Consider the following 72,089-nt stretch of genomic DNA (forward strand, 5'->3'; position numbering starts at 1 on the left):
TGTAATTGAATATACCCCATAGTGCGCAAATGGCTGCAGCTATGAGGGATTGCCAACCCTCTTAAGGACCAAAAACAGAAATATATAGCGGTGCTGTATGGGTATTGGAAAATAACAGAATTTAATATGCTAAAGTAAGCAATATCAAATAATAAACATTGAAATATTTTGCATCTGCAAAATACTGATGCAATGGATTTGGAGCCTCTTCACTGAGAGAGGAAGTGTTAGGAAGATTGCAACCATAAAATTTACAATGTCATTGATATTTTACATGGAATGTATTGTCAATGTTTTATAATTATTTAGAACTCGTCTTTAGTAATAGCCTACGATCCTCAGAGTACTAAGGTGATATTTTTTCCAAGTGGCAGTGTATTAAAATGTTCGACAAAAATACATTTGTTTACAGGGTTGAACTGGCCCACAATAGTACAGGGGAAACCCTGGTGATCTCATTTGCTTGGAGGCCCACCTCCTCCCCTAGGGATCAGGTTCCAGACTGTGCACTTGATTTATACATTATTTATATATCTTATCTTATACTGCACAGGACTATGGTACATTTTCTGTAGTGCATTGTTGTTATTAATCTGGTACATTGTCATGCATGTACTATGCATCATGCATGCCTATATATATATACAGGTTGAGTCTCCCTTATCCAAAATGCTTGGGACCAGAGGTATTTTGGATATGGTATTTTTCCGTATTTTGGAATAATTGCATACCATAATGAGATATCATGGTGATGGGACCTAAATCTAAGCACAGAATGCATTTATGTTTTATATGCACCTTATACACACAGCCTGAAGGTAATTTTAGCCAATATTTTTTATAACGTTGTGCATTTAACAAAGTGTGTGTACATTCACACAATTCATTTATGTTTCATATACAACTTATACACACAGCCTGCAGGTCATTTAATACAATATTTTTAATAACTTTGTGTATTAAACAAAGTTTGTGTACATTGAGCCATCAAAAAACAAAGGTTTCACTATCTCACTCTCACTCAAAAAAGTCTGTATTTCGGAATATTCCGTATTTCGGAATATTTGAATATGGGATACTCAACCTGTGTGTATATATATATATATATATATATATACACACACACACACACACACACACACACACACACACACACACACACAGTCTAGTTATATTTTTATGACCAACGCCTACATTTGATGTTGGCAGCACATAGCCCATGAAGTACATCACGTGTTGTACACTGGCTTGGTGGGTATATAAGGTGTGCGATAGGCCATCATTCGTTACTGTCCTGGGTAAAAGGGACGATTTATTCCAGTTGCAAAAATGCATGATTATCGGCTTTCGGGCCAAGGATGGCAGTATTTCTGAAACAACTCAGTTTGCGAACTGTTTGCATACTGCTGTGGCGAGACTGGACAAATGTCACCATTGCGAATAACCGACATGGAAGCTGTGAAGCACCACGTGCCATTGATGTCAGCTATGAAGATTCATGAGGGCCGACAGACATGCTACAGTGGAGCAGCTCACTGTCAAAATGAACCTGTGACAACCTACCAGCACCTTAATAAGTCACTCCCTGCCCATCTAGCTGCTGTTCATGCTGAATTGGCTATTAGCTGGTGGTCATAATAATGTGACTCGACCGTGTATAGATAGATAGATAGATAGATAGATAGATAGATAGATATACAGTATATATATATATATATATATATATATATATATATACACTGCTCAAAAAAATAAAGGGAACACTAAAATAACACATCCTAGATCTGAATGAATGAAATATTCTTATTAAATACTTTGTTCTTTATATAGTTGAATGTGCTGACAACATAATCACACAAAAATTATCAATGGAAATCAAATTTATTAACCCATGGAGGTCTGGATTCGGAGTCATACCCAAAATTAAAGTGGAAAAACACACTAAAGGCTGATCCAACTTTGATGTAATGTTCTTAAAACAAGTGAAAATGAAGCTCAGTAGTGTGTGTGGCCTCCACGTGCCTGTATGACCTCCCTACAATGCCTGGGCATGCTCCTGATGAGGTGGCGGATGGTCTCCTGAGGGATCTCCTCCCAGACCTGGACTAAAGCATCTGCCAACTCCTGGACAGTCTGTGGTGCAACGTGGCGTTGGTAGATGGAGCGAGACATGATGTCCCAGATGTGCTCAATTGGATTCAGGTCTGGGGAACGGGCAGGCCAGTCCATAGCATCAATGCCTTCGTCTTGCAGGAACTGCTGACACACTTCAGCCACATGAGGTCTAGCATTGTCTTGCATTAGCAGGAACCAAGGGCCAACCGCACCAGTATATGGCCTCACAAGGGGTCTGAGGATCTCATCTCGGTACCTAATGTCAGTCAGGCTATCTCTGGCGAGCACATGGAGGGCTGTGCGGCCCCCCCAAAGAAATGCCACCCCACACCATTACTGACCCACTGCCAAACCGGTCATGCTGGAGGATGTTGCAGGCAGCAGAACGTTCTCCTTTGCGTCTCCAGACTCTGTCACGTCTGTCACATGTGCTCAGTGAGAACCTGCTTTCATCTGTGAAGAGCACAGGGCACCAGTGGCGAATTTGCCAATCTTGGTGTTCTCTGGCAAATGCCAAACGTCCTGCACGGTGTGGGCCTGTAAGCACAACCCCACCTGTGGACGTCGGGCCCTCATACCACCCTCATGGAGTCTGTTTCTGATCGTTTGAGTAGACACATGCACATTTGTGGCTTGCTGGGGGTCATTTTGCAGGGCTCTGGCAGTGCTCCTCCTGTTCCTCCTTGCACAAAGGCGGAGGTAGTGGTCCTGCTGCTGGGTTGTTGCCCTCCTACGGCCTCCTCCACGTCTCCTGATGTACTGGCCTGTCTCCTGGTAGCGCCTCCATGCTCTGGACACTACGCTGACAGACACAACAAACCTTCTTGCCACAGCTCGCATTGATGTGCCATCCTGGATGAGCTGCACTACCTGAGCCACTTGTGTGGGTTGTAGACTCCGTCTCATGCTACCACTAGAGTGAAAGCACCGCCAGCTTTCAAAAGTGACCAAAACATCAGCCAGAAAGCATAGGAGCTGAGAAGTAGTCTGAGGTCACCACCTGCAGAACAACTCCATTATTGGGGGTGTCTTGCTAATTGCCTATAATTCCCACCTGTTGTCTATTCCATTTGCACAACAGCATGTGAAATTGATTGTCAATCAGTGTTGCTTCCTAAGTGGACAGTTTGATTTCACAGAAGTGTGATTGACTTGGAGTTACATTGTGTTGTTTAAGTGTTCCCTTTATTTTTTTGAGTAGTGTATATATATATATATATATATATATATATATATGTATATATACACACACTGTACATATATAAACCAAATCACCTGGCAATCCTGTATGTAGCCTCATTAAGCTTGCCCTCCGTGAGAAACAGTTATCCAATATATGCGACGTAATGGCGGCACTCCAAGACTGTCATTCAATGCAGTGGTGCTTTTATTTCAACTTTTCGGGAGCAATTCCCATTGTCAGGAAAACAAGTGTACAATAAAATAAGACATATAAATACCTCCTTGTACAGCCGCCCATGATTACCTAAGTGGAATCCGCTGAGTTGGCGTAACTACTGTCCCCGCAGCCACTGCGGAGGCTTGGAGGGCACCACCACTGATTCAGAGAAGATTAACATGCGGACTGGTCGTCCACATGTCAATCTGCTAAATGTCCCTTCCAAGATTGCCGCCTCCATGGATGAGACATGCTAGCGTCTAGGAGGTGCCGAGACCCACGGGAGCGCATAGCGCTGGCCGCGGCTGGCAGCACCCTGCAGCCCTGCCACCCTGCTACCGTGGAGCGGCGGGGACAACAGCAACAGGGGGATCGGGCAGCGGTGCCCGCGGCACACTAAACAGCTGGGAGCGGTTTGAGCAGCCTTACTCCCCATGACACCCAGTGCGGCGACAAGCATTACCTCTGGCAACAAGCATTACCCCCTGGCAACAAGCTTGACAACCAGCGCATGAAACCTCTTGCAACGAGCATAAAACCCAGTGCATGAAACCCCTGGCAACGAGCATGACACCCTGAGCATGAAAACCACTGGCACCGTACATGGAACCAAGATCATGAAACCCTTGGCAATGATCAGGTAATTTAAAAGTAATTAGAAGCCTTACTATAAGGCTTAATGTGTAATGGGCATTGCTGTGTGTGGCATAATATATAATGGGCACTGCGGTGTGGCATAATATATAACAGGCATTGCGGTGTGTGGCATAATGTATCACGGACATTGTGGTATGTGGTATAATGTATACCAGGCATTGCGGTGTGTGTCATAATGTATCACAGGCATGACGGTGTGTGGTATACTGTATCACGGGCATTGTATGTGTCATAATGTCTTAGGGGCATTGCAGTGTGTGGTATAATGTATAACGGGCATTGTGGTGTGTGGCATAATGTGTCACAGGCATGACGGTGTGTGGTATAATGTCTCAGGGACACTGCAGTTTGTGGCATAATTTATAATGGGCATTGCGGTGTGGCATAATGTGTCACAGGCATTACGGTGTGTGACATAATGTCTAAGGGCCATTGCAGTATGTGGAATAATGTGTAAGGGGCATTACTATAAGGAGGAATAATGACAAATAATGTAAAGGGCATGAATCAGGATTATTTTTTTTTCCCTGTGGTCGCCAATGTCTCAGCGTGCACGTTGAAAAACTGGGGTATAAGGTAGTCCTTTCCTGCAACTAGTGATGTGCATCGGGTTTTGTGTTTTGGTTTTGGATTCGGTTCCGTGGCCGTGTTTTGGGTTCGGACGCGTTTTGGCAAAACCTCACCGAAATTTTTTTGTCGGATTCGGGTGTGTTTTGGATTCGGGTGTTTTTGTCAAAAAACCCTAAAAAACAGCTTAAATCATAGAATTTGGGGGTCATTTTGATCCCAAAGTATTATTAACCTCAATAACCATAATTTCCACTCATTTTCAGTCTATTCTGAACACCTCACACCTCACATTATTTTTAGTCCTAAAATTTGCACCGAGGTAGCTGGATGGCTAAGCTAAGCGACACAAGTGGCCGACACAAACACCTGGCCCATCTAGGAGTGGCACTGCAGTGTCAGACAGGATGGCACTTCAAAAAAATACTCCCCAAACAGCACATGATGCAAAGAAAAAAAGAGTCGCAATGAGGTAGATGTGTGACTAAGCTAAGCGACCCAAGTGGCCGACACAAACACCTGGCCCATCTAGGAGTGGCACTGCAGTGTCAGACAGGATGGCACTTGAAAAAAATACTCCCCAAACAGCACATGATGCAAAGAAAAAAAGAGGTGCAATGAGGTAGCTGTGTGACTAAGCTAAGCGACCCTAGTGGCCGACACAAACACCTGGCCCATCTAGGAGTGGCACTGCAGTGTCAGACAGGATGGCACTTCAAAAAAATAGTCCCCAAACAGCACATGATGCAAAGAAAAAAAGAGGCGCAATGAGGTAGCTGTGTGACTAAGCTAAGCGACCCTAGTGGCCGACACAAACACCTGGCCCATCTAGGAGTGGCACTGCAGTGTCAGACAGGACGGCACTTGAAAAAAATACTCCCCAAACAGCACATGATGCAAAGAAAAATGAAAGAAAAAAGAGGTGCAAGATGGAATTGTCCTTGGGCCCTCCCACCCACCCTTATGTTGTATAAACAGGACATGCACACTTTAACAAACCCATCATTTCAGTGACCGGGTCTGCCACACGACTGTGACTGAAATGACTAGTTGGTTTGGGCCCCCACCAAAAAAGAAGCAATCAATCTCTCCTTGCAGAAACTGGCTCTACAGAGGCAAGATGTCCACCTCCTCCTCATCGTCCGATTCATCACCCCTTTCACTATGTACATCCCCCTTCCTCACTGATTATTAATTCGTCCCCACTGGAATCCACCATCTCAGGTCCCCGTGTACTTTCTGGAGGCAATTGCTGCTGGTGAATGTCTCCACGGAGGAATTGATTATAATTCATTTTAATGAACATCATCTTCTCCACATTTTCTGGAAGTAACCTTGTACGCCGATTGCTGACTGTTATGCACACCAGTGCCTGCAGGAATGTACTGGTGTTTGAACTGTTTTGCACACCAGTGCCTGCAGGAATGTACTGGTATCTGAACAGAGAGGGATGCAAAACAAATGAACTCACAGACAGACTGGGAAATATGACATAACGTACACAGAAGGTGATAGGGTAACAAAACCAACACAGAGTGAACAGAGAAGCCCAGAGGCTAAGAAACTGGGTATCTCCCTAGTATTAGAAATGCTCAGATGGAAAAAGCAAGATGTTGTGTTTTAATACGTAGAGAACCCGAAATGCTGTTGCTAAGGGCAACAGCAAAACCCTAAAGGGTTACCAACGGGTGTGGCAGTAAACTCCTTGGTCAGAGATGGAATAATAGACACAAGGAGAGTCTCCACAATCCTAATTCTCACTTGCAGGGCCCAGGTTCAGCTTACTGCCACTAAACTGACACATGGACGCCCTGCACAGTGAGAGAGGATTAAGCAGGCAGGTCTGAAAGTACAGCCACAAACCTGCTGGGTTCACAGAATAGCAAAAGAACCTCAGCAGGCTAAACGACTGACTCCAGTCTTACTGCTAGGTCTGGATTGGCAGAGTGTAGTACCAAATCCCCAGGCCTATTTGCAGTAAGCAACAACAAATACAAAGCTACACAGTACTGGCTAACTTTCAGGAACTGACTAACCAACAAAGATTCAGCAGCATCTGCTTAACCTGAGAAGAGGCCTTATAAAGCAGGTGCTGTCCACGCCCCCCTCAGACCTCACAGACTGTGAGCACAAAAACCAGCACCGGATCCCCTGCCTGTAACCACTGCACAGCAAAAGACCCGAACCGGAGTATCAGCTGCGCTCAGGTTACTCCGCTAGCACTTGTCTCCCGGTTGCCATGACGATGTGGCAGCACAGGGCAGGAGACCCTAACAGTACCCCCCCTCTGACGAGGGGTCAAAGAACCCCTACCACCGGGTTTATCGGGGAACTGCGAGAAAAAAGAGCGTATCAGTCTGGGGGCATGAAGATCACAACTGCGCACCCACGACCGCTCCTCCGGGCCATACCCCTTCCAGTGCACCAAAAATGACAGCCGACCCGAACCATCTTGGAGTCAAGAACCCTTTCAACCACAAACTCCCTCTGGCCACGTATCAGAAGAGGGGAAGGTCTTCCTCTGGAAGAAGGATTACTAATCGCCCGTTTTAAAAGGGAACAATGAAATGTTTTATTGATACCCAAAGAACGGGGCAGATCTAACTGAAATGCCGCCGGATTGATAACCCTGGTGATCTTATAAGGGCCGATGAACCGGGGGCCTAACTTATGAGATGGCTGTCTCAACTTCAAATTCTTGGTAGACAACCAGACGAAGTCTCCTAATTTGAAGCTGCAGGGTCTTTTCCGCTTATCAAAAGCCCTTTTGGTCACTAATGACACAGACACAAGGGCTTTCTTCACTTTCCTCCAAATACCTCTAAGGACCGAAACGACAGAGGAACCACCAGGCGTGGAGTCCAGGGGGTCAAAAGAATTGGCCTTAGGATGATGCCCATACACACAAAGGAAGGGAGAGATCCCTGTAGCAGAGTGAGCCGCGTTGTTATAGGCAAACTCCGCCATTGACAGATGAGCAACCCAGTCAGTCTGACACTTGGAGACATAACACCTGAGGAACTGCTCCAAGGACTGGTTCACCCTTTCAGTCTGCCCATTAGACTGCGGATGGTAGCCTGACGACAAGCTGACAGAAATCTGGAGATCGGAACAAAATGCCCTCCAGAATTTGGCCACAAACTGGGATCCGCGGTCAGAGACCACATCAAGTGGCAACCCGTGGAGACGCACAACATGCAGCATAAATAATTCAGACAGGCGTCTGGCCGATGGCGGCCCAACCAGTGGAACGAAGTGCGCCATCTTCGAAAACCTGTCAACGACAACCCAGATGGCTGTCATCCCCGAGGATTTGGGCAAGTCCACAACAAAATCCATTGAAATGTGGGTCCATGGCTTAGATGGAATAGAGAGTGGATGTAATGGGCCAACAGGAACCCCTCTAGGAGTCTTATTTCGGGCACAGATGTCACATGCCTGAACCCACTGATCCACATCCTTAGCCACCGAGGGCCACCACACCGCCCTAGATAGCAACTCCCGAGTTCTGGCAATACCCGGGTGACCTGCCGACTTCTTGGCATGGAATTCCAGGAACACTCGCTGTCTTAACCTAGGAGGCACAAACAAAAAACCTACCGGAAGGTCTGGAGGAGCCTGCTCCTGTGCTCTAAGGACTAATGACAAGAGGTCCTGGGTAATGCCCACTTTAATACATGATGGGGAAACAATGGGCAACGGCTTCTCGGTGGTCTCCTGGATTGGAGCAAAACTCCGCGAGAGCGCATCAGCCTTGATGTTTTTTGACCCAGGGCGATATGTTATAAAAAAATTAAAGCGAGCAAAAAACAAAGCCCATCGTGCCTGCCTGGCATTGAGACGCTTCGCTGACTCTAAATATGCCAAATTCTTATGGTCGGTGAGAATTGAGACCACAAACATAGCCCCCTCAAGCCAGTGTCTCCACTCCTCGAGTGCATCCTTAATAGCCAACAATTCCCGGTTACCCATGTCATAATTCATCTCGGCAGGCGAAAATTTACGGGAAAAGTAAGCACAGGGATGAAGGCGATTATCAGACACTCCCATCTGAGAGAGCACTGCCCCAATACCCATCTCAGAGGCATCCACCTCCACCACAAAAGGACGCTCTGGATCTGGGTGTCGCAGCACCTTGGTCGAGACAAATGCCCTTTTGAGACGGGCAAAAGCCGCTTTGGCCTCACGAGACCAGTGAGCAACATCCGCCCCTTTCTTAGTGAGTGCCACCAACGGCGCCACTATAGACGAAAATCCAGCAATAAATCGTCTATAAAAATTTGCAAAGCCCAGGAAACGCTGAAGCGCCTTCAAACTAGTGGGCTGCACCCAATCCAGGACTGCCTGTACCTTGGAACCCTCCATTTGGAAACCTTCTGGGGAGATAATATATCCTAGAAATGCGATTTGCTGAACTTCAAATTCGCACTTCTCCAGCTTCGCCCCAAGCCGGTGGTCTCTGAGTTTCTGGAGGACTAAGCGTACATGCTTCCGATGTTCCTCCAGGGAATGGGAGAAGATTATGATGTCATCTAAGTATACAACTAAGAATCTATCCAAATATTCCCTGAGCACATCGTTCATGAAATCCTGGAAGACTGCCGGGGCATTACAGAGCCCAAAAGGCATCACCAAATATTCATAATGCCCTGAGTGGGTATTAAAGGCAGTCTTCCATTCATCCCCCTCACTTATTCGGATTAGATTGTACGCACCGCGTAGGTCAATCTTAGAAAAAATGGTGGCAGTACGAAGCTGGTCAAACAAGACCGAAATGAGAGGCAGTGGGTATGAGTTTTTAATCGTGATACAGTTCAATTCCCTGAAGTCGATGCAGGGTCGCAATGAACCGTCCTTTTTACCCACGAAGAAGAACCCCGACCCAACTGGAGACTGTGAAGGTCTGATAAATCCTTTAGCCAAGTTCTCCTGAATGTACTCTGCCATAGCCTGAGTCTCAGGACGTGATAGGGAGTACAACCTGCTCTTGGGAAGCTTAGCATTCGGCAACAAATCAATGGCACAGTCATAGGGGCGATGGGGAGGTAGTACCTCTGCAACTTTTTTGGAGAACACGTCCGCAAAATCTGCATAACACCCTGGCAATCCTGGCAAACTTAGCTGCGAGAGCCTGACTGGAAGGCTCAAGCAACTCCTGAAACAATCAGTACCCCAACTAAGAATCTCCCCAGAGACCCAGTCAAATTGAGGATTGTGGGCCCTTAACCAGGGTAACCCCAACACCAATGGGGCAAAAGTACAGACAGTCATATAAAAGGACAATTTTTCAGAGTGTGTGGCTCCAATAAACAAAGAAATCTGGCTAGTGCAAGAGGTAATTTTACCCTGGGATAATGGTTCCCCGTTTAACCCACAAATCTCAATTTCCGACGCCAAGGGTACTAAGGAAACAGAGTGTTTCAGGGCGAATTGGCGGTCCATAAAAACCCCGTCGGCCCCACTGTCCACAAAGGCCTCAGTCTTGACAGTTTGACCGAGGATCTTCAAGGTCACCGGAATGATAAAAGTCTTCTTGGGAAATTCTGACTTCTGGCCTGACAGGATATTTCCCATCACCCTCAGGCCCTGAAGTTTTCCGGCTTTTCTGGGCATGATACTACCACATGACCCTTATTCCCCCAGTACAAACACAACCCCTGCTGTCTCCTCCGCGTCTTCTCACGCGAGGAGAGGCGGGTAGCCCCAATCTGCATAAGCTCCTCGGAAAATTCCTCAGAGTCTGAGGTTCCCTTGGGAAAGAAGGAAACCTCGGTCTCCCTTTCAAGCCTACGCTCTCTCAGCCGTCTATCCACCCGGATGGATAACTGCATGAGCTGATCCAAGCTATCAGGCAAGGGATATTGTACCAGTTGGTCTTTTATCTGGTTAGAAAGACCTCTTCGGTACTGGTGTCTCAGGGCTGGGTCATTCCACTGGGTATCATGGGCCAACCTCCGAAACTCCGTACAGTAAACCTCAACTGGCCTTCGCCCTTGCTTAAGGATCGAAATCTGAGCCTCGGCTGAGGCCGTCTTGTCAGGGTCATCATACAACATGCCCAGTGCCGTAAAAAAAGCATCAACACTTTTTAGCGACGGACAGTCAGGCTGCAACCCATATGCCCAGACCTGTGGGTCTCCTTGTAGCAAGGAAATCACTATGCCCACCCGCTGAATCTCTGACCCAGAAGACTGAGGCCTAAGCTGGAAATATAACTTGCAGCTCTCCTTGAAACAAAAGAACTGCGAACGATCTCCAGAAAAACGATCCGGAAGATTTACTTTCGGCTCCTTAACCCCTGAAGGTGCTGCTGCTGCGGGAGCTCCGCCAGCTGCCTGGGAGGTGTGCATTTTAATGGACAAATCATTAAATTGACGAGTCAGGACCTGCACCTGATCGACCACCTGTTGCAACGTATTTTGAGGGGTATGCTCCATATTCCCACAAAATTTCAACAGGAGTATTGGGCTGCTGAATATGTTATGCACACCAGTGCCTGCAGGAATGTACTGGTGTTTGAACTGTTATGCACACCAGTGCCTGCAGGAATGTACTGGTGTCTGAACAGAGAGGGATGCAAAACAAATGAACTCACAGACAGACTGGGAAATATGACATAACGTACACAGAAGGTGATAGGGTAACAAAACCAACACAGAGTGAACAGAGAAGCCCAGAGGCTAAGAAACTGGGTGTCTCCCTAGTATTAGAAATGCTCAGATGGAAAAAGCAAGATGTTGTGTTTTAATACGTAGAGAACCCGAAATGCTGTTGCTAAGGGCAACAGCAAAACCCTAAAGGGTTACCAACGGGTGTGGCAGTAAACTCCTTGGTCAGAGATGGAATAATAGACACAAGGAGAGTCTCCACAATCCTAATTCTCACTTGCAGGGCCCAGGTTCAGCTTACTGCCACTAAACTGACACATGGACGCCCTGCACAGTGAGAGAGGATTAAGCAGGCAGGTCTGAAAGTACAGCCACAAACCTGCTGGGTTCACAGAATAGCAAAAGAACCTCAGCAGGCTAAACGACTGACTCCAGTCTTACTGCTAGGTCTGGATTGGCAGAGTGTAGTACCAAATCCCCAGGCCTATTTGCAGTAAGCAACAACAAATACAAAGCTACACAGTACTGGCTAACTTTCAGGAACTGACTAACCAACAAAGATTCAGCAGCATCTGCTTAACCTGAGAAGAGGCCTTATAAAGCAGGTGCTGTCCACGCCCCCCTCAGACTTCACAGACTGTGAGCACAAAAACCAGCACCGGATCCCCTGCCTGTAACCACTGCACAGCAAAAGACCCGAACCGGAGTATCAGCTGCGCTCAGGTTACTCCGCTAGCACTTGTCTCCCGGTTGCCATGACGACGTGGCAGCACAGGGCAGGAGACCCTAACACTGACAAGGTGAGCGGCTGCACTAAACACTCTTTCGGAGTACACACTGGTGGGAGGGCAACTTAGGTAGAATAAAGCCAGTTTCTGCAAGGGCCTCCAAATTGCCTCTTTTTCCTACCAGTATACGTACGGACTGTCTGACGTGCCTACTTGGATGCGGTCACTCATATAATCCTCCACCATTCTTTCAATGGTGAGAGAATCATATGCAGTGACAGTAGACGACATGTCAGTAATCGTTGGCAGGTCCTTCAGTCCGGACCAGATGTCAGCACTCGCTCCAGACTGCCCTGCATCACCGCTAGCGGGTGGGCTCGGAATTCTTAGCCTTTTCCTCGCACCCCCAGTTGCGGGAGAATGTGAAGGAGGAGCTGTTGACGGGTCACGTTCCGCTTGACTTGACAATTTTCTCACCAGCAGGTCTTTGAACCCCTGCAGACTTGTGTCTGCCGGAAAGAGAGATACAACGTAGGTTTTAAATCTAGGATCGAGCACGGTGGCCAAAATGTAGTGCTCTGATTTCAACAGATTGACCACCCGTGAATCCTGGTTAAGCTAATTAAGGGCTCCATCCACAAGTCCCACATGCCTAGCGGAATCGCTCTGTTTTAGCTCCTCCTTCAATGTCTCCAGCTTCTTCTGCAAAAGCCTGAGGGGAATGACCTGACTCAGGCTGGCAGTGTCTGAACTGACTTCACGTGTGGCAAGTTCAAAGGGTTGCAGAACCTTGCACAACGTTGAAATCATTCTCCACTGCGCTTGAGACAGGTGCATTCCACCTCCTTTGCCTATATCGTGGCCAGATGTATAGGCTTGAATGGCCTTTTGCTGCTCCTCCATCCTCTGAAGCATATAGAGGGTTGAATTCCACCTTGTTACCACCTCTTGCTTCAGATGATGGCAGGGCAGGTTCAGGTATTTTTGGTGGTGCTCCAGTCTTCTGTATGTGGTGCCTGAACGCCGAAAGTGGCCCACAATTCTTCGGGCCACCGACAGCATCTCTTGCACGCCCCTGTCGTTTTTTAAATAATTCTGCACCACCAAATTCAAGGTATGTGCAAAACATGGGACGTGCTGGAATTTGCCCAGATGTAATGCACGCACAATATTGCTGGCGTTGTCCGATGTCACAAATCCCCAGTAGAGTCCAATTGGGGTAAGCCATTCTGCGATGATCTTCCTCAGTTGCCGTAAGAGGTTTTCAGCTGTGTGCCTATTCTGGAAAGCGGTGATACAAAGCGTAGCCTGCCTAGGAACGAGTTGGCGTTTGCGAGATGCTGCTACTGGTGCCGCCGCTGCTGTTCTTGCAGCGGGAGGCAATACATCTACCCAGTGGGCTGTCACAGTCATATAGTCCTGAGTCTGCCCTGCTCCACTTGTCCACATGTCCGTGGTTAAGTGGACATTGGGTACAACTGCATTTTTTAGGACACTGGTGAGTCTTTTTCTGAGGTCTGGGTACATTTTCGGTATCACCTGCCTAGAGAAATGGAACCTAGATGGTATTTGGTACCGGGGACACAGTACCTCAATCAAGTCTATAGTTGGCTCTGAATTAACGATGGATACCGGAACCACGTTTCTCACCGCCCAGGCTGCCAAGGCCTGAGTTATCCGCTTTGCAGCAGGATGACTGCTGTGATATTTCATCTTCCTCGCAAAGGACTGTTGGACAGTCAATTGCTTACTAGAAGTAGTACAAGTGGTCTTCCGACTTCCCCTCTGGGATGACGATCGACTCCCAGCAGCAACAACAGCAGCGCCAGCAGCAGTAGGCGTTACACTCAAGGATGCATCGGAGGAATCCCAGGCAGGAGAGGACTCGTCAGACTTGCCAGTGACATGGCCTGCAGGACTATTGGCTTTCCTGGGTAAGGAGGAAATTGACAGTGAGGGAGTTGGTGGTGTGGTTTGCAGGAGCTTGGTTACAAGAGGAAGGGATTTAGTGGTCAGTGGACTGCTTCCGCTGTCACCCAAAGTTTTTGAACTTGTCACTGACTTATGATGAATGCGCTGCAGGTGACGTATAAGGGAGGATGTTCCGAGGTGGTTAACGTCCTTACCCCTACTTATTACAGCTTGAGAAAGGCAACACATGGCTTGACACCTGTTGTCCGCATTTGTGTTGAAATAATTCCACACCGAAGAGCTGATTTTTTTTGTATTTTGACCAGGCATGTCAATGGCCATATTCCTCCCATGGACAACAGGTGTCTCCCCTGGTGCCTGACTTAAACAAACCACCTCACCATCAGAATCCTCCTTGTCAATTTCCTCCCCAGCGCCAGCAACACCCATATCCTCATCCTGGTGTACTTCAACACTGACATCTTCAATTTGACTATCAGGAACTGGACTGCGGGTGCTCCTTCCAGCACTTGCAGGGGGCGTGCAAATGGTGGAAGGCGCAAGCTCTTCCCGTCCAGTGTTGGGAAGGTCAGGCATCGCAACCAACACAATTGGACTCTCCTTGGGGATTTGTGATTTCGAAGAACGCACAGTTCTTTGCTGTGCTTTTGCCAGCTTAAGTCTTTTCTTTTTTCTAGCGAGAGGATGAGTGCTTCCATCCTCATGTGAAGCTGAACCACTAGCCATGAACATAGGCCAGGGCCTCAGCCGTTCCTTGCCACTCCGTGTCGTAAATGGCATATTGGCAAGTTTACGCTTCTCCTCAGACGCTTTTAATTTTGATTTTTGGGTCATTTTACTGAACTTTTGTGTTTTGGATTTTACCTGCTCTCTACTATGACATTGGGCATCGGCCTTGGCAGACGACGTTGATGGCATTTCATCGTCTCGGCCGTGACTAGTGGCAGCAGCTTCAGCACGAGGTGGAAGTGGATCTTGATCTTTCCCTATTTTTTTAACCTCCACATTTTTGTTCTCCATATTATAATGTGTGGAATTATATGCCAGTATCAATAGTCTAAAATAGTCCAAAATAGTCTAAAAAAAAGGCACCACAGGTATACAATGTAGATGGATGGATAGTATACTTAATGGATGATGAGTGACGACACAGAGGTAGGTACAGCAGTGGCCTACCGTACTGCTATATACAGTATAATGGACCTGGTGGACACTGTCAGCAAACTGCTAAACTAGTCTAAAAAAAAGCCACCACAGGTATGCAATGTAGATGGATGGATAGTATACTTAATGGATGACGAGTGACGACACAGTGGTAGGTACAGCAGTGGCCTACCGTACTGCTATATACAGTATACTGGACCTGGTGGACACTGTCAGCAAACTGCTAAACTAGTCTAAAAAAAAAAGCCACCACAGGTATACAATGTAGATGGATGGATAGTAAACTTAATGGATGACGAGTGACGACACAGAGGTAGGTACAGCAGTGGCCTACTGTACTGCTATATATAGTATACTGGACCTGGTGGACACTGTCAGCAAACTGCTACACTAGTCTAAAAAAAAGCCACCACAGGTATACAATGTAGATGGATGGATAGTATACTTAATGGATGACGAGTGACGACACAGAGGTAGGTACAGCAGTGGCCTACCGTACTGCTATATACAGTATAATGGACCTGATGGACACTGTCAGCAAACTGCTAAACTAGTCTAAAAAAAAGCCACCACAGGTATACAATGTAGATGGATGGATAGTATACTTAATGGATGACGAGTGACGACACAGAGGTAGGTACAGCAGTGCCCTACCGTACTGCTATATACAGTATAATGGACCTGGTGGACACTGTCAGCAAACTGCTAAACTAGTCTAAAAAAAAGCCACCACAGGTATGCAATGTAGATGGATGGATAGTATACTTAATGGATGACGAGTGACGACACAGTGGTAGGTACAGCAGTGGCCTACCGTACTGCTATATACAGTATACTGGACCTGGTGGACACTGTCAGCAAACTGCTAAACTAGTCTAAAAAAAAAAGCCACCACAGGTATACAATGTAGATGGATGGATAGTAAACTTAATGGATGACGAGTGACGACACAGAGGTAGGTACGGCAGTGGCCTACTGTACTGCTATATATAGTATACTGGACCTGGTGGACACTGTCAGCAAACTGCTACACTAGTCTAAAAAAAAGCCACCACAGGTATACAATGTAGATGGATGGATAGTATACTTAATGGATGACGAGTGACGACACAGAGGTAGGTACAGCAGTGGCCTACCGTACTGCTATATACAGTATAATGGACCTGATGGACACTGTCAGCAAACTGCTAAACTAGTCTAAAAAAAAGCCACCACAGGTATACAATGTAGATGGATGGATAGTATACTTAATGGATGACGAGTGACAACACAGAGGTAGGTACAGCAGTGGCCTACCGTACCGCTATATACAGTATAATGGACCTGATGGACACTGTCAGCAAACTGCTAAACTAGTCTAAAAAAAAGCCACCACAGGTATACAATGTAGATGGATGGATAGTATACTTAATGGATGACGAGTGACGACACAGAGGTAGGTACAGCAGTGGCCTACCGTACTGCTATATACAGTATACTGGACCTGGTGGACACTGTCAGCAAACTGCTAAACTAGTCTAAAAAAAAGCCACCACAGGTATACAATGTAGATGGATATGATAGTATACTTAATGGATGACGAGTGACGACACAGAGGTAGGTACAGCAGTGCCCTACCGTACTGCTATATACAGTATAATGGACCTGGTGGACACTGTCAGCAAACTGCTAAACTAGTCTAAAAAAAAAGCCACCACAGGTATACAATGTAGATGGATGGATAGTATACTTAATGGATGACGAGTGACGACACAGAGGTAGGTACAGCAGTGGCCTACCGTACTGCTATATACAGTATACTGGACCTGGTGGACACTGTCAGCAAACTGCTAAACTAGTCTAAAAAAAAGCCACCACAGGTATACAATGTAGATGGATGGATAGTATACTTAATGGATGATGAGTGACGACACAGAGGTAGGTACAGCAGTGGCCTACCGTACTGCTATATACAGTATAATGGACCTGGTGGACACTGTCAGCAAACTGCTAAACTAGTCTAAAAAAAAGTCACCACAGGTATACAATGTAGATGGATGGATAGTATACTTAATGGATGACGAGTGACGACACAGAGGTAGGTACAGCAGTGGCCTACCGTACTGCTATATACTGGACCTGGTGGACACTGTCAGCAAACTGCTAAACTAGTCTAAAAAAAAGGCACCACAGGAGTGTTTTTCAGGCAGACAAACGTATACTGGTGGTCACTGTCAGCAAAACTCTGCACTGTACTCCTGCTATAGCTGCTCCCCAGTCCCCACAATTAAGCAGTGTGAGCACTCAGCACAGATATATCATGCAGCACACTGAGCACAGATATGGTATGGAGCGTTTTTTTCAGGCAGAGAACGGATAAAAAACTGGTGGTCACTATCAGCAAAACTCTGCACTGTACTCCTCCTAACAGCTGCTCCCCAATCCTCCCCACAATTATAGTAATAAACAAGCAATCAGATCAACTGTCTTCTACTAGTATTAGTATATAAACGGAGAGGACGCCAGCCACGTCCTCTCCCTATCAGCTCAATGCACGTGTGAAAATGGCGGCGACGCGCAGCTGCTTATATAGAATCCGAATCTCGCGAGAATCCGACAGCGGGATGATGACGTTCGGGCGCGCTCGGGTTAACCGAGCCATACGGGAGAATCCGAGTATGGCTCGGACCCGTGTAAAAAGGGTGACGTTCGGGGGGTTCGGTTTCTCGGAAACCGAACCCGCTCATCACTACCTGCAACACCATGCCACTTTCAGCAAAGCCACGCCCATTTTAATGAAGTCACAACCCCTTTTTGGCACACACGCCTGCAGCGCACGAAAGTTCTTCACTTTTATAGTGCCAATTATGAGGGGATGAGGGGGGGGGGGGCTCAAGAGAATTTTTTGGCTTGGGGGGAAAAAAATTCTAGTTACGCCACTGGCTCCCACCATCCGTCCCGCCGTTTGTGCTGTGGGAACGCGGCTCTGAGATGCCGGTGACGTCACTGGGCCATGCCCGCCAGCGAAAGTCACTGTGCTGCTCATTCACCAATGACTCTGGAACCAGTGTGATGTGGCTTACATAACAATCCCGATATGATTAATATATAGCATGCTGGTTAGTTACTTTGGGGGTCATTCCGACCTGATTGCACATTGCTGTTTTTTGCAGCGATGCGATCAGGTCTGAACTGCGCATGCGTGCGGGCTGAAATGCATAGGCGCGTCATTGCCCGGCGACGCAACGACGGATTGAAAGAAGAAAGCATTTGCAGCGGCGACCGCTAGAAAATTGACAGGAAGAGGCCGGCTGGGGGGGTGTCAACTCACCGTTTCCTGGGGGTGTCGAAGAAAATGCAGGTGTGCCCGGCCGTTTGCAGGGAGGGATCCTTACGTCAGTTTCAGGAAGGATCATTGCAGTGGGTGAGTAAGTTTTGAGCTGTGCAGAGATTGCACAAACTTTTTGCTTGTGCAGCTCTCTGCACAGCTGATTGCACACCTGCACAGCTCTAACCCCCTCCCCTGTAGGCAGAGGCATAGCGTGGAGACATGACACCCGGAGCAGGGTCATGTCACGGTGCCCCCACCCACCACCACACACACACATATATACATATGTACATACATAGATTCACAGACATTTAGGCACAGACATACATAAACACACAAATACAGTATACACAGATATATATATACACACACACACACACACACACACACACACACATATACTCACACATACTGTATATAAAAATATATGTATACACAAACACACACATGTATACACATTAGCACATTAGCACACAGACATATACACACACATTTACACAGAAACACAGACATATACACATAAACACACAGTATACACAGACAAACACACAGTAATTCTCACCAAGAGGCCAGCAGCAGAGCAGCTCCTCGTTCCAGCCGGGAGGGGCGGAGCTTCGATGTGATTGACAGGCTGGACCTCCGTGGGAAGAAAGAAAGGACTGAGGAAAGGGAAGGGATGGCCACCACACTGCCTGCATGTTCCAGATCACTGAATGCAGATCCCTGACAGCCAGGAAAGTTCTTCTGACAAGCCTCCAAACCTCCCCACTTCCCTAACAACACACCACACTGCACTGCACTGCACTGGACTCTCTGCACTGTGCAAACAGTGATCTGCAACATGCAGGCAGTGTGGTGGCCAGTGGCGTCATGAGGGGGGTGCGGGGGGTGCGGCCCGCACCCAGGTGTCACCCTTCAATGGGGGTGACACCAAAAAGAGCTGTACACCCGCCTGGCCTGACTATTTTCACCGCCGCAGCGCCGCCGGGTCTGGACTGACGCAATCTATAGATGCCGGGTGCAGTATGTCACTCCCGGTGACGTCATCACGCACGCCGGCACCGCTGGGCAGGCCATTCTGGGAGGGTAGATGTATTCTGGGAGGGAGAATGGGAGTCGAGTGCATGGTGCCCACATGGGGTGCGCCCGGCTCCCGTCTTTGTAGCTAGCAGGGTACCCGTCTCTCATCCCTGCCTGCCACCGCCGGAGCACCGCCGGGCGCGCACAGAAGATGCGCCTGGATCTTGTCCCTGCCGCTGAAGGAGCACCGCCGGGCGCTTGGTTCCTGTACCTGCCGCCGCTGGAGCTGGTAGGCTTTAAAATTAAATGATAGTCTCCAGTATGTTTCTGTCCAACTCAGTGTCCCCAGTCTGTCCCTCTCCCACTCTGCACCCTCTCCCACCCAGTGTCCCAATCCCCAGTATGTCCCCCTCCCACTCTGCATCCTCTCCCACCCAGTGTCCCAATCCCTAGTCTGTCCCCATCCCACTCTGCATCCTCTCCCACCCAGTGTCCCAGTCCCCAGTATGTCCCCCTCCCACTCTGCTATGTTGATCACTGTGTCCTGTTTCCAGGGCTGTTCTAATAGCAAATCTGTGGAGCACCATCCACTCCTTGGATTGGCGTTCTGTCTTGCCCACATAGATTAATCCACATGGGCAAGACAGTACATAGATTACAAACTTTGTTGTACAGGTCAGTGGGTAATTAATAGTATACTTCTTCCCTGAGTATGGATGGGTAAATGTATTACCTACTATCATTGACCGGCATGTAACACATCCCAAACACCTATAGCATCCTGGTCTCTGGGTGAGGAAATGTTGGGTTTTAATCTAGTGCCTTTTGGTAGTATCTCTTTTTACTAATTTGCCACCCAAATTATACCCTCTGGTGTAACTAGGCATTAATTTACTGTCCAGCAAGAGTGGGAATTCTTTGTCTTTGTTGACCAATGGCCACTATGTTTTTGCCAATGTCTGTGATGTTAGACTATTGCTTGTATATTTATTAACCCAAGGTATTACCTTCTCTGGCAGACCTTTTGCTTGACATGGTTTGTCGGTTTCAACTCTGAGAATATTCAAAACCTTATTTTTAATCTGTTACAATTCACATTGATTTTACCCTCTATCCTCAAATGTATCTACCATCTTAGCTAGGTCTATAGCTGTTTGGTTGGGGCCACTTGTAATTATCCTTACTCTTAACATCTGAGAATAGGATAAACCCTTCCTCAACGAGAGTCGGTGATGGCTGTCATGTTGCAATACTGAATTTCTATCTATCTCCTTTACATATATGGATGTAATGAGACGTTGAGATGCAAGTTGGATGTTGACATACAGAAATTTAATTTTTTCTCCACTAGCTTCATATGTTAATTATACTGGATGTTTTGTGGCATTATGATCCTCAGTCAATTCTATCAGTTGTTCCCTGGGCCCTGTCCAGATGATCAATAGATCATCTATAAATCTAAGATATAGTTTTAGATGTTGAGTGACTTGTGGGCTGGAGTAGAAGATATTGCATTCTACCATGTGCATATACAGTGCCTTGGTAAAGTACCCCCCCCCCCCCCCTTGGCATTTTACTTATTTTGTTACATTACAACCTGTAATTTATTTATTTTTTTTATCTGAATTTTATGTGATGGATCTGCACAAAATAGTCTAAGTTGGTGAAGCAAAATTAGAAAAATGTATATAAAAAATTAATTTTTATAAATAAAAATGTGAAAATTGGCATGTGCATATGTATTCACCCCCTTTGCTATGAAGCCCCTCAAATGTTCTGGTGCAACCAATTACCTTCAGAAGTCACATAATTAGTGTAAATAAAGTCCACTTGTGTGTAATCTAAGTGTCACATGATCTTTCAGTAAAAACACACCTTTTCTGAAAAGCCACAGAGGCTGCAACACCACTAAGCAAGAGGCATCACACCATGGAGACCAAGGAGCTCTCCGAACAAGTCAGGGACAAAGTTGTTGAGTAGTACAAGTCAGGGTTGGGCTATAAAAAAATATCCAAATCTTTGATGATCCCCCGGAGCACCATCAATCCAATCTTCTTCAAATAGAAAGAACATGGTACCACAACAAACCTGCCAAGAGAGTGCTGGCCACCAAAATTCACAGACTGGGCAAGGAGGGCATTAATCAGAGAGGCAACACAGAGACCAAAGGAGACAAAAGTGACGGCCTGCACCCATCTTCAAGGGGAACGAGAATACTAACTGAACAGTTTGGATGCTTCATCAAGAACTATTTAAACTAACAGAGGGGGGCAGTGAACCAAACAGGAATAAAGAAAAATGCTCCCCCAACACAGAGGTATTGTTTCTGCAGGCAAAGGGAATAGGAAGCATAGCAACAGAAACAGAAGATAATTCAGATCAAAACCAAAAAATAATAATCAGAGAGAAGAACATAGCTAGGAACAGAAAAAGCACAAGCAAAACTCTAAAAGCTATGTGTGCAAATGCTAGGAGCTTAGGAATTAAAATCCCAGAACTAATTGCAATAATGACAAGGATCTAGACATTGTGGCAATTACAGAGTCATGGTACAATGAAAATCATGACTGGGACATAGCTATACCGGGATATACTTTATTTAGGAAGGACAGAATTGGGAAAAATCGGAGGAGGGGTAGCAATGTGTGTAAAAAAAACATAAGTACTACATTAATACAAAATATTGAAGAAAAAACAGAGGCCCTTTGGGTGACCATAGAAACAGGGGAAAAGTCAATTATTCGTATTGGCGTGATATACAGACCACCAGGTCAGGAAGAGGAACTCGACAAGAACCTATTGCAGGACATAACTAAAATGGCATTAAAAGGAGAGGTAATAATCATGGGAGACTTTAATCTTCCTGATGTAAACTGGGAGGTGTCTGTTGCTAGTTCCACTAGAAGTAGGGACATTTTAAATTCCCTTCAGGGAACATCCCTCCACAAATTGGTGAGGGAGCCCACTCAGAAAGACGCAATATTAGACTTAATACTTACAAATGGAGACAGAATATCGGACGTAAAAGTGGGTGAAAACCTGTGATCCAATGATCATCAATCAGTATGGTTCAGCATAAAGACAGAGACTGACTCATCCCATACAAAAACAAAGGTGTTGGATTTTAGGAAGGCTGATTTTGTAGGGATGGGAAAATGTGTAAGCGATTCATTGGCAGAGTGGATGAACTTGGAAGCAGTGCAGGAGAGGAGGGAAACATTAAAATGTGCAATATTAAAGGCAACAGACCTTTGTATCAAAAGTGTTAGGAAAAACACAAAGAAAAGAAAGCCAGTATGGTTTGCAAAAGAAGTACCAAATATTGTGAAAGCAAAAAAGATGGCTTTTAGGAAATATAAGCAGACACAAAATAATGTAGACAAAGAGATATATCTTGTTAGACAGAAGGAGACTAAGAAGGTAATCAGATGTGCAAAGGCACAAGCTGTGGAGAAAATGGCCAAGTCAGTGGGTAAAGGAGGCAAAACTTTTTGTAGGTATATAAGCGAAAGGAGAAAAACAAAAGGCGGAATAATAAAACTAAAGTCAGACACTGGGAGTCTTGTTGAGGGAGACAATTTAATAGCAGATCATCAATTATTTTTGCTCAGTATTTACTACTGAAAGAGAGGGGAAGGGGCCACAGTTAAATTGCAGGGATATTCAGTAAAATGAAACAAGTACATTTACAGAGGAGAAGGACCTAACAGAACTCTCAAAGCTGAAAGTGGACAAATCTATGGGGCCAGATGGGATACATCCAAGGATACTAAAAGGACTTAAAAAGGTGCTGGTAGCAACATTGACAGAATTATCCAACCAATCATTAGCTACAGGAGTAATTCCAGAGGACTGGAAAAGAGCAAACGTAGTCCCACTGCACAAAAGTGGAAGCAAGGAAGATGCAAACAACTACAGACCAGTGAGTCTTACATCAGTAGTAGGGAAATTGATGGAAACATTCTTAAAAGAAAGAGTTGTAGATTATCTCAAATCCGCCAATTTACAGGATGGATTCACTGGGGGAGATCATGTCAAACAAATCTTATTGACTTTTTTGACTGTGTGACTAAAGTGATGGATAAAGGTGGAGCCATGGATATAGCTTATCTGGACTTTAGTAAGGCTTTTGACACTGTTCCACATCGCAGACTGCTAAATAAACTTGAAAGTTTTGGATTGGATATTAGGATTATTGAATGGATAAGATCTTGGTTGAAGGATAGAAAACAGAGAGTTGTGGTAAATGGAGTGCATTCACAGGAGGGAAATGTTACCTGTCAAAGTCGAAAAATATTGTAATGCATACACCATGTACTAACCCCATGCACATGCCCGCTGCGCGTGCACTTATTCCGCCGTGCGTGCACATATCCGCAATTTGCATATGAACGCTCCCGCGTTCCTGCACGTGGTATGGGTATTTACTGTGGAGTTTATAGAGTTTAGTAGAATATAGATATAAACTGTATTTACTGTATATTATGTATGCGGTGGAAATCCAGAGGATACCACCCCCAAGAGCAGTTGAGAAAGACCTCACCCACCTTTTCAAATCAACCTATGATCTCTCCTGTAATGTAAAGATGCACCTCTGTGTCCAATGGATAATGAGATTACAGTAACCATTGTATTGTGTATGTAAGTTGTGTATAAAAAGCCCGTTGTTGCCTGGCCGGTCAGAAGACTCTGAACGCTTTCTACCTGATAAGCGGAGGACTGGTCCAGGCTGCGCAAGTGAACATTCTCACGTATGTACATTTTCTGTAGCCATTATTCTGTTGTAGATTTATCTTGTTAGCCTGTAGTGTATGATTTGTACTGTTATCTCTTTTGAAATAATCCACTGTGGCCTTAGAACCCTGTGGTTCACTACATATCGGTGTTGTGTCCTCATTTCCCTGCTAGGGTTTAAAGCGTATTTAACTGTATAAGGTTTAAGAGTGTATTGATAAGGTGTACGCACTGCGGGTACTTTATACCGTCAGCGCTACTTAAGGTTTAAGGTATAACATCGTTGCAGTACTTTGCTGCATAAAGGTTTAAAGTGTAATCATATCATTACATTGTATTACTAATAAGGTTAAAAGGTTATCAATTGAGTGTGCGCGCGCTGTGTGTACTTTGTACCCCCAGCGCGACATTTGTACGCTAAGACCGTACAACTTACGGAACTCCGTACGCAAATAGCGTGCAGAGTGCGTAGCGTGTATATTCAGTCTAGCGGGCGCATCGGCTCCAAGGTAAAAGTGGATTTAGAGGTATAGCTTATGGTTTAAGATAATATCGACATTATCAATTGGGGGACTCGTCCGATTTTTCCTCATACCCACAGCCTAGCAGGTTACAGCAGACTTTATCTATCAGCAAAGGGCGGACAGGTATCCACGTAAGCCTTCTCCTGGTTGGTGGATACTCTGGTAAACTCTATCTCAATTGCTGATAAGATAAGTGTCTGCTCTGCATGGTTTGTAGGGATGCTGTTGGGATCCGTAAGGTAAGAACGCAAAGCTATTTTTAAAGTCTGTAAATTTCTGTTTGGCGCCAAATGCGCACACAACACACGCATACACCTGTATTTTGTACTTTGCATATCTGCTCGCATTATTGCCATAAGCAGCGATTACTAGATTCATTTAGACCTGTACTGAAAAATTTGTTGCTGTTTGGTTAAAATATAGAGTTAATATTTAAGGAAGTAAGGGTAAGACGCACACGCAGCCTGGCCTAGTTGTAAAGGTTTATACAGAAGAAACTGTGTGTGGTGTTAAGTGAGCGACTATAGTTAATATCGCTTACATTTATTGAAGTGTGGGATTTGTACTACTGCGGACGTACGGTCTTTGTACACGTGTCTCGGACAAAGTACGGGACTGCGTACGCTACGTAAAGACATACGCACGTGGCGTGTTCACGCCATGTGCGTAAAGGTACGACCGCTAAGTACAAATTACACAATAGCATTGTTTATTTTAGGCGCGAGACGGTTGCCACGCGATAATAGCACAAATTGCTCAGTGTCCAAGATTTAGTTTAAATAAATCCTTTTTTACTGTATTACCTCTGGTACTAATGCTGTTTTATCTGAATGAAAGTTAATTTTCTGTACAGAAAAAAACCAAAGTGTATATGAGTGAACGGGCATGAGTGTGCAAACAATAAAGGTTTTGTGGACCCAGGGAATTCGGGATCCCGTAGGAGACCACACCAGGTGAGTGGACACTTGGTGGCGTGAGAGTGGCTTGCTCACGTTAACATTGATTAAAGTACAAAGGAGCAAAGTAGTAGATATCGCAGACCAAAGCTCAGCAAAGGTTTAGAGTACCGCAGACCAAAGGTCAGCGAGGTTTTTGTTTAGATACCGCAGCCCAGGGGGTTAGAGAAGAACCCATATAGGCCCGTTCAGATACGCTCCGGCTGAGGTTTCGCAGCCTGAAAAACAATTCCATTGGTCGTACGGCGAATAAGTAACAGTTACCTATACGCTGTGCGATTGGACCGCGCGTTCGTGGGTGCAATACTTAGCGCAACGTGATACCCTTTTACGAGCTTTGCATAAAATCGTGGGATCATTAGCGCTGGGTGTAGCATACGCAAGCGTGATTTGTGTAAAAAGTTTTTTTGTTTTAAGGGAGTTTCGCTGGTCACTCAGGAAATCTCCAACAACCAATATTTACTGGAAAGGGTAAGTCACTCCCAGATACTTTCAGTGAATAGAGGTTACACAGGGGCCCTAGGTTGGGTACATTGCCTGCGCTATCAACAGTGTATGGTAGTATTGGCCAACGTGGGCGTGAGTGGGTGACTTTCACCGTTGCCTTATATTGAGTATTTTGGTTTTTTGTAGGAATTAGCTGAAAAGGCAATACCTGCAAAATATGGGGGCCAGTTGCTCAAGTAAGGGACGATCAACCAGGGTTCTGGTTGATATTCCTCGGCCCAAGGGGTCGGCGAGGTACATAATGTGTGAGAAATATGGATCACACACAGAGGTTTTATGCATTGAATGGGAACGTATGACTGCGTAAGATAGGGAACCATTCCCAAAGGTAGGCAGTTTTCAACCAGAGGTGTTGCAGAATTTAAGGTTTAGGATATGTCTTATAAAATCCCGAAAAAAAAGGGTCAGACACACAAACTGTTTACATTTATGTCAGCAAGAGGGCGATATGCAGAGAGAACTAGCTCACGCAGCTGGTTCCAAACCTAGCAGGAAACTGATGGCAACCGCACCACCACCACCGTATATTACAGGGGAGAAAGTGGTTACAGACAATGGCATACTGATATATGATAAGAGTGAACTTGATAAATGTATTAATGCTAACCCGTGCAAGTTGTATCCCATTTTAAACTTCCCTCAGGACTGCGAGCAAGAAGATGAGCCCAGCACGATATCGGCACTCTCTCTAGTAGCCACCATACAAGACACCCAAGTGGGCACGGCCCAACCAGTAAGAGCAGTAGCAAAGGCCCCTAGCAGAGGGACAGGTGAGGTCGTGTCCACTGGTAAGTACGGTACCGTACATTATGCAGAGACAATAGCACCTCAGATTACAGAGTCAACACAAAATTATGTAATTGAACTAAATCCTGTCAGGGTGATCGCAGTCCCCAATGGGGGACTGACGCTCAGGGAATCACTCCCATCAGGAACATTGCTATGCATTGTCCTTGGTCTCGGACAGAATTGAGGACAATTATGTCTGAATTTCCCGATCCCAGAAAGGATCTAGCCGCATGTCAGAGGTTTATTAGAGAATTAGGTAACGCCACCGAACCCACAAACAAAGATTGGCGAACAGTGCTACGGCCATGTTTACCCTCCAATATTGACCCTGCGAAATTCATTACTGATTGTAAATGAGACGTAGAAGTACCTCTCACTGATGAATACACTCAGGAGAATGTACGACAGATCAATCTGCAGTTAGGAGTATATTTCCCTACTGTTGTCAAGTGGAATAAAATCTTTTCTATAAGACAAAAAGAAGGTGAAACTGCTTCTGAATATTTCCATCGAGCACTGCAGGAAATGGCTAGATACACTGGGGTCGAGGACATTAAGGAAAATGTACATCATAGAGAGGTCGCTGTGTCAGTATTAATGGACGGGTTAAAAGTAGCATTGAGAACAAGGGTACAAACCACTCAACCTAACTGGAGAGGTATCTCGGTGGCTGCATTAAGAGAGTCCGCTATCGAGCACGATCGGAACATCATTAAGCACAGGGAGTCACATGGGGATAAGCTGATGACAGTAAGTATAAAAGCCCTTACAACGAAGCCGCATCAGCCAAAACCCCAGACCCCTGATGGTAAGTTGTACGTAGTAAAATGTTATAACTGCCAGAGGGAAGGACATTACACACGGAACTGTAATTATAAAGGCACACATAAGGTATATCGACCCCCTAGACCAGAACATGAACCACATTATGACACACATAATAGGGATCAGGGATCGCATAGGAGGAGTTATGAGTCACATGCAGGGGAAACAAGGAGGTACCCACCTAGGAGGGACTGGCAGACCTCTGAAAATTCTCAGCTACCCCCCTCACATATTGTAGCTGCCAGCGTGCTGCGGGAGGGTCACAACATACAATAGGGGTTAGGCCACACCTGTAGTCTGCAGCCAGTGAAGTTAATAGCTAGCCTTGGAAATGAACCCGAGGTCACAGTTGATGTAGCTGGTAGATCACTACCTTTTCTTGTAGAAACAGGGGCGGCCAGGTCAGTGTTAAATTCAACGGTAGGTATGAAAACCACAGTTAAAACAATTTCAGCAATGGGGGTAACAGGAATAGTGCAACACTACCCTTTAATAGACCAGCGGAGATTACGATAGGGCCTTTGCAGACCAAGCACTCCTTTTTGCTAGCTGCATCGGCTCCGACTAATCTGCTTGGGAGAGATTTATTGTGTAAGATGAGGTGTGTCATATATTGTACTCCTGAGGGTGTCTTCTTAGATATACCCGAGAATCACGTCCAGGAGGTGCAGGATATGTTAGACACCCCACAAAGGTTAATGGCACAATGTTATAGACAGGTGTCCATCCAAGGTAGAGGAAATGATCTCCCAGATACCGGAATCCCTCTGGACCAAAGATGGACAAGACACTGGATTGATGGTAAATGTAGCTCCTGTAGTTGTGCAAGTAAAAGATGGTAGGATAGCTCCAAAAATCCCACAGTATCCTCTGAAGCCAGAGGTGGAATTAGGAGTGTACCCAGTCATAGAGCGCTTGCTACAACAGGGCATCCTAGTTAGGACATCCAGCACTGCCAATAGTCCCATCTTCCCTGTGAAAAAGTGTGGGGGGAGGGGTTACAGGCTAGTGCAGGATCTAAGGGGGATAAACAAGATAGTTGAGAGCCAATCCCCCGTAGTGCCAAATCCAGCTGTCATCCTCATGCAAATTCCCCCTACTGCAAAATTTTTCACTGTCATTGACCTCTGTTCTGCTTTCTTTTCGGTCCCTCTGCACCCTGACAGCCAATACCTGTTTGCATTCACATACAGGGGAGTATAGTACACATGGACTCGCCTACCCCTAGGTTTCATTGACAGCCCAAATATTTTCTCTAAGGCTTTGCATGACTGTTTACAATCCTTTCAACCTGAGAGCGGATCAGTATTAATACAGTATGTAGATGACTTACTGCTGTGTTCAGCTTCACTCAAGTCGTCCTTGAAAGACACGAAACAGCTTCTGTTTCACCTTTCTAATACGGGACACAAGGTTTCAAAGGATAAGTTGCAGCTGTGCAAGAGCAAGGTAAAATATTTGGGACATTGCTTGACACAAGGACTTAGACACCTCACCGCTGATAGAATACAGGCGATTCGCGACATGACTCTGCCACAAACCCAGCAGCAGATCCGCACTTTCCTTGGAATGTGTTTGTACTGCCGAAACTGGATCCCAGGGTTCTCCATACTGGCTTTACCTCTGCAGTAAATGGTCTCCTCGAACAAACCAGATCGGATCTCTCACACAGATGAGTCCGAACTGGCATTTGAGAGACTTAAACAATGTCTATCACAGGCACCTGCATTAGGCATGCCAGATTATGGGAAACCCTTTGAATTGTATGGTACAGAAAGTGCTGGGTGTGCGGCAGGTGTCCTAACCCAGAGACATGGTGATGCTAGCAGGCCGGTAGCTCACTACAGTGCACAGTTGGACACCGTAGCGCGGTCTATTCCCACATGCTTGCGAAGTGTTGCAGCGACAGCTTTGCTAGTGAGTAAAAGTGAAGACGTAGTGTTGGGACACAACCTGACCATCCATAAACCTCATGCAGTGTCAGCCTTACTGAACTCTGCCCAAACCAGACATGTCTCATCAGCACGGTTTACAAGGTGGGAATTAGCACTAATGGCCCCTGTAAACATCACCATAAAAAGATGCAGCGCACTAAATCCTGCAACTTATTTGCCAGGTGTGCCTGGACAGGCACAAAGGGTGGAGGATGAGAATGATGGTGAAGGAGGATTTAGTATAGACACTGACACACATGATTGTATGGAATATCTGAACCAAACTTTCACTGCAAGACCCGACATTAGTGACAACCCACTGGAAGGGGTAGATTTGACTTTTTACACTGACGGTAGTTGCCACAGACAGACGGACTCGGGAGACCTATGTACTGGATACGCAGTCGTAGATGACAGAGGTATCATAGAAGCTGAGCCCGTGGGCCCACCGCACTCAGCACAAGTTGCTGAGCTGGTCGCCCTAACCAGAGCGTGTGAATTGGCTAAAGGTAAGTCAGCTAATATATACACAGATTCTAGGTATGCCTTTGGAGTAGTGCATGATTTCGGGGCCCTATGGCGCCTCAGAATTTTAATGACAGCAGCTGGCACACCCATACCGCATGCATCCCATATAAAAAGGCTTCTAACAGCGATACAGGAACCTGACAGAGTGGCTGTTATCAAGTGCAAAGCCCACACTTACAGTCAAGACCCAGTGTCACTTGGTAACAGCCGGGCAGACAAAGCTGCTAAATCAGCAGCCAGCACCCCCATACAAACAGATATCACATCACTAATGATATTAAACACCGTCAATACACTAAAATTAAGTGAAATGCAAAATTTGTGTTCTACACAGGAAAAGGCAGTCTGGAGGTCAAAGGGGTATGGCCAGGAGTCCTCAGGACTCTGGACAGATGGACAGGGTAAGCCAGTAGCCCCCAGAGCATATCTTCCAAGCTTAGCTGAGGTGGCACACGGTCTGACTCATCTGGGTAAAGAGGGTATGTGTAAGCTGGTGAGAGCCTACTGGTGTGCACCAGGATTCTCTTTTCATGCGGGTAAGAGAGCAATGACATGTCTTATCTGCTTGAGGAAGAATATTGGAAAGTCAATACCAACAGAACCATCCCATATCCTGCCAACAGACGGCCCTTTTCAGGTAATACAGATTGATTTCATACAGTTACCACCCTGCAGAAATTTAAAATATGTGTTAGCCTGTATTGATGTGTTTTCCAATTGGGTAGAAGCGTTCCCCGCTGCCACAAATACTGCTACATTCACTGCAAAGAAAATTGTGCAGGAATTTGTGTGCAGATATGGTATCCCTAGGATAATTGAAAGCGATAGGGGTACCCATTTTACAGGTGAAGTCTTTCAGGTTATGTGCAAACTGATGGGAATTAATAGCAAGCTGCATACTCCGTACCGCCCACAGGCGAGTGCGAAGGTGGAAAGAGTAAACAGCACTATTAAGAACAAGCTGAGCAAAGTGATGGCTGAAACTGGATTGTTGTGGCCAGAAGCTTTGCCACTTGTATTGTACAGCATCAGTACCACTCCCAGGTCCCCCCTTAACCTATCACCCTTTGAGATTCTTTTTGGTCGACAACCCCATGTAATGATTGATCCCCAGGATGATTTGAAATGCAATAATGAGGTGACTGTAAAATATATGGTTAAGATGAGCCAGCAGCTGAGGAATTAAAACAGAAATCTAAAGCTGGTGATTCCTGACCTACCAAACAGTAATTGTCATGACATTGAACCTGGGGATTATGTAATGATGCGAAATTTTCTACGCTCAGGTTGCCTCATTGACAGGTGGGAAGGACCGTACCAAGTCTTACTAACCAGCACAACAGCATTAAAGGTTGCCGAAAGAGAGACTTGGGTCCACTCGTCCCACTATAAGAAGGTCGCTGACCCAGAGAGAAACCGTGACAAAGAACACAGTGTAGAGAACATCGCATCACTGGAGTGTGTGTTCCGGGAAGGTTGAGAGGCAGGACTGTTGTCACGGTACCTGAGCGCGGAGAACAACAAGACCAGAGGCGGTTGTCGCACCAAGTTTCTTTTTCCTTTTTATTATTTTCTCCATCTCCCATTACCCTCTTTTCCTCCCCCTTCTTGTTCCCCTTTCTCTCCCCTTAACAAGATGGACTTACTGTACCCCAAGAGACTGCGTTCCGGGTTTTCCTGTTGACCCTGTTGTTGACCAGAGCAGTCTGTTTCGGTGAGAGTACCAGAGAGGTCGAGAAAGGATCTGGAATGGGTTCTGATGACAAGGAAGGATTTGTAGAATTCCAAGAGCAACACATCCATCGAGCAAAGGCGAGTATCAGAAAACAATCTGGTAGTCAGGAAACTAGGAGGCACTGTGAAGGGTTATTGGCTGAGGAAAATTGCATTTGTAGGAATTGTGAAAATATAGTTGAGGACGGGTGCATCCAGAGATGTCAGTCCAGCCTTAATATTAACATGGACCGTCATCCATTGAGTGATTATCACTCACTAGTGGGCAAGGTTTTAAACCAAACAGAATGCTGGGTGTGCTCACAAGTACCTCAAGGTCAGAGCAAGTCAGGACTAGTACCGTACCCTTTAGCAATAAATGAGGTACTCGAATTACGGGGTGGGAGACCGGTGGACAAGAAATTTAATATTTCTAGGCCCCCTAGTTTGAAGCTCCACCAGTACCATGTAGATAGATCCTTAGTATGTTTCAACATTTCCAATTCCCGAAAGCCGGGAATTGGGAAGTGACATGGAATAACCAGCCATGGCATTTTCACACAGAGCTGACAGAATACCCGTAGACTCTGAACTTATACGCCAAATAGCCGACAATGGAAGGTATTTTCGGTATAGGTATACTCTAGGAAGTAAGACCATGCGGGTTGGAGAAGTATCACCAGGGTACTGTGCGCATATCATACAGCCTGATACGTGTACTGAACAGATGAGAGAACTAGGGATTGGGTTTTTCACTTGGAAAGTTTGTAATATGGTAATGTCATATTCTGTCCCATATGTTCTCCCCGATGATGCATATTTCATATGCGGGAGGAAGGCGTATAAGTGGCTTGCCCCAAACTCAGAGGGATTGTGTTACATTGGAAGAGTGTTGCCAGAAGTAATGACCATAACCCATGATAAGATGAAAGACGTTCACCGCAGTGCTCAAGCTCCTTATACTCATACTCACTATGAACATATCATTAAGAGACACCTCATAGATAGGACAGAGCACGCAGCCTCTGATTTAAGCCAGAATCCACCGGGATTCAATTCCTACTCGCGTTAGACATCACCCGTACCGCCAGAGGAATTATAATTTATAGGTATATCCACGCGCTAGCGAACCTGATAGATAATATCACCGAGATGTATGATGACACCTTCAGGTATACAGGAGGGGAGTTGCAAGCTTACAAAACGGAACTGATCCAGCCCAGGATGGTCCTCAATAATATCACAGCAGTGACAGGCGGGTACTGCGTCACTTTGGCAACTCAGTATGGTGTGAAGTGCTGCACGTATATTAGAAACAGCACTGATGACCCAACCGAGGTCATAGATCAAAAGATGGAATATATCTTGCAGTTGAAAATGGAGTTCCGAAGGAGACACAACCTTACCCTTACTGCTGTGAGTAATGAACTGACCGGCTGGGTCTCATGGTTAAACCCACGCAATTGGTTCTCAGGTTTAGGAGAATGAGCTCAAAATGTTATCATGAGTGTAGGAAAGTTTCTCCTTTGTATCCTGGGAGTCGTCATAATTATTGGCTTGATATTTAGGTGTGTTCGAATTTTAACGCGGCGCAAGCACGGTACCAAAGTGATGAGTTTAAGGAGCGGGGGCATTGGTACAGCAGCAGATTTCATTTATGACCCATCAATAGAGACAATGTTGTGCTAAGACGTGATTCCACGGTCTGTTTCTTTCACCTGTTTTTCCTTTGTTTTCCCTCAGCAAAAATACACCCATCCGGAGAAGACTTCAATCAACACCCAAGAATGATTACGCAAATGTTATGTGAATGTATTTTTGATATGTTTCTTATCTTCATCTCTACAACCTTCAGGTAGTGACGCACATAGTCGACAGGTGATATCCACATATTAGCATTCACATGTGTTCCCCCACCATGTATCATCAACTAAATGTGCACCCCATTTGTTGGAACAAAAAGCCGAAAAGAGCTCGGTAGTGTTTGTTGGCCCACTTACAGACCCTTAATACGGGATAAGAAGGATTTAATGTATACTTCGCAATACCTCGAAGCTTATCTAGAACATGTACGGCACGATGATACATGCCCCTCAGACATGGATTTCATACATACATGCTTTTACTATCCCACTAGGTAATACATTTCCCACCTACACCTCTCCTCCTACCTTCCAATCATCTGTAGATATTTGTATTGCATATTTTTTATCCAATCATCTGTAGATATTGAATTGTATATTTTTCTGATTAATGTTTAGATAGTGACAGTTATTGTTGACTGCCAAAGGGTGGACTGTCAAAGTCGAAAAATATTGTAATGCATACACCATGTACTAACCCCATGCACACCGTGCGTGCACATATCCGCAATTTGCATATGATTGCTCCCGCGTTCCTGCGTGTGGTATGGGTATTTACGGCGGAGTTTGTGAGCGCATAGAGGGTTATTAGAACATTACATATTTAACCCAAATAGTGCACATTTTACACATAGCCACCCCGCACCACATCAGCAAGTATCAACAGTTTAAACAGTTCCAGGACTAAGGGATTCGCCTTTGCATGATAGGAAGGGTCAGACTAAGGTTAGACGGTGATGTCTAGTATCCAGCTGTAGGGTATTTTAAGGGTAACATTCCGGTGTTGGTTAGAGAAAGATCGCATGTTCCAGCGTACAGTTATGTGCAGAAGTAGAATATAGATGTGGCCGGAGAGCCCCCAGCCACGAGGCAAATGGCCGCCCTGGCACTGAAGGGGTTAATCCTTAGTGCCCGGCGCCATTTGCCAAGACAAAGGGGCTCTTGGCGCCAAATTTGAATTGCATTGCGGGCGCTAGGCGCCGTGTTTTATAAATGTATAAAATGTATTTTTATGTATTTTTAAATGTGCCGTGGTCCCGGACCCCTCCGGAGACCACGGCAGGGAGGACAGCCCCCGGCGCGCTCAGCAGAGTGTGCGCGCCGGGGGAGAGGAGGCAGCCTCTGACCGCCGGAGTCCGGGAGCTCCGCTCCCGGCAGCGGTCAGTGTAGCCCCGGGCGCCCTGGAGTGTGCGCGCCGGGGAGAAGGGTGAGCGCTGCGGCTGGGAGCTCGGCTCCCGCTGCAGTGCTCTATGTGAGAGCCGCCGCTGGGGGCCGGGAGCTCTGCTCCCAGCGCCTCAGCACAGCACGGGTGGCCAGCCGCAGCAGCCGGGACGGACGTCCCGGGCTGCTAGGCGGCGAGGGGGGTGCGCTGCAGCCCGGCTCCCCGCCGGACGCTGCAGCGAGGCCAACAGACAGGCGCCGCTCATGGGGGACCGGGCTAGCCGGCTCCCTAGCGGCGTGGGCACATTAGGCGGGCCAGCAGGATGGTGAGTGCTGGGGTCCGGGAGCTACGCTCCCGGCGCCTCAGCGCTGAAACAAGCCAGGGTCACGGCGGCCGGGACAAGTGTCCCGGTCCGCCGGGCTTAGGTACAGGGGGGTGCGCCGCTGCGTGCGGCGAGGACACTGATTAGTGCCTCCCTGGGGGGACAGGGAGAGCCAGCTCCCTGGAACCCCAGAGGCAGAAAAGCAGGCTGGAGGATGGGGGAAGCCAGCCCCATACCTCCAGCACACAGAGAGCCCTCGCAGCCAGGCTGCAGGGCTAGGGAAGGCACTGCAGTGCCTGAGTATGTAGAGTCTGTGCAGGGCACAGGCTCAGTGTATATTTACAGGGAATGTACAGTGTGATTTAAAAATGTAAGGTATTTAAAGAGAAATTGCACTTACTTGATTGTGTGGGGAATCCATAGCTGTGCAGGCTGATGGATTCTCCCAGACCTTTTCCCTAAAAAACGGAATGCATTCCCATCCAGCCTCACAGTTCCAATAGGGACAGGGAGAAAGAGAAGCAGCTCAGCTATAAGACAAGCTGAGTGGTTTCTTGGAGCTCCATGGAGATCAGCCGTAGTGGACCAGAGACCTGGACCGGGGAGCCAGGCTGCCCAGCTCTGGAGCCCAAATCCAGGCTGCAGGCAGTGAGAGGGGTCCCGGGCAGGTTTCTGGAAGTCAGTTTAGGAGGGAAACCTTCCCCCCCAGCCAGACTGAACGGCACCGTGGGAGTAGCCTGCTCTCCCAGATGGGAGAGACAAAGGAGACCGGCCACTCCCCACTGTCCATTGGGAACAATGTTGTGTGTGCATGAGTCCAGAGCATGCACAGCTCATGGGTAAACATTGATTGGTTGTACACCACAGGGCGGGCTTACCCCCTGTGGTAGAGGGTCTTGGAGAGGGATAAAAGGAGGGCAGTTGGCCCATAGGAGAGTGTATTGTAACATCTTCTTCTGCTGAAACATCTTATTTGTATGCTGTTTGCCCCTAGCAATAGGGAGGAGCCTTTTTGAAGGTTTTTGAGCAATAAAACACCTTTGCCTCAAGAAGACTGCTTCATCTTGTGACCAATAGGGTTAGGCCAAACCTAGCCCCGTTCTCCGGCTGTCCAGGGAAGCACCTGACGTCTCCAAGCTCCGCCTTCCACCAGCTACCGGTAGAGGCCTAGCAAGTGGCTAGTGGGGATTCGTCGACACCACACAGGTGTGGTAAAGCAGTGCGTCGGCACATACAGAGCAGAACCGTGGTTCCAAACGCCACGGCAGGTTAGGAGTTTGGTGGTGGCAGCGAGAACCCGCCCACAGCGCAGTGGGTGGAGTCAGTAACAGGCGGTTACTGACGGTAAGCGGGAATCCCCTATGTGGTCAGGCCTCGTGCGGCTTGACCTTCCATTCTGTGCGCAGTCAACGGGACGCGGCAAGCGGCGAGTGCTTCCGTACGGTATCGTCCTGTCACAGAAATTGGTGGCATAGTGGTGGGATAATCCCAGGCGGCTTTTCATCACCTGATTGGAGAAGCCGAGTTACTCAGGAGAGGAGTAACTGCAGCGCAGGAGGACGCACAAGATGGCGGAATTCAGCGGAATGTCCAAGGATGATCTGGAGATCGTATGCCAGGAGAAGGGTGTGGTTATCCCTTCCAACGCGTCCAGAAGCGTCATGAAGGCGGCGCTCAGGAGCGTGGAGGAGTCTCATCGGGCGGAGGTGGAAAGCACTGACGGCGTCAGCATCGCAGAGGACGGCCCAACAGTGGACCTTCGTAAGGAACCGGTGAGAAACACAAGCCCCGCCCTCTCTTCTAGCAGCAGCCATGTTTCCCAGCAATCCCTAGCAGGGCCAGGATCCCAACGTCCCAGGGGGGGCGGCCCGGATACCCTAGCAGATCGGCTAGCGGAATTGGGGGAAAGGGCAACAGAGCAAGAGCGCTTGATCATCATCCAGATGTGGCGTGATGAGCGGGCACCACAGGCCGTGGTACCCCGGGAGCCGTTGTCAGCTGTTGTACACAGATCGGGACGTATTCAGTTTGCCAAGTTTGCAGACAGTGATGGGGACATTGATGGACATTTGCAAGTTTTTGAAAGGACTTGTAAACTACACGATCTACCCAAGTCAGAGTGGGTGAGACACCTTGTGCCCACTCTGCATGGAGAGGCCTTGGAGGCCTATCGAGGAGTGGCGACGGAGGACTGTGGGAACTACGACGAAGTCGAGAAGGCCCTCCTCCAGCGATTCTTCATCACTCCCGAGTCTTACAGGAAGAAATTCAGAGACTTGCCTAAGAATCCTAGCAGCACCCATGAGCAGTTCGCCACCCAGCTGCGGCAGTACGTGGTGAAGTGGGTGAAGGATTCAGAAGCAACTACATGGGACGCACTGATCGACCTGATCTGCAGGGAGCAGTTCTACCGCCGGTGCGCCCAGGAAGTGAAGGAGTGGGTGCTAGATCGGGAGCCACCCAGCTTAAAGATGGCTGCCCAATTAGCAGACAAGTATGTGGCAATTCGGCCACGGGGGCAGAAGCGCCCCGCCAGCAGCCAGCTCCAACAGACTGTACCACCAAGCGGACCACCCTCTTCAGCTCATCACCCCCAAAGACAAGCATCTTCCAACCCGGGTGCTCTTGGCCAGCAACCGCACCGCAGCGTCCCTGCAACTGATCAGAGATCATCGGTGCCACGACTGGAGAAGAAGTGCTACGGCTGTGGGAAAATCGGACATCTGAGGATGAACTGTCCTGCATCCCAAGCACCCCAGACTCGTGCCCCAAATCCGAGTGCTGGAGCCCGGATCGCTTGTTTGACGAGAGGAGATGAGCCTACAGAGACTGTTCCCCCTCCAGTCAGTCCGATGGAGTGTGGCGAGAGACAGGTGCACTCTGCGGAGAGAGTCACCTGCATGGCCAAACAGCCCCTACACAACATGTGGAGGCACCTGCAGCCAGTCCACGTGGGACCCCTGCAGGGAGAAGGCCTAAGAGACTCTGGGGCCTCAATCACTGTGGTGAGCCCCCACCTTATAAATCCTGCTGCAGTATTGCAGGGTCGCACTGCCACGGTCACCCTGGCAGAAGGAACAGAAAAAGTGGTTCCCATGGCAAGAGTCTACCTGGACTGGGGAGCTGGACCAGAGTTGCGAGAAGTTGCCGTCATGGATGGTCTCCCAACTGATGTGGTCCTAGGAAATGATCTGGGTGGTGGGATCGTCACTACGTTTGTTGGCGCCATTCCCCGGAGTCAAGTTCCAAACCCACCGTTGACATCAGCTACTCCAGCACAGCCCAGCCCAGAGGAAAAGACTACAGCTGCTAGACAACTGCCAGCACAGCCAACCACAGCATCAACCAGCCCAGAGGAAAAGATCACAGCGGCTAGATCAGTACATCGACCCCGCATGCCTTTTGCCTCTGGTATGCCCACGTCCCCTAGCAACGCAGAGGATGTCGGTTCCAGCTCGTTTGATCCTGTGGGGGTGCCCAATGATGTTCCTGACCCAAGTGGTTTGCCAACTCCGGCGGTGAGTATGAGAAACCACATTGACTTTTCCATGACTGACCCCTACCAGACTGACCCTAGTAGTCCCCACCTAGATCCCCCTGTAGAGTGTCCCAATTTAGGAGAGATTGAGGGCCACAGGCAGGAGTTTAGGGAGGCTCAACTCTCTGACCCATCCCCGAAAGGCATGAGGCGCCACTCTGGCAGCGGCCTTGACAGGGTTGGGGCGGGGAGGTTGACCTGGCGGGAAGGGTTAAGGTACAGGGTAGCCAGGAAAGTGGGAGGGGATAGACCAGATAGGGAATGTGTCCAACTGGTCCCCTCAGGGTACGATCCTGTGCAACCGGTGTCGGTTGCCAGCGAAACCCCTTTGGACAGTAACCCGGAGACAGACCGTACCCTGAAGTGCCTGACACAGAGCTTACCCTGGTCTGGAATGTCGGATGACGCCCAGACCAAATGTAAGGCTGGTGCCATGCGTTGGCAGCCGGGGCACTCCAGCGTTTGTGTTGTCTCTGGGCCTCTGCCCATAGGAGAACCCTCGCAGCAAGTTGCTGTGGACATAGCAGGTCCCCTGCCTGTGTGCAGTAGATCGGGGAAGACACGCAGCCTCCCTGTAGTGGATGCCACACAGGATCCAGAGGCTGGTGGTCTGGCCGCCATCCCTGTGGCACAGGTAGCGGACGAGGAGGAAGGAGTAGGCCTAGGTGACAGGGTAGGTTTCCCGAGTCATAGGTCGACGGAGGAGGATTGGAGGGCAGGTCTGACGGTTAGGGCAGACAGTTGCCAGTTAGGTATGACGGAGGTGCAGTGCCTGGGGCACCATGTGGGAGGAGACAGGGGTAGGCCCAACCCAGAGGGGGTGGAGGCAACCAGAGGCTGTCCCCGACCCACATCACCCAGACCGGTACTGACCTTAGAACCTGTAAGGCCCTACGGACATGTTGTCATTGACTTTAGTCCTGTAGTGAACCCCTTGACAGAGATGGCTAGGAAGGGCATTCCCAAGTCAGTGGACTTTGCACCCGCTTGCGAGTTGGCATTCCAGTCATTGAAGGAGGCTCGGGTACCCGCTCCCGTGCTGATGGCGCACATTCTTGACCAGGACTGTGTGTTACGAACTATTGCGCCACTGCACGGACTGGGAGCTGTACCGAGCCAGAAAGAGCCGGATGGGCAGGAGCACCCTGTGGCCTATTTGAGCAGAAAGCTGCTACCGCGGGAGGTGGGGTATGCCACAATTGAAAAGGAGTGTTTGGCTATTGTTTGGGCTGTGAAGAAGCTTCAGCCCTATTTGTATGGCCGCCATTTTACGGTGGTAACGGACCACAATCCATTACGGTGGCTCCAACACACCACGGGGGAAAACGGCAGACTGTTGCGGTGGAGCCTTGCTCTTCAGGTTTATGACTTCCATATAATCCACAAGCAAGGCAAGGCTCATAGCAATGCAGATGGACTGTCACGTCAGGAGGAGCCTGAACCCCCAAAGAACTCCCGATAAACTCATTAAGGACTGCGGGACCAGGACCCAAATCGTTGGGACATGGGTCCCTGGTTGACCCGCTTGAATGGGGGGGGAGGAGTGTGGCCGGAGAGCCCCCAGCCACGAGGCAAATGGCCGCCCTGGCACTGAAGGGGTTAATCCTTAGTGCCCGGCGCCATTTGCCAAGACAAAGGGGCTCTTGGCGCCAAATTTGAATTGCATTGCGGGCGCTAGGCGCCGTGTTTTATAAATGTATAAAATGTATTTTTATGTATTTTTAAATGTGCCGTGGTCCCGGACCCCTCCGGAGACCACGGCAGGGAGGACAGCCCCCGGCGCGCTCAGCAGAGTGTGCGCGCCGGGGGAGAGGAGGCAGCCTCTGACCGCCGGAGTCCGGGAGCTCCGCTCCCGGCAGCGGTCAGTGTAGCCCCGGGCGCCCTGGAGTGTGCGCGCCGGGGAGAAGGGTGAGCGCTGCGGCTGGGAGCTCGGCTCCCGCTGCAGTGCTCTATGTGAGAGCCGCCGCTGGGGGCCGGGAGCTCTGCTCCCAGCGCCTCAGCACAGCACGGGTGGCCAGCCGCAGCAGCCGGGACGGACGTCCCGGGCTGCTAGGCGGCGAGGGGGGTGCGCTGCAGCCCGGCTCCCCGCCGGACGCTGCAGCGAGGCCAACAGACAGGCGCCGCTCATGGGGGACCGGGCTAGCCGGCTCCCTAGCGGCGTGGGCACATTAGGCGGGCCAGCAGGATGGTGAGCGCTGGGGTCCGGGAGCTACGCTCCCGGCGCCTCAGCGCTGAAACAAGCCAGGGTCACGGCGGCCGGGACAAGTGTCCCGGTCCGCCGGGCTTAGGTACAGGGGGGTGCGCCGCTGCGTGCGGCGAGGACACTGATTAGTGCCTCCCTGGGGGGACAGGGAGAGCCAGCTCCCTGGAACCCCAGAGGCAGAAAAGCAGGCTGGAGGATGGGGGAAGCCAGCCCCATACCTCCAGCACACAGAGAGCCCTCGCAGCCAGGCTGCAGGGCTAGGGAAGGCACTGCAGTGCCTGAGTATGTAGAGTCTGTGCAGGGCACAGGCTCAGTGTATATTTACAGGGAATGTACAGTGTGATTTAAAAATGTAAGGTATTTAAAGAGAAATTGCACTTACTTGATTGTGTGGGGAATCCATAGCTGTGCAGGCTGATGGATTCTCCCAGACCTTTTCCCTAAAAAACGGAATGCATTCCCATCCAGCCTCACAGTTCCAATAGGGACAGGGAGAAAGAGAAGCAGCTCAGCTATAAGACAAGCTGAGTGGTTTCTTGGAGCTCCATGGAGATCAGCCGTAGTGGACCAGAGACCTGGACCGGGGAGCCAGGCTGCCCAGCTCTGGAGCCCAAATCCAGGCTGCAGGCAGTGAGAGGGGTCCCGGGCAGGTTTCTGGAAGTCAGTTTAGGAGGGAAACCTTCCCCCCCAGCCAGACTGAACGGCACCGTGGGAGTAGCCTGCTCTCCCAGATGGGAGAGACAAAGGAGACCGGCCACTCCCCACTGTCCATTGGGAACAATGTTGTGTGTGCATGAGTCCAGAGCATGCACAGCTCATGGGTAAACATTGATTGGTTGTACACCACAGGGCGGGCTTACCCCCTGTGGTAGAGGGTCTTGGAGAGGGATAAAAGGAGGGCAGTTGGCCCATAGGAGAGTGTATTGTAACATCTTCTTCTGCTGAAACATCTTATTTGTATGCTGTTTGCCCCTAGCAATAGGGAGGAGCCTTTTTGAAGGTTTTTGAGCAATAAAACACCTTTGCCTCAAGAAGACTGCTTCATCTTGTGACCAATAGGGTTAGGCCAAACCTAGCCCCGTTCTCCGGCTGTCCAGGGAAGCACCTGACGTCTCCAAGCTCCGCCTTCCGCCAGCTACCGGTAGAGGCCTAGCAAGTGGCTAGTGGGGATTCGTCGACACCACACAGGTGTGGTAAAGCAGTGCGTCGGCACATACAGAGCAGAACCGTGGTTCCAAACGCCACGGCAGGTTAGGAGTTTGGTGGTGGCAGCGAGAACCCGCCCACAGCGCAGTGGGTGGAGTCAGTAACAGGCGGTTACTGACGGTAAGCGGGAATCCCCTATGTGGTCAGGCCTCGTGCGGCTTGACCTTCCATTCTGTGCGCAGTCAACGGGACGCGGCAAGCGGCGAGTGCTTCCGTACGGTATCGTCCTGTCACAATAGATATAAACTGTATTTACTGTATATTATGTATGCGGCAGGAATCCAGAGGATACCACCCCCAAGAGCAGTTGAGAAAGACCTCGCCCACCTTTTCAAATCAACCTATGACCTCTCCTGTAATGTAAAGATGCACCTCTGTGTCCAATGGACAATGAGATTACAGTAACCATTGTATTGTGTATGTAAGTTGTGTATAAAATGCCTGTTGTTGCCTGGCCGGTCAGAAGACTCTGAACGCTTTCTACCTGATAAGCGGAGGACTGGTCCAGGTTGCGCAAGCGAACATTCTCACGTATGTACATTTTCTGTAGCCATTATTCTGTTGTAGATTTATCTTGTTAGCCTGTAGTGTATGATTTGTACTGTTATCCCTTTTGAAATAATCCACTGTGGCCTTAGAACCCTGTGGTTCACTACATATCGGTGTTGTGTCCTCATTTCCCTGCTAGGGTTTAAAGCGTATTTAACTGTATAAGGTTTAAGAGTGTATTGATAAGGTGTACGCACTGTGGGTACTTTATACCGTCAGCGCTACTTAAGGTTTAAGGTATAACATCGTTGCAGTACTTTGCTGCATAAAGGTTTAAAGTGTAATCATATCATTACATTGTATTACTAATAAGGTTAAAAGGTTATCAATTGAGTGTGCGCGCGCTGTGTGTACTTTGTACCCCCAGCACGGTGTTTGTATGCTAAGACCGTACAACTTACGGTACTCCATACGCAAATAGTGTGCAGAGTGCGTAGCATGTATATTCAGTCTATCGGCCGCATCGGCTCCAAGGTAAAAGTGGATTTAGAGGTATAGCTTATTGTTTAAGATAATATCGACATTATCATACCAGTGGAGTACCCCAGGGATCTGTACTTGGGCCAGTGCTTTTTAATATCTTTATTGGTGACATTGCAAATGGCATTAAAGGGAAAGTATGCCTTTTTGCAGATGACACAAAGGTATGCAAGAGGGTAGACACACCAGGTGGGGTAAAACAAATGATTGAGGATCTAGGTAGACTAGAGGAATGGTCAAGAGTGTGGCAATTACAGTTTAATGCCAAAAAATGCAAAATCATGCACTTGGGTCTCAAAAATCCAAAGGCTAAATATAGTATTAATGGCACTATACTAGAAACTACTGAGGAGGAAAGGGATCTAGGAGTCACTATTTCAGATGACTTAAAGGCAGGTAAGCAATGTAACAAAGCAATGAGGAAGGCTAGTCAGATGCTTGGCTGAATTGGGAGAGGAATCTGCAGCAGAAAGAAAGAAGTAATAATGCCACTGTATAGGTTATTGGTATGGCCTCATCTAGAATACTGTGTTCAATTCTGGAGGCCATATCTTCAAAAGGATATTAATACATTAGAAACTGTACAAAGAAGGGCAACTAAAATGGTGCATGGCCTACATCACAAAACATACCCAGAAAGACTAAGAAATCTCAATATCTATATTTTGGAGCAGAGAAGGGAAAGGGGGGACATGATAGAAACTTTCAAATATATCAAGGGTTTTAACAAAGTCCAGGAGGGAAACATTCTCCAAATGAAGAGAAGCAATAGGATACGAGGACATGCACTGAGACTGGAGTGGGGGAGGTTCAGGGGAAATTTTTGGAAAAATTACTTCACAGAAAGGGTAGTGGACAAGTGGAATAGCCTCCCATCAGAGGTGGTAGAGGCTAAGACAGTAGAGCAATTTAAACATGCATGGGATAGACATAAGGATATCCTTACAAAGAAATAAGGATCAAATAAAAATGTAAAAAAAAAAGGGAAGACTAGATGGGCCAAGTGATTGTTGTCTGCCGACAAATTCTATGTTTCTAAGGTAACCCTGAAGGAGCTGCAGAGTTCCACAGCAGAGACTGGTGTATCTGCGCATGTGACCACAATAAACCGTACACTCTATAGAGCTGGGCTTTATGGAAGAGTGGACAGAAAAAAAGCCATTACTTAGTGTTAAAAATAAGAGGCACGTTTTGAGTTTGCAAAAAGGCATGTGGACGATTCCCCAAATGTATGAAATTTAACTTTTCAACCACTAAAGAAAATGCACAAACCCAACACATCCCATCACCCCAAGAACACCATTCCCACAGTGAAACATGGTGGTGGCAGCATCATGCTGTGGGAATGTTTTTCAGCAGCAGGGACTGGAAAACTGGAGTTGAGGGAAAGATGGATGGTGCTAAATACAGGGATATTCTTGAGCAAAACCTGTTTCAGTCTGCATGCGATTTGAGACTGGGACGGAGGTTCACCTTCCAGTAAGACAATGACCCAAAGCATACTGCTAAAGCAACACTTGAGTGGTTTAAGGGGAAACATTTAAACGTGTTGGAATGGCCTAGTCAAATTCCAGTTCTCAATCCAAATGAGAATCTGTAGTCAGACTTGAAGATTTCTGTTCACAAGCGGAAACCATCCAACAAAAAGGAGCTGGAGCAGTTTTGCCTTGAGAAATGGGTAAAAATCCCAGTGGCAAGATGTGGCAAGCTCATAGGGACTTACGCAAAGCGACTTGCAGCTGAAATTGCCACAAAAGGTGGCTCCACAATGTACTGACTCTAGGGGGGGAATAGTTATGCACGCTGAAGTTTTTTGTTATTATGTCCTACTTGTTTGCTTCACAATTAAAAAAAAACATCTCCAAAGTTGTAGGCATGTTCTGTGAATGAAATGATGCAAACCTTCAAACAATCTATTTTAATTCCAGGTTGTGAGGCAACAAAACATGAAAAATGCAAAAAAAGGGGGGGGGAGGGGTGAATACTTTAGCAAGGCACTGTAGGCATTGGCGTACGATGGGGCCACATCGGACCCCATCGCACACCACACCTTTTCCCGGAAATATTTGCCTCTGTAGATGAAGTAATTTATGGTAAGAACTAGGGTCAGTAGCTTGATAAACAGTTCTACCGGTGGTCCCGTGTAGAGCCTTTACACCATCCCTGTGTGGTATACAGGTGTAAAGGCTGTTGACGTCAGCACTACATAATGTGACTTCCCCTGGCAACATGTCAGTTTCCCCCAATTTTATCAATAAAGCTGTCATGTCCTTGAGATATGATGGAGTATTCTGTACACATGGATTCAACAAGCTATCTAAATAAATCGAGATAGGTTGATATAAGGATCCCTGGGCTGATACAATGGGTCTGCCCAAAAGTGAGGGTCCACCACTTTTGTGCAGATTAGTTACTGTGTAAGAAAGTGGGGTCACAGGGTACTTGCACCTAAAGGCCTCAATGAAATGTTGGGACTGCAATGTTTCCTCTAATTACTATCCAACAGAACCTTAATACCAATATGTATAAATATTGTTATATTGTTAAATGTCTTAAAACACAGTGAGTGGTGTGGCAAAGCATACAATTCCATTTGTACCATGCTGTGGTGATAAATTAATATATCATATCTATACATATGAATGAAGACAAAGTAACTTACTAGCATGCTATATATTAATCATATCGGGATTGTTATGTAAGCCACATCACACTGGTTCCAAAGTCATTGGTGAATAAGTTAATTTTTTAATCTTTTGTATATGTTGTGTTTTAGCACATGGAGAATGACTGCCACGACAACCATACACAGCACAGTGAGTTCCATTGACGGGCGTGGCCCAGTGATGTCACCGGCATCTCGGAGCCGCGTTCCCGCAGCACGAACACCAGGATGGACGGTGGCAGCGCCAACTCAGCGGACTTCACTCAGATAATCACAGGCGGTTATACAAGGAGGTATTTATAGGTCTTATTTTATTGTACACTTGTTTTCCTGACAATGGGAATTGCTCCCGAAACATTGAAATAAAAGCAATACTTTTGCATTGAATTACAGTCTTGAAGTGCCGCCATTATACGTATTGTTAAAGCAGAATATTTATCTTATTTAAAACCCTTTAAGAGGTCTAAGAACACTGTACGCTATTGACGTATGGAATACCGTAAGGGTACGCACGTTGCGTAGCAATCGCTTAGCCGTAGTCGAGACGCTCAAGTGTCACGTTCGCTCACGGCCAAGAGATCACAGGCAGGCACGCTATTGGCTGCCGACTAACGTAATGGTTCGCTATTAGCGTAGCGGACGCTCGGGACCACGAGGAGATCACCAGCGGCGCAGACGCTCACAATGTTAAACCTTTATAACTATACCATAAACAATGTACTTATACTGTAAATCCTTGCGTAGTGATAAGATGAGAATGCAACACTGTGTAAGCGGGTTTACACTAAAGCTGTTTGAGCGATAGAGACGCTCCTATTACCCACTGCAATATAATGAACACTCAATACCGGTCTAAGGGTCTAACGCCTTTTAAGGAAATGAATGAACGTTCAAAAAGAATAATACAATACAAGTCATACACTACCAATATAACATAGACTACCTAACCAGATAACTACACAGGAAATACAATATCAGTACAATAACTATATAAGAGAAACGAGAGAGAAAGAGAAGAGAGAGAGAGAGAGATATGGCTCACAATAACAAGACAGACAATATGATTGCGGAGAAAACTTACGCTCAAGGGAAACAATCGCATGCGCCTCTGGATATCCAGCTCCCGATTATCAGCAATGAGAACCGTTGAAGAGAATAGAGAGCTGGCCCAGGTCGGCTTGTCCTTTTATACCCTACACATAATACAGTACAATGGTCCTATATTCTTATTGTTCATTGGACACAGGAATTCCTCTTCGCATTATAACAAAAGGTCATAGGTTGATTCATACAGGTGGGCTGTGACTATTTCCAACTGCTCAGGTGGGTGGGAAACTAGGTTTCCCGCCGCATGGATAATAAAGTGCAAATATAGTAAAAGTCCATAAACTTCTTATGTCCATAACTATTCGCACGCGCGATTAATCCGCTTCAAACCAACACCGGAATATTGCTAATTAAATACTCTTCCGATGGATACTAAACACCACTGTATAACCCTTGTCTGACCCTTCGTATCAAACAAAGAGGGATCTCTCTGTCCATGAACATGCTACATTAACTAAACTTTCAGATTCTATCAAAGGGACCATAATCTACAAAATACATTATATGGTGAAAATATGTAACGATTGAGTCGCACGCTAGATGCACATAAACTTTACCGTAAATGCGCATACCGTGCGCCTGCGGGTGCACGTAACGGCGGGTATGCGCACGCACGGGAGAGCGCGCGCATGCGCAGCAAGGACACATATGAGGTGCAAATATGGCAGTGTGCATCATGATATTTTTCTGACTTTGACAGTCCACCCTTTGGCAGTCACCAATAACTGCCACTTTCTAAAACATTTCAAAACGAGAAAAATATATGTCATGTGTAAATATTTCTATGGTTGGGTAGGGGAGGAGAGGAGAAGGTAGGAAAAGGGTATGACCTAGTGAGATAGCAGAAGCATGTGTGTATGAATCCATGTTTGGGGGGTCATGTATCATCGTGCCGTACGTGTTTTAAATCAAGCTTCGAGGTATTGCGAAGTATACATTTGAATTCCTTCTTATCCAGTATCAAGGGTCTGTGGATGGGCTGTCAAACTTTACCGAGCTCTTTTCGGCTTTTGGTTGCAACAAAATGGGGGAGCACATTTTAGTGGATGATACATGAATGGGGGAATATGTGAATGCTGATATCTGTGCCGGTATTCCCTATCGCCTATGTGTGTGCTTTACCTGAAGGTTGTAGAGATGAAGATAAGAAACAATTATGGTAAATGCAGTGGTATTCTATGTCAGGTTAATGAACATTTGTCGGTTGAAGTCTTGTCTGGTGTCTGTTGAATGCAGTCTTCTTTGGGCTTTTGCCAAAAGGTGCGGGCAAAAAGCTTTGTCAATGTCCATAGACTTACAAAAGTGTTGGGCTAGCGTAAATTTAAAATTTCTATGGAAACTGGGGGTCTATGGCATAGTTCATCAAATATCTGTGTATAAGGTTGTCAAAACTTCTTCTTTAATCCATCTGTTGTCTGTATACAGGATCATCAAATTCCTCGTCCAAGTGGGTCTTTTTACCTTGGAGAAAACGGAAAAACAGGTGAAAGAAACGGACCGTATAATCGCATTTTCATCACATCATTGTCTCTACCGTTGGGTCATAGATCAAATCCATTGGAATTACAATTTCCTCACTCCTTAAACTCATCACCCTAGTACTTCGTTTACACTTCGTTAAAGCCTGACCGCATCTAAATATCAAGCCAATCGATATGACAACACCTAAGATACATAGGAGAAACTTCCCAACATCCATTATGACTCCTTGAGCCCATTCTCCTAAACCAGAGAACCAATTTCGCGGGTTCAACCATGACACCCAACCAGTCAGCTCATTACCCACAGCAGCAAGGGTGAGATTGTGTCTCCTGCGAAATTCCCACTTTAATTGGAGAATGTCATCCATCTTTTGGTCTATGACCTCGACCGGATCCTCGGTGCTATTCGTAATATATGTGCAGCATTTCACGCCGTACTGCGTTGCCAGTGTGACACAATATCCGCCTGTCACTGCCGTGAGATAATTGAAAACCATTCTATGCTGAACCAGTTCTGTTTTATAAGCTTGAAGCTCCCTTCCGGTATACCTAAAAGTGTCGTCATACATTTCAGTGATATTGTCTAACAAATTTGCGAGCGCAGATATGTATTTATAATTCAACACTCCTCTGGCGGTGCGAGTGATGTCTAACGCGAGTAGAACCTGAATCCCGGTGGATTCATGGATCATGTCAGAGGCCGGATGCTCTGTTCTTTCTATCAGGTGCCGTTTAACTACGTGCTCGTAATGAGTGTGAGTATAAGGAGCTTGGGCAACACGGTGTATATCTTTCATTTTGGCATGTGATACAGTCATTACCTCAGGCAGTACTTTTCCAATATAACACAACCCTTCTGAGTTTGGGGCAAGCCACTTATACGCCTTCCTCCCGCATATGAAATATGCATCATCGGGGAGAACATATGGGACGGAGTAGGACATAACCATATTACACATCTTCCATGTGAAATCTCCTAACCCTAATTCTCCCATCTGTCTAGTACACGTATCAGTTTGTACGATATGTGCACAGTATCCTGGTGATACCTCTCCAACTCTCATAATCCTACTTCCTAGGGTATACCTATATCGGAAATATTTTCCACTACCAGCTATGTGGCGTATAAGCTCTGTATCTGTTGGCATTCTGTCGGCTCTGTATGAAAAGGTCATGGTTTGGTTACTCCAGGACACTTCCCAATTTCCCGGCTTTCGGGGATTGGAAATGTTAAAACATATTAGGGACTTATCCACATGATATTGGTGGAGCTTCAAACTAGGAGGACTGGAGATATTAAACCTCCTGTCCACCGGCCTCCCACCACTTAGCTCAAGTACCTCCCCTATCGTTAAAGGAAATGGTACTAAGCCTGATTTACTATGGCCTTGAGGTACTTGAGAGCATACCCAACAATCTGTCTGATTTAACACATTACCCACTAAGGAGTGATAGTCACTCAATGGATGCCGGTCCATGTGGATATTAAAACTGGACTGACATTTCTTGATACACCCATCCTCAACTACATTGTCACAGAGCCTACAGATACAGTTTTCTTCAGCTAACAATCCTCACAATTCCTTCTATGGTCTATGTTATCGGATCGTTTTCTGATACTCGCCTTTGCTTGTTGATTATGTTGTTCTTGGGAAACTACGCCTCCATCTTTGTCATCAGAACCCATTCCAGAACCTCTCTCGACCTCCATGGTACTCTTGCCGGAACAGACTGCTCTGGTCAACATCATGGTCAACAGGAAAATCCGGATCACAGTCTCTTGGGGCAAGTCCATCTTATAGGAGGAAATGGAGAAAAATGAGAAGGGGGAAAGAAATAATTGAGGGGGATGGGATGGGAAGTGGAGAAAAACAATAAAAGGGAACAGGGAATCGGCAACTGCTTTCGATCTTGTGATTTTCAATGCTCGGGTGCCGCCTCAGTCCTCCTGGAACAGACACTCCAGTGATACAACTTCCTCTACCGTCTGTTCCTTATCACGGGACCTCTCTGGATCAGCAACCTTCTTACAATGGGACGAATGAACCCAAGTATCTCTCTCGGCAACCTTCAATGCTGTAGTGCTAGTCAATAAGACTTGGTATGGTCCTTCCCATCTGTCAATAAGGCAACCTGAGCGTAGAAAATTCCGTATCATTACATAATCCCCAGGTTCAATGTCATGACAATTACTATCTGGTAAATCAGGAATCACCAACTTCAAATTATCATTTTGATTCCTTAGCTGTTTACTCATGTTAATCAAGTATTTTACAGTCACTTCATTGTTACACTTCAAATCATCCTGAGGGTTAATCATAATATGCGGTTGTCGACCAAACAAGATTTCAAAGGGAGACAGATTAAGAGGGGACCTGGGAGTGGTTCTGATGCTGTATAGTACAATGGGTAAAGCTTCTGGCCATGTCAATCCTGTTTCTGCCATAACTTTGCTCAGTTTATTTTTAATAGTGCTGTTCACTCTTTCCACCTTCGCACTCGCCTGTGGACGGTATGGAGTGTGCAGCTTGCTATCAATTCCCATCAACTTACACATTCCTTGAAAGACATCACCTGTAAAATGGGTACCCCTATCACTTTCGATTATTCTAGGGATACCATATCTACATACAAATTCCTGCACAATTTTCTTAGCAGTAAACATAGCGGTATTTGTGGCCGCAGGAAATGCTTCGACCCAATTTGAGAATACATCTATACAAACAAGTACATATTTCAAATTTCGACAAGGGGGTAATTGTATAAAGTCAATCTGTATTACCTGGAAAGGGCCGCCTGTAGGTGGGATATGAGATGGTTCTGTTGGTATTGCCTTTCCGATATTCTTTCTCAAACAGGTAAGGCATGACATTGCTCTTTTACCTGCATGAGATGAAAATCCTGGGGCGCACCAATATGCTCTTACCAACTTACACATTCCCTCCTTGCCCAGATGAGTCAGCCCGTGTGCTGCCTCAGCTAAACATGGAAGATATGCTCTGGGGGCCACTGGTTTACCCTGTCCATCTGTCCAGAGTCCTTAGGACTCCTGGCCATATCCTTTTGCCTTCCAGACTGCCTTTTCCTGTGTGGAACACAAATTTTGCATCTCACACAACTTCTGTGTGTTGATGGTATTGAATACCATCAATTGTGTGGTGTCTGTCTGTCTGGGGGTACCGGCTGCTAACTTAGCAGCTTCATCTGCTCGGCTGTTACCAAGTGATACTGGGTCCTGGCTATATGTGTGTGCTTTACACTTGATAACAGCCACTCTGTCGGGTTCCTGTATCGCTGTTAGAAGCCTTTTGATATGAGCTGCATGTGCTATCGGTGTACCAGCTGCCGTCATGAAATTTCTGAGGCGCCATAGGGCTCCGAAATCATGAACTACCCCGAAGGCGTATCTAGAATCGGTGTAGATATTGGCTGACTTGCCCTTAGCCAATTCACATGCTCTGGTTAGGGCGACCAGTTCAGCAACCTGGGCTGAGTGAGGTGGGCCTAGCGGTTCTGCTTCTATGGTGCCTTGGTCATCTACGACTGCGTATCCAGTACACAAGTCTCCCGAGTCTGACTGTCTGTGACAACTACCGTCAGTGTAGAAAGTAAAGTCTACATCTTCTAGTGGGTTGTCACTGATGTCAGGCCTTGCCGTGAAATTTTGGGTCAAATATTCCATACAATCATGTGTGTCATCCTTTGTATTAAATCCTCCTTCCCCACCACTCTCATCCTCCACCCTTTGTGCCTGTCCAGGCACACCTGGGAGATATGTTGCAGGATTTAATGCACTGCATCTCCTTATGGTGATGTTTACGGGGGCCATTAGTGCCAATTCCCATCTTGTAAACCGCGCTGATGAGACGTGTCTGGTTTGGGCAGAATTTAGCAAGGCTGACACTGCATGTGGTGTATGAATTGTGAGGTTGTGACCTAGCACTACATCTTCGCTTTTCGTTACTAGCAATGCTATCGCAGCAACGCTTCGCAAACATGTGGGGAGGGATCACGCTACCGTATCTAGCTGAGCTCTGTAGTATGCTACCGGCCTGCTGGCATCACCGTGCTTTTGGGTTAGGACGCCTGCCGCGCAACCAGCACTTTCTGTTCCGTACAGCTCAAAGGGTTTCCCATAATCTGGCATACCTAATGCTGGCGCCTGCGTTAGGCACTGTTTAAGTCTCTCAAATGCCATCTCGGATTCGTCTGTATGCGAAATCCGATCAGGTTTGTTTGAGGAGACCATCTCCTGCAAAGGTAACGCTAGAATGGAAAACCCTGGGATCCAGTTACGGCAATACCCACACATTCCTAAAAACGTTCTGATCTGTTGCTGGGTTTGTGGCAGAGTCATGTCTCTAATTGCTTGAATTCTATCAGCGGTCAGGTGTCTCAGTCCTTGTGTTAGACAGTGTCCCAAATATTTTACTTTAGTTTGGCATAATTGCAACTTGTCTTTGGAAACCTTGTGTCCTGTGTCTGAAAGATGAAACAGGAGCTGTTTCGTATCCTTCAGGGACGCTTCCAATGAATCTGAACACAGTAGTAAATCATCCACATACTGTATCAATACTGATCCACTCTCTGGTTGGAAAGACTGTAAACAATCATGCAAAGCCTGGGAAAATATACTTGGACTATCTATGAAACCTTGTGGTAATCGAGTCCATGTGTATTGGACTCCTCTGTATGTAAATGCAAACAAATATTGGCTGTCAGGATGCAGGGGTACCGAAAAGAAAGCGGAGCAGAGGTCAATAACAGTGAAAAATTTCGCAGTGGGAGGGATCTGCATAAGGATGACAGCTGGATTTGGCACTACGGGGAACTGACTCTCAACTATTTTGTTAATCCCCCTTAGATCCTGCACTAGCCTGTAACCCCTCCCCCCACTCTTTTTCACAGGGAAAATGGGACTATTGGCAGTGCTGGATGTTCTTACCAAAATGCCCTGTTGTAGCAAGCGCTCTATTACTGGGTAAACTCCTAACTCCACCTCTGGCTTCAGAGGGTATTGTGGGATTTTTGGAGCTATCCTACCATCTTTTACTTGCACAACTACTGGAGCTACGTTTGCCATTAATCCAGTGTCTTGTCCATCTTTAGTCCACAGTGACTCTGGTATTTGAGATGTCATTTCTTCTACCTGGGATGGATTCCTATTTAACATAACAGTGTGGGACATTAATTTTGATGGGGAGTCTAACATGTCTCGTACTTCCTGAGCGTGATTCTCAGGTATGTCTAAGAATACACCCTCAGGAGTACAATAAATGACGCACCCCATTTTACACAATAAATCTCTTCCCAGGAGATTAGTCGGTGCCGATGCCGCCAGCAAAAAGGAATGCTTGGTGTGCAAAGGCCCTACTGTAACCTCGGCTGGTTTGCTAACAGGGTAGTGCTGGACTACTCCCGTTACTCCCATGGCTGGAATTGTCTTACCAGTGGTTCTCATGCCCACTGTCGAATTTATCACTGATTTGGCCGCCCCCGTATCTACAAGAAAGTTTAATGATTTACCAGCTACATTAATTGCAATTTCGGGTTCACTTCCAAGACTTGCAATCATTTTTACTGGCTGCAGATTACAGGTGTGGCCACACCCCTATTGGGTATGGTGACCTCCCTGAATCGCGCTGGCAGCAACTACTTGAGAGGGAGTTAACTGGGAACTACCAGAGGCTTGCCAGTCTCTGTTCGGGGGGTATCTTTTTGTTTCCCCTGCATGTGGCTCATAACTCCGTTTCTGCGGACCCTAATCCCAATGTCGTGTGTCGTGTCGTTGTCTAGGGGGTTGATAAGACTTTTGTGTATTTCTCGATTTACAGTCTCGTGCAAAGTGTCCCTCTCTATGACAGGAATAACAGGTTACCACATTTGACTTACCCACAGGGTTTGGTGATCTATACAAAGGCTGCCTTGTGGTCAGGGCCTGTATACTTACGGCCATTAACTTATCACTTTGTGACTCCCTGTGTCTGGTGATATTCCGATCGTGATCAACAGCAGCCTCTCTCAAAGTAGCCACCGACAGACCTCGCCAACATGGTTGTGTGGTCTGTACCCTTGTCTTTAATGCTTCTTTTAAACCATCCATTAGCACAGATACTGCTACTTCTCTATGATTTATGTTGGTTTTAATGTCCTCTATGCCTGTGTATTTAGCCATATCTAGTAATGCCCTGTGAAAATATTCTGCAGCTGTTTCTGACTCCTTTTGTTTAATGGAGAAAATTTTGTTCCACTTAACTACAGCTGGAAAATACTCTTTTAACTGTAAATTTATTCTTTTTACATTGTCTTGATTGTACACATCTGAAAGGGGTACATCATGGTCTAATCCACAGTCAGCTAAAAATTGAGCTGAGTCGACATTGGAGGGTAAACATGCCCTCAGCAATATCTGCCAGTCTTTGTTATTGGGCTCTACAGTGTTCCCTAGGTCTCTGATGTATTTCTGGCTAGCAACTAGATCTTTCCTAGGATCAGGGAATTCAGACACTATGGTTCTTAATTCCATTCGGGAAAACGGGCTGTACATGGCAATGTTTCTGATAGGAGTGACTCCTGTGGTGTCCGTTTTCCCATTGGGAACTGCGATTACCCTAACGGGAGCAAGTTTAATAACCTCATTCTGATTAGATTCTACAGCCTGCGGTGAAATGGTTTCAGCATAGTGTAAGGTGCCGTACTTACCCGTTGATACGACCTCACCTGTCCCTCCGCTAGGGGCCTTTGTTACTAATCTTAAGGGTTGGGCCGTGCCTACTGTTGTCTCTGATATGGTGGCTGCTAGAGAGAGCGCCGATATTGTTGATGCTTCGTCCTCTTGATTACACTCCTGGGGAAAGTTTAAAACAGGGTACAACTTGCACGGGTTAATACTTGCATTAGTTAATTTATTAACATTATCCTTAACATTTATACAGTTGCTAAGTGCCTGTTTGTTACCCCCTGATGCGTCATTCTCCGCAACCAATTTCTCTCCTGATATATATGGTGGCGGCGGTGCCGTGGCTATCAGTTTCCTGATAGGGTTAGATCCCGCCGCCTGAGCCAATCCTCTCTGTATTTCACCCTCCTGTTGCCATAACTGCAAATAATCATAATGTTTGATCCGTCTCTTTGTTGATTTAATGAGACATATCCTTCTCCTTAGATTTAGTAACACATCTGGGCTAAAGCTGCCTACTCTTGGGAATTTTTCCCCGTCATGTACAGTCATTCTTTCCCATTCATCACATAAAACCTCTGTGTGTGAACCGTATTTTTCACACATTACATACCTTGCCGACCCGATTGGTCGGTTTACTGAATCAACCCGAACCGAGGTTGATCGCCCCCTACCTGAACAACTGGCCCCCATAACTTGCAGGTGTTGCTTTAGCTTCAGCGAACCCTTACAAAAACCAAGATGTTCAAGATAGGCCGACGGTGGCGGTTTACCGAGTACCCCACTCACTCGCCCACGCCGACCAATACGACCTACACACTGCCCTAGTGCTGGCGTACTCGACCCAGGGCCCCTATGAACCTTTGTTTACTGGAACATGTGAGTGTGATCCGCAGAGCATTAACCCTTTCCAGTAACTGTTGGTTGTTGGATAATTCCTGAGTGACCAGCGAACTTCCCTTTAGAAAATAAAAAATTACACAAATCACGTCAGAATGTACAAATAGCGTTTATGATCCCTTTTCGTACGCAAATGGTACTGGGTCAAATTACTAACTAATGCACACAATTACGTGCGGTACAATCAGTCTGCACATAAGCAACTAATCTTATGTGCGGAGCGACCAGTGGAATCGAAAATTGCGGCTGCGAATTCCTTCAGCATGAGCTTTAATGGCCTATATGGGTTCTGCACCAACCCCCTGGGTTGTGCTCTTTTCTCTATTTATAGCGGACTTCCTTGTCTGCTGTACCTTGGACCTCCTGGTCTGTTCTGGACCTCCTGGTCTGTGCTACAGTATGACCTCCTGGTCTGCTATACTCTAATGCTCAGATTTTATGTTTAACAAGGGATGCCTCCCTAGCCACCATGCACGTCACTTACATGTATGTACCCGGCGAGAACTCGACTTCTTGTGGTTCAACCTCAAAAAATTGTATAAACTTATATATGCAAACACTCACTCACCACATGTACACTTTTGTTTCTATTTCTATTTCTGCGCAGAAATTTCTTTCCTTTAGACCAGATGAGTCGTAAATTTAGAGAAGGATCTATTAAATTAAATTTCAGACACTAAAATTGACTTGCGCTATTTATCGCGTTGCCACCTTTTCGCCTGAAAAAAAATAACACTATTGTGTGATTTGTTACATGGGCGTACCCAGACGCTCCGTTGCGTAATATACGCTGCGTGCGTCGGCTTTTGGGTTGCGTGCGCGAGTCTCAGTCTTTTGTTAGAGACACGTGTACGCAAGGCAGATATCCACCGTAACACAATTAACACGTTTATCAATGTAGGTGATCCTCGATCATCTACCGAGCACCACACAAGTCTCTCCTTGTATCTTAGGCAAAGCTGTGTGCGTGCTTTACAAATTACCCCTTAAATGTATTACCTTTACTTTTTAACTACTGATAGCAACAAATCTTTCTTAGCCCGTTAACAATTGTGAAATGGCAAACAGGAGAGTGATATGAAAATACACAAATGAAAAGAAATGCAGATATATGCGTGCGTGCGTACGCAAGACAGAAATAAACAGTTTTAAAAGACACTAGCGTGTTGTTCTTACCTCCGGTTCCGGATTCCTTCAGCACCCTTTACTAAGCGAAGCAGACGCTTATCCAGACAGCACTACGAGGAATATGACCTCCCGCCCTTTGCTGATGGATAATGTCTGCTGAAATTACCTAGTGCAGATATGTGAAGGACGGACGAGCCGCCAATTGTTAAAGCAGAATATTTATCTTATTTAAAACCCTTTAAGAGGTCTAAGAACACTGTACGCTATTGACGTATGGAATACCGTAAGGGTACGCACGTTGCGTAGCAATCGCTTAGCCGTAGTCGAGACGCTCAAGCGTCACGTTCGCTCACGGCCAAGAGATCACAGGCAGGCACGCTATTGGCTGCCGACTAACGTAATGGTTCGCTATTAGCGTAGCGGACGCTCGGGACCACGAGGAGATCACCAGCGGCGCAGACGCTCACAATGTTAAACCTTTATAACTATACCATAAACAATGTACTTATACTGTAAATCCTTGCGTAGTGATAAGATGAGAATGCAACACTGTGTAAGCGGGTTTACACTAAAGCTGTTTGAGCGATAGAGACGCTCCTATTACCCACTGCAATATAATGAACACTCAATACCGGTCTAAGGGTCTAACGCCTTTTAAGGAAATGAATGAACGTTCAAAAAGAATAATACAATACAAGTCATACACTACCAATATAACATAGACTACCTAACCAGATAACTACACAGGAAATACAATATCAGTACAATAACTATATAAGAGAAACGAGAGAGAAAGAGAAGAGAGAGAGAGAGAGAGATATGGCTCACAATAACAAGAAAGACAATATGATTCCGGAGAAAACTTACGCTCAAGGGAAACAATCGCATGCGCCTCTGGATATCCAGCTCCCGATTATCAGCAATGAGAACCGTTGAAGAGAATAGAGAGCTGGCCCAGGTCGGCTTGTCCTTTTATACCCTACACATAATACAGTACAATGGTCCTATATTCTTATTGTTCATTGGACACAGGAATTCCTCTTCGCATTATAACAAAAGGTCATAGGTTGATTCATACAGGTGGGCTGTGACTATTTCCAACTGCTCAGGTGGGTGGGAAACTAGGTTTCCCGCCGCATGGATAATAAAGTGCAAATATAGTAAAAGTCCATAAACTTCTTATGTCCATAACTATTCGCACGCGCGATTAATCCGCTTCAAACCAACACCGGAATATAGCTAATTAAATACTCTTCCGATGGATACTAAACACCACTGTATAACCCTTGTCTGACCCTTCGTATCAAACAAAGAGGGATCTCTCTGTCCATGAACATGCTACATTAACTAAACTTTCAGATTCTATCAAAGGGACCATAATCTACAAAATACATTATATGGTGAAAATATGTAACGATTGAGTCGCACGCTAGATGCACATAAACTTTACCGTAAATGCGCATACCGTGTGCCTGCGGGTGCACGCACGGGAGAGCGCGCGCATGCGCAGCGAGGACACATATGAGGTGCAAATATGGCAGTGTGCATCATGATATTTTTCTGACTTTGACAGTATATATATATATATATATATATATATATATATACATACAAATGCAGTTCAGCTGGCACTCAGGTTTTCATTAGCAGCATCCAAGGAAGGACAATAAAGCACTCCAGAGGCTTGATTAAGGCAAAGAGTGTATTGTTGAAAGCAACGTTTCGGGCAGAACTCCTTCCTCAAAGCATACCAACACAGTGAAAGACAAAACTTACCCACTAAAATACCTTGGGGCCGAACGCGCTGTCCTCCACGTCTCCCGCCGCATCTCCATCTCCGGGCACCGCCGCATAGCACTTCCGGGTCCTATCTTAACCTGTTTCCGAGGCAACCAAGGCAGCATGCATTCCACTATGGGCGGCATAGCGTAAGGTTCCCTGCCCCGGAGCGCTCTTGGGGGGTGGGGTGGTCTTGGGGGGGGGGGGGGGGGACATACACGTCCAAGCAGCCCTGTAACATATAAGTGAGAAAAAACATGCATAAAACAAAAAACTAACAATGTGCAAAAAATACATGTGACAGAGCATCATGGTGATAATATCATACATAAAAATCATGATCAAATACATCAGGGTCCAGATGATCACTTAGAAAACTGTGCATAGCCTCCACACCATCCACATGTCTGATGGAGGTGTAGAGGCTACTCACATCAAGACAGCACATAATAGTACCCTGTGGTACCACCTGTAAATTAAGCAGAAGGTTAATAAAACTGGTAGTGTCCTTCAAAAACGACTTCTTTTGTAGGAGCAATGGTTGCAAAATGAAGTCCAACATCTGGGCTATAGTTTGTAATAGCAAATTTCGAGCCGATATGATAGGCCTACTGGGGGGAGATACATAGTCCTTGTTTAGTTTCGGTAACGTATACAACACAGGGATTAATGGGTGCTCTTTAAGGAAGATCTTTTGTAAAGCTGGCGTGAGCAAACCATCCTGGACTGCAGTGTCCAGAATAAAACGGGGAGCATCCATTAACCCCTGTGTTGTATACGTTGTAAACCAGTAAATTTAACCGGGCTGTTGGACTGATTATGTTCTTCTATCAAAGCCACAAACTCACCTTCCAACCCCTGCCACAAAATAAGCACATCATCTATGTAGTGAAAATATGCTAGAATTTTTTACTAGAGATTACAGGGTTGGTAAAGAAGACGTATTCTTAAATTTGTCCAATTCTTCACTGATGCCTTGTTACCGTAGGGGTAAGAATTAAAAAAATGTTTTGGTTCGTACGGATATCACAGGTATGGGGGGCAATACAATAAGGGGTACAACCTTTTGGGGAACTCCCAAACATGGTTGTTTTCGCTGCCCGAACGGCACTACGTGTGGGTTTTTACAAACAGGCGCGGTATTTAATCATCCCTATTCTGGTAAAAAGTTTTTTATTAGGCATCACCTCACCTGTTCGAGCCAATATGTGATCTATGTGATCACTTGCCCTTGTTCTTTACAATATGTTGGGAAGACGGAGCGCCAATTTAAAGAGAGAATGGCGCTCCATAGATTGGCCATCAAAGCCGCAATTCTCAAAGGTACAAGTGAACAGCCTCTAGCCCGTCACTATGCAACTGCTAAACACAATATAACAGCAATTAAATATAGAATGATTGATCATATACCTGTCCTGAGTAGAGGAGGTGATAGTAAAAAATTGAGACACAGTGGATTGAAAGGTTAGGGACACTTTCCCCTCGCGGGTTAAACGAGTCCTTAGGACTACACTGCTATTTATAATGAATAGGCTTCTGCCCGTTGTTACACTGCCGTTTGTGGACCTGTATCATGTTATTTTGGAGTTAACTACAGCTAATGAAATGATTCAGATATTATGGTTGTTATAAATCTTAAACACACAGGCAATTTGTCTTGGTAGACGAGGTGCCGTATTTTGAAGTTGTAGGATGAGTTATCTGCTAAACAATTCTAGTGCTTGTCATAGGTTTTTATTCTTGTTATATTTCACGTTTTTGATTTAGATGTGTTATTTGCATTTATGTGTGAGTTTTTTGATTTTTACGTCTTTTGTCACTGTGAATTTTACAATGTGCATTCAATGAAAAAGTTTATTTAATTCAGCTGTCTGCACGTCATGCCCGGCACCATGATGATTGGGAGTGGGGCGGGACTTGACGTGCAGCGTGCGGTCTCACTGATGCTATTTATATGGTGTATACACAATGATTTTTTATGCTGTCTGATAATCTTGATAAAAGTGCCGCCGAGCACTGAAACGTCAATATAATCCAAGATGACTTTGTAGTCTTTATTCATTCCTCTGGAGTGCCGCCGAGTGGTGAGATTCTATTGTGGGCCGCTGCAACACGGTCGTCACGGAGGGCACCTGGCAAGTTTCTTTGTGGGAGGATATGAGTGCCGGATCTGGTGTATATATATATATATATATATATATATATTATTAAGGGGCCCAGGCCATGCACTCTCTAATGGTTAGCCAATCCTCTGTGGTTGCTGGCAGACCCCTAAACATGGGCCACTATAACTACATTCCCCAATGTGCCCTTCATGCCCAGTCCGACACTGTTCAGGAGTTCAAGGAGAGTAGGTAAGTATGAAACAAAGTTAATGTGGATTGTAATCTGGTTCTCAGCCAGTGGCTCCAACTAGCCAGATCTCCAACATAGAATTAAACTGTAAGAGCTGCACACAGCCAATCTATAAATCATGTCTGATACTACAACATAGACTTAGATAATCAAAGCAGTATCAACTAGGTCATATCCAGGTATATCCAATCAATGTCCTTGGCTGCCTCATGTAGTCAAAGAACAAAAGTTTAACCCCTTCAAGACAAAATAGAAGTGTAAAATGTACAGCTCTTCATAAGGAAGTATCAGCAAAACAAAGATACAATGTAAACTCTAGATGTGATTGTCTCACAAAGCTAAGGCAGGACACAGTGACAGAGCTGCATGAAACAGAATACATATGAAATCATGGTGGTCACTTGATCGGCAACGGCATCCTGACACTTCCCGACAAGATCACCGCTTCACCCCTTGGGGGGTGGTGGCTATAGCTAACCCCACAGGGGGGTGTTAACCCTCAGGGGGTGGCGGCTAGGGCTAACCACCCACCCTAATGCCTAACCCTAACCCCCCTAGTGCCTAACTCTTTTCCCCCCAGACCTTGATCCTAACTGTGAACCCAAATACCTTTGGGATGTCGGCTGTTGGTAATCCGGCGCCAGTGTGCTGAGTGGTGAGTATCATATGACCACCGGCATCCCAACAGCCAGGATGCTGAATGGCTCCCGGTGCATGTAGTTATTGCCAGCAGAATATCATTGGATTAGCAAAAATAGGGACTGGGCAACTTCTGAGGCAAACAATCCAGGAACCTGATGCAGAGATTGACGCAGTACACAAAGCAGCTCTGTCTTTGGTCTCCTCTCTAGAAGAAGCCTGGAGAGGAGACACTGCAAGACACTTCGGGAGTGGAGGCGGTCAGTCTCTGTAAGCCTCACCCCAGTTGCGATTCACAGGTCCATGGGGAGGGAGCATGGATAAGTGATGCAAATTTGCATTATGTAGCCCCATCCCCCCCCCCCTCTCCCCCCCTCTACGGAGCTCTAATTCCAGGTCTAATATCCTCTAACTATCTGCTTCTCTAGGAAGCGGGCGGGATGTGGGAGATTCAGCCACTGGGCGGAAAATAGTGAGTGTCTCGCAACTTGTGGGAGAGTAGGCATGTATGTATTAAAAATATACTCTAAAGGTTAAAAAAAAGAAGGTAGTTCAGTGACAGCCAGGTGCTATCCTAATTAATGCAAGCTGCAGAAGATACAAACACTGCAGACACATTCCTAAATATGCAGCACTACATATGTATTTGCAATGATGTGACCTAAATATTCAAGCACTAGTAATGGATCAAATGGGAAAATTTCCAATCTAGTCTTAACCTGGGGGATATTTGGATAGAAATAGAAAACTTGTAGGATAATTTCAGCTGACTCGAATTTGTTGCCGGTATATGCTGGCTGATACTTATGTAGTAGTTCCCTGGTTAGTATTTTAAATGCATTAGCTCATTAGATAGCAGTAAAATCCCAGCAAGCACAGCTTTACTTTTAAAGTCGTTGAACATCTAATAGCTGATGTTCTCCCTGGCTCGCAGGCAGCTCATTGCCTTACTTTACAATCTTTAATTAAATGTCTTTAATACACCTGGGAATGAAGCACAAGTAGTTTTCATACAAATTGTGTTCCTGCAATGCTACTTCATGTGCATGTATTCTCCAAAATGTTATATCAAATTAAATATAATGGTTATAGCTGTTTTTGTCACTGGAAATTACATATTATTAACTGAGACTTGGATTTTATTTTTATTTTTTTCTATTTGTTTTATCCAACAAATGAATACAGGACTGTGTCCGGACCCGCTTATCCATTGATCTCATACTTGCCTACCTGACCCTCTCCATGAGGGAGAAAATGCTCTGTTCCTGGACTCTCCTGGTAATGTTTGATTGCCATCACCTGTGGTGAGCTAGTTAATTGATAAGAAAGGTGTTTCACCACAGGTGATGGCAATCATACATTACCAGGAAAGTCCAGGAACAGAGCATTTCCTCCCTCATGGAGAGGGTCAGGTAGGCAAGTATGATTGATCTGCTTATTTTCAATCTTAGCTACATTTATTAATTAAACCTTATTTTATTTTAATGTAAGTTATTAAAAGGTTCTTTCAATTTTGGGAAAACTACATGTATTGCATAAGAAGTGATTTGTTAGTATACAGTACATTGCTCTGGGAATTCTAATGTTGTTTTGTATGCAGTGCAATTCCCTAGTAGCAGGAAATGGGTCTTCCAGCAGAGAATTACACCAAATGTAAATTTTCTATGGAAATGCAACTAAAGTGAGAAAAGTTGTGGGAAGTTACAGTTGATCTTGTTGACACTTCAAGGCCAGGTGAAGAAAAGAGCCATGGCATGCATCCAGGGGCGGATTGGGAAATAAAAGTGGCCCTGGAAAAATGTATAGAAGTGGCCTCATGTGGGTGGAACCAAATCAACTGTAGGCGGAACCAAAACCAAAGTAGGCGGGATTTCTACTTCACAATGTAATGTAGGAGGAGTTATACCAGTAAAAGGCAGAGCGTGCCATATTAGCTGGACCTAACATATTAAAAAGTTTAGAAAGTATTGTATTGTAGCAGAAGAACTAAAGTAAAAACTGGGGTGATATTTAGTCCTCTGCACACTCACTAAATACATTTTAAAGCAATGACAGCTACATGCTATACTCTATTACAGTGGAAAATTGTAGACTACAAGAGACTTGTAGAGAATCAAATAGGTTACAGACTAAAGATCTTATCATCTCATAATGGTGGACACTACCTAAACAGAAGTGTGAAATACTCCTACAGAAATACAGAATTGAACATCAGTTGACCATCGGCTACAATCCTGAAAGTAACGGTGTAAGTGATCAAACAATCTTCACACTAGTGGAGAAAGCCAGATGTACTGTAGGCTAAAGGACACATTTCTAAACAAGCTATTTTGGCAGCAGCAGTGTCCATAGTAATCTACCTGAAAAAATGTTCTTTAACAGCTGCTATTAAAGACAAAACACCTATTAAACAATGGACACAAAGAAAAACCAACTGTAAAGCAGAACTGTTGTTGTAAGTACTGCCTATGTGTACATACCAAAAGAAAGCAGATGGAAGCTGGACTCCAAGTCTATGAAGTGTATTATGCTTGGTTAATGCCATAAAAGTAAAGGCTACAGATTATAGAACCCAAGTGAAAGAAAGCTTGTCAAGTCCAGAAATGTCATATTTAAGGAAACAACAAATTAAAGATAATCCAGATTCTGAAATGAAGAGCAAGTATGTGTCACTGGATATTCCAGCAGCTGGAGACACATCTGAACCAGAAGGTACCAGCATGGACAGCCAACCACAGAAAAGAACTTCTGCAAGAACAAATATTGGAAAGCACCTAAAAGATATGATGAAGACCCAAACACCTCTGTGGCACCACCCCGTTTATTCCAGGCCAGTCCCCATACATGGCCTCTATATGAACTGCAGCTGGCATTACCTGCTTTCGGCATATCTCAGGTAGATTTGCCCCCAATAATTTGCAGATGTCCAGGAAAGGCATTCCATACCCTACTCTTTTTCAATACCTTTAAATCTGGAGTTTTCTTGACTTGTCCCTCTCCCTTCTCCTGCTCTCCCCAGTGTCCCTACCCCAATAGAATGCCTATGCATTTATCGCCTCTTGGATAGAGGCACTATCTACCAATTGTACCGTTCCATTTTGACCCTAGAACATCTACCCCTTGGCGGCAGCAGTTCGGTCTACCATATCAAAATGCTCCATCAGTGCTTCCATCAAGGAGAACTCCTAAAGTGTACACCTGCTGGTATTTTGTGCCAGATTGTTTGAATCAAAGATTCCCCAATGTCTCATGGAAGTGCTGGTGCCAATGTTGCCAGACATGAACCTTCTTCCATGTTTGGTGCCTCAGATAGCTCCCTTTTGGGCTATGGTTAGATCAATCATAACGTCCATTGTGCCTGCGCCCTTTCCCCATCCCCCACCCCCTCCTGCCTTGCTACACTTGTGTGACCCAGTCTGTCAGTTACCTAAACAGGCCAACAAACTGATCCTACATATTTAATTTGTGGCCAAATGCCAGATTACTATGGCCTAGAAGTAACTCTCTACGTGCTCTCTCCAGGATAATAGGCAGGATATTGTATGTGTCTAAGATGGAGTTCATCAGGGACTAAGGGTCTCTGTAACCATAACTCTGAATATGGCTGTACAGATCACTTTACTGTAGAACAAATCATCACACTGATCAAGTACTGGGCAGTTCATTGTCTCAGGGGATCCGTTTATAATCAGTGTACAATATTTATACTCTGCTGTACCACCACCAATTGTACTCACGTATTCCCTCGTGGTGACAAAATGACGATTTTTCTATGTAAACATTTAGCATTTCAACCATGTTGAAATGAATTTCGACATGCTGCTGTCAACATTGGTGAAAGGTGCACTTCAATCTGCCTTGTGCTGCTCCATTTAGCCTAGAAGCAGCATTGTTTGCAAGGTTATACAAATAAATTAACATAATTCAATTAATTACATTTTACTATGGCAGGTTTTCATCCCTGATTTATTTTTTTTGTTACCTAAATGTCAGAAGCATAAATAAAAGAATGAATAAGTTGTTTTTTTGCTTAGTGTATCATATGATATTGATGCATGAAAAATGTAAATGCTGACTATTAACATTTATCATTACAAGTGGCCTCACATTTAGGTTTAATAAGCACAAAGGAAGTTGTCAGCTGTGAAGCACGGCTGTGTGTGCTTGTTAACATCCCTCTGACATGTTTAGTCTGACTTCCTTCTGCTTATTTGCCAGATGTATAATTGCATGTGCAAAGTGTTATCTGATAGCTGTCTCAGCTAGGCTAAGATTTCCATTTTTATGTGTCAGTAAAGAATATATTACAGGTTGAGTATCCCTTATCCAAAATGCTTGGGACCAGAGGTATTTTGGATATGGGATTTTTCCGTATTTTGGAATAATTGCATACCATAATGAGCTATCATGGTGATGGGACCTAAATCTAAGCACAGAATGCATTTATGTTTCATATACACCTTATACACTCAGCCTGAAGATCATTTTAGCCAATATTTTTTATAACTTTGTGCATTAAACAAAGTGTGTGTGCATTCACACAATTCATTTATGTTTCATATACACCTTATACACACAGCCTCAAGGTCATTTAATACAATATTTTTAATAACTGTGTATTAAACAAAGTTTGTGTACATTAAACCATCAAAAAACAAAGGTTTCACTATCTCACTCTCACTCAAAAAAGTCCGTATTTCGGAATATTCCGTATTTCGGAATATTTGGATATGGGATACTCAACCTGTATAGATGTTAGCAAATAAGACTGTGAATACTTCATTTTTTTCTGATGAAAAATATATAGAATAGGGCTTTTTTCTACAAAATACTTATTTCACCCTATGGGGCTGATTCAGTTAGCCACGGATTAGCTAAAAATTGATTAACGCATGTTATAAACCAGCAGCCGTGGCTTTTGTTATTAAATTTAAATTTGCGTTACCTGGCAGTTAACACGAATGTTAGTTCGCAGTTCCAGACTAGGGGAAAAAATTTTATAATCTTTTTAAAGCAAAAATATTGGGATACAGTGCAGTACCCCTCGGACTCATCTTTCAACATATAATAATGTATTTAGAAGTTTTTAAATAGGAAATATGGTCAAATAAGCAACAAATGGGTAAAGTGATGTGGAACTTGTATGTTATGTGTTGTATTGATGGGAAAAGTGTTTTTAAACTAGAGATGAGCAGGTTAGGATCCCTGAGAACCGAACACCCCCGAACTTCACGCTCCGAGCCCGGATCGGAGTCCAGCTCGGGACTTCCCGCCAGACTCGGAAACCAGAACGAGGCATCATCCCGCTGTTTGAATCTCACGGGTTTTGGATTCCATATAAACAGCCGTGCGTCACCGCCATTTTCACTCCGGACTTGGAGAGTGAGGGAGACAGACCTCTGTCTCTCTCTGTGGGTGATGGCGTTGGGTGGGGTTAGTGTATGCTCTGTAGGGGTGCTGCTGCAGTCACTGTGCTGTGCTGTGTTAGGGCTGCTGTCCTGGCTGTCACTTGTGTCCTGGCTGTCACTGGTGTTTCATGTACTGCAGCTGTACATGGGTGTTGCTGTACTGGTTGTCACTGTGTTGTACAGGGTGCAGGGGCACTGTACTCGTGTATGCTGGAAAATATTGGGGTGCTGCTGACCCTGTATGTTGTAAAAATTCAGGGGTGCATGTGTTAAAAATTAAAAGCACACTGCTCTATGCTTTGAAATATAGGGATGCTGCTGGCCCTGTATGTTATAAAAATTCAGGGGTGCAGTTGTTAAAAATTAAAAGCACACTGCTCGTGTATGCTTTAAAATATAAGGGTGCTGCTGGCCCTGTATGAAGTAAAAATTCAGTGGTGCAGTTGTTGAAAATTAAAAGCACACTGCTGTATGCTGTAAAATATAGGGGTGTTGCTGTTCAAATAACATTACACTGACCCTGTATGTTGTAAAAATTCAGTGGTGCAGTTGTTAAAAATATAAAAGCACACTGTATACTGTATGCTGTATACTGTATACTGTACACTGTAAAATATTGGGTGCTGCTGGCCCTGTATGTTGTAAAAATTCAAGGGTGCGGTTAAAAATTAAAAGCACACTGCTGTATGCTGTAAAATATAGGGGTATTACTGTTCAAATAACATTACACTGGCCCTGTATGCTATAAAAATTCAGGGGTGCAGTTGTTTAAATAACATTATACTGACCCTGTACAGTTTGTTGTAAAAATTCAGTGGTGCAGTTGTTAAAAATTTAAAAGCACACTGTATACTGTATGCTGTATACTGTAAAATATGGGGTGCTGCTGGTCCTGTATGTTGTAAAAATTCAAGGGTGTGGTTAAAAATTAAAAGCACACTGCTGTGTGCTGTAAAATATAGGGGTGTTACTGTTCAAATAACATTACACTGGCCCTGTATATTGTAAAAATTCAGGGGTGCAGTTGTTAAAAATTATAAGCACACTGCTCCTGTATGCTGTAAAATATGGGGTGCTGCTGGACCTGCATGTTGTAAAAATTCAAAGGTACAGTTGTTAAAAATTATAAGCACACTGCTCCTGTATGCTGTAAAATATGGGGTGCTGCTGGCCCTGTATGTTGTAAAAATTCAGAGGTGCAGTTGTTAAAAATTAAAAGCAGCAGTTGTTAAAAATTAAAAGCACACTGCTCCTGTATGCTGTAAAATATTGGGGTGCTGCTGCCCTGTATGTTGTAAAAATTCAGGGGTGCAGTTGTTAAAAATTAAAAGCACACTGATGTATGCTATAAAATATAGGGGGATGTTGCTGTTCAAATAACATTACACTGGCCCTGTATGCATTAAAACTTCAGTGGTGCAGTTGTTAAAAATTTAAAAGCACACTGCTGTATGCTGTAAAATATAGGGGTATTGCTGTTCAAATAACATTACACTGGCCTGTATGCTATAAAAATTCAGGTTTGCAATGAAATCAATGTACACTGGCCCTGTCTTGTATGCTGTAATAATTCTAGGGTGCAGTGAAAATCAATGTACACTGGCCCTGTCTTGTATTCTGTAAAAATTCAGGAGTGCAATGAAAAGCAATGTACACTGGCCCTGTCTTATATGCTGTAATGATTCTAGGGTGCATTGAAAATCAATGTACACTGGCCCTGTCTTGTATGCTGTAAAAATGCAGGGGGGCAGTGAAAATCAATGTACACTGGCCCTATCTTGTATGCTTTAATAATTCTAGAGTGCAGTGAAAATACATGTACACTAGCCCTGTAAAAATACAGGGGTGCAGTGAAAATAAATGTACACTGGCCTTGTCTTGTATGCTGTAATATTTATTGAGTGCAGTGAAAATACATGTCCACTGGCCCTGTCTTTTATGCTGTAAGTTTACAGGGGTATTGTGAAAATACAGGTGTGCTGGCACTGTCTGCAGTTGCGATGGCTAGGCCTGACCTTCACAACACTGTATGGGAAGAGGAGGCTCCTACCACCATTTGCACACCCCCTGCAAGTGCTGGGAGGGGCACCGCCAGTCCAGTCGCTGATATTGAGATTGAGGATGTCACTGTAGAAGTACACCAGGATGAGGAGGATATGGGTGTAGCTGGCGCTGCAAAGAAAGTTAACGATGAGGATTCTGATGGTGATGTGGTTTGTTTTTAATAAGGCACCAGTGAAGACAGTTGTTGGCCATGGATGAAAAAGCCCATTGTCATGCCTGGGCAAAATACCAAAAAAGCCACCTCTTCGGTGTGGAATTATTTATCCACAAATCCGAACAACAGGTGTCAAGCCATGTGTTGCCTTTGTCAATCTATAATAAGTAGGGGAAAGGACGTTAACCACCTAGGAACATCCTCCCTTATACGTTACCTGCAGCACATTCATCATAAGTCATTGTCCAGTTCAGAAACTTTGGGTAATAGCGTAAGCAGTCCACTGACACCTAAATGATGTGGTTTGTTTTAATATTTTTTCTCTGTGAGGATGAGGAAGTAAACACTGAAGGGGGAGGAGAATCTGAGGATGAGGATGATATCTTGCCACTGTAGAGCCAGTTTATGCAAGGAGAGATTAATTGCTTATTTTTTGGTGGGGGCCCAAACAAACCAATCATTTCAGCCACAGTCATGTGGTAGACCCTGTCGCTAAAATGATTGGTTTGTTAAAGTATGCATGTCCTATTTATCAGTGACGTGCGGTGGGGTGAGGCAGAGCCTTTCCTGTCATACTAACATTTGTACCAGAGTTTTGATTGTATAAAGTATATGAAAAATGCAAATAATATGTTTGACATATCATCTTTGCAGTATTCTAATCATTTTTATAGCCAAAACTCTGGAGTAAAAAGTCTATGGCAGGTGAGGTAGTGCCACACCTGCTGACCTTTTCCGCACTTCTCAGGTCAAAACTCACCAAATTTACAGAAGTTTATACTGCTTCACCTGGGTATACTGCCCACATGTACCCTTTGGCTCATATATTGTATTTAAATCTGGCTCTGGTGATAGCCAGTGCTTCCTGAGCCATTTAGCTCACCATACGTCCCTACTGTTTATACAACATAAGGGTAAGTGGGAGGGCCCAAGGACAATTCCATCTTGCACATCTTTTCTTTGCCACATCATTCCAGGGGTGCTGCCCCTCTGCCCTATCAGTCCACTGCTGTTTAAGTCCAGGGGTGCTGTTGCTTGTCTGCTGTGCAATTATCCAGGGGTGCTGCCTATGCTATAAAAGTCCAGGGGTGCTGCTGTACTTGATCCTAGGTTTAAACGAAAGCCTAGAGCAGATATGAAACAAGCTTCAACATCACAAACAGATTTGTGAAAACTAGCCGCAAAGGTGGAAATGGAAAATGGCAAAATGTTTTTAAATAAAGTGGGGAGAGACCACATTTGTGGGCAAAGTCAACGTGATGCAAGAGAGACTGAATCATAATCCAGCGCAACTGACAGTAAGGTAAACATGATGTTTTCTGCCGGAGCATTAGAGAGAGGTTTTTCTCAATTATTTAATGTTAGGGATTCACTCAAATGAATGGCTCCAATTAGTCAACCTTAATTTTGATTTATTATCGATGTTCCACATTTTGGGATTATTTATTTAGAAGATGCGCATTTGTTGTACAGGGATCTTCTTTTCCTAAGGGCTGTGTAGGGTTATCGCAAGACCTCGTGGTGTTAGAAGAACAGAGTTTCGGTGATCTTGCATTGCATCAGCTTTTCATTGCACTACAGCACTAGATGGGCCAGGAGCTCCTGTGAGGCACAAACAATTACTGAATAAGGCCCAGTATGGAGTCTCATGGTGGCTTACAGCCAGGAAGATGTTTGGCTTGCCAGGCTGAGGCATGCTGTGGGCACAGAGGTTAGCATTGCTTCCTCCAACAGTCCTACTTATAGTATGAAATGAGTTTGGACTGTAGAGTGGTAACCTCCACTAGGGCAGGGGCTCAATAACAAAAAAATGTTCTGCACAGTCATGCTTAGTGCTTTACCGAACCCACCCGAACTCAACTTGCCCCATCCGAGGCTGCTGCGGGGGCTCAGGAGGGGCAGCTAAAACATCTAAGGTGCTGCTTTATTGAAAAATAAAATAGGAATAAAATAAACAAGACACACAGGTGTGCTCACATGCGTGTAACTGGGAGCTGTGAAAAACAAAAATAAGGCATCTGCCACAAAATATGTAAATAAAAATGCTATAAAAAATGGGAAAAAATAAACCCAAAAGATTTTCACAAAATAAGTCTCCAGACTCCGTGGAGGGGAAAATATTCAATCTTGATCTTGTGGTATACACCAGTTTATTTGTATCCCAGCATTAAAACCGAGATTATCTTAATCCCTGAAAATGGAGAAGGGGGTACAATTTTGGAGGCTTTGGCCCCTAGTTTTTCAGTTTGTCCAGTAATGTGGTAATTAATTATATATTTGCTTGGTTGAAGTCTATTCTGTTTCACACCAATATAGGAGTGGAGGTGAAAGCCTGTGTGTTGCTCCTGATTGCATGTGCCTCTCTAATTTTTTATCACTTTCTTGACACTGTCCTCTT

Source organism: Pseudophryne corroboree, chromosome 1 (assembly GCF_028390025.1).
Source record: "Pseudophryne corroboree isolate aPseCor3 chromosome 1, aPseCor3.hap2, whole genome shotgun sequence".
NCBI classification, from domain to species: Eukaryota; Metazoa; Chordata; class Amphibia; order Anura; family Myobatrachidae; genus Pseudophryne; species Pseudophryne corroboree.